The 72089-nt window shown below is 36.2% G+C and overlaps 5 protein-coding genes and 1 long non-coding RNA gene across 6 annotated transcripts; 5 read left to right on the forward strand and 1 right to left on the reverse strand.

Annotated features, from left to right (window-relative positions):
* The first annotated feature begins 13761 nt into the window (after positions 1 to 13761).
* Positions 13762 to 14336, forward strand: LOC145094438 (uncharacterized). The gene has a single exon (XM_079032638.1). The coding sequence runs from the start codon at positions 13957 to 13959 to the stop codon at positions 14218 to 14220; it is 264 nt and encodes an 87-aa protein (XP_078888764.1). The 5' UTR covers positions 13762 to 13956; the 3' UTR covers positions 14221 to 14336.
* Positions 14337 to 20710: 6374 nt separating this feature from the next.
* On the forward strand, positions 20711 to 21503 carry LOC145092299 (uncharacterized). The gene has a single exon (XM_079030225.1). It carries the CDS (start codon positions 20923 to 20925, stop codon positions 21184 to 21186), a length of 264 nt encoding a protein of 87 aa, XP_078886351.1. The 5' UTR covers positions 20711 to 20922; the 3' UTR covers positions 21187 to 21503.
* Positions 21504 to 22162: 659 nt separating this feature from the next.
* On the forward strand, positions 22163 to 28956 carry LOC145095270 (uncharacterized). The gene is made up of 2 exons (XM_079033181.1): positions 22163 to 22383; positions 28704 to 28956. Exons 1-2 carry the CDS (start codon positions 22163 to 22165, stop codon positions 28954 to 28956), a joined length of 474 nt encoding a protein of 157 aa, XP_078889307.1.
* A 1567-nt stretch (positions 28957 to 30523) lies between these two features.
* On the forward strand, positions 30524 to 31231 carry LOC145092300 (uncharacterized). The gene has a single exon (XM_079030226.1). The coding sequence runs from the start codon at positions 30645 to 30647 to the stop codon at positions 30906 to 30908; it is 264 nt and encodes an 87-aa protein (XP_078886352.1). The 5' UTR covers positions 30524 to 30644; the 3' UTR covers positions 30909 to 31231.
* Positions 31232 to 49714: 18483 nt separating this feature from the next.
* LOC145092301 (uncharacterized) lies at positions 49715 to 50505 on the forward strand. The gene has a single exon (XM_079030227.1). It carries the CDS (start codon positions 49925 to 49927, stop codon positions 50186 to 50188), a length of 264 nt encoding a protein of 87 aa, XP_078886353.1. The 5' UTR covers positions 49715 to 49924; the 3' UTR covers positions 50189 to 50505.
* A 13954-nt stretch (positions 50506 to 64459) lies between these two features.
* On the reverse strand, positions 64460 to 66266 carry LOC145094439 (uncharacterized). The gene is made up of 2 exons (XR_013703344.1): positions 66074 to 66266; positions 64460 to 64792 (listed from the first exon to the last, which is right to left on the reverse strand). It is a non-coding gene; the product is annotated as an uncharacterized LOC145094439 (long non-coding RNA).
* Between the last annotated feature and the right edge of the window lie 5823 nt (positions 66267 to 72089).

Consider the following 72089-nt stretch of genomic DNA (forward strand, 5'->3'; position numbering starts at 1 on the left):
GATCGACCAAATCCACCTCTCGGCACTCCAACTTCCCCCGATAACGCTTCCGTAGCACCTCGTCCATGGACAGGGAAGACTCGACACTTGCAAACGATGAGGCACGAGGAAAACGCATAACCAAACGTAAGGATCAAGTAGACTAAAACCTAACCCTAATGGAAGAAAGAAATAAGGGAAAGGGGGGGGGGGGAGGAAGAGCAAGGAGAGATAATACGAACACTTACCATCAACAATGGAGAAGAAGATCGCCATTTTCCCCCGCCGCCTCCAGAAAGGGCTCATTCCCACACCGGCCAACAGTGCCTCTGAGTAGTTCTCAGGGGTGACCTGGACGCTCTTCAGGAGTCGGCGACACCCTAGTCGCGCGGAAACAGTTTGGGAGTAATGTCGGCAAAGGAGTTAGCACGATAATGTCCACTACCCGCCAAGCTGTGATTCACCCACAACCACTTATCTTGTCGGTTCTTAGGAGTCTGTCCATCGGGAACCAGGGTGTGTCCCTCTCGCCAGACGGAAAAAGTGCACTTGTCACCAGTGCAACAGAACCTAAAAAAGTACTTGAAGATGAAGTAGTCGGGGAGAACGCAATTGGCACGACAGATCATCTCGAATGCCACTACCTTGTTTACGGCGTTGGGAGTCAGCATCTGGATGCTACAACCGTCCTTCTGCTAGACATCCTCCTGGAAATCGGTAAGAGGGAGGCGTAGTCTGGCATCAAAGGTCTTCAGATAAACCCCCACTTTTCCAGGAGAGAGGAGACATAATGGACGAACCAGGTAACGGGAACTCGACCCCATCTGCTGAAGAAAGGCCGTACGTCTCCTCAAGAAACTTGTACTCAGCCTCAGTAGGAAGGGTTTCAGATGGACCAGCCATGGAAGAGAAGAGGAAAATGAACCCTAGAAGAAAGAAGAACAAAGGAGAGGAAGCGTGAAGAAAAAGGAAAGAATGATGATACGCGTTCTTATATAAAAAAGGAAAAGGCAAGATATTCAAAATCCCTGACAAAGTGACGTAACCGCTAGCCATGATGAGCAGTCACGTCGTCCTTAAAACCGAAACGGCGGGCGAACAGGAAACATAATAGTATAGAGTAATTAAGTCCAGAACGTCGTAGCAAGCAAAACAACGCTATGTCTACCGGACTGGGAGACTTGATAGCATGCCCTAGCCAGTACGAAAGAGTCACGCCCAACTCAGAAGGCTAGCGCACCCGGCAGACCAAACCCAGCGGGCTTAGCGCCCGCCAACGCCCCTAAGGGCAGGGCGCTCTGGCAAAAGGATAAGCGCCAGCTAGAGGCGCTCTTGCGAAAGGCTCGCGCCCGCCAAGAGCACCCTCGGCTCCAAGACAAATGATACGGTCAGGCGACAAATCAAGGGATCAGAGCATTACCATCAGGACCAATGGCAGCGCTCTAACAGATAGAGGAGCATGATCCTCCAATCAGCGCCCCTGATCCCGTCGGCCCAGACGATCCTGCCTCGTACGGACGAGCAGGATCGCTGAGTATAAAAGGAAACACTCACGACCCTAACCGGCAAGTCGCTTTCACCAAGCCACGCTCATACACACCCACATAACCCTACTAACTTGACCATCGAAGTGTCTTTCCGGGAGCCTCCTCCCGGGAAACGGCCGGCGCCCTTCTTTCTCTATGATCTTGTAGGAGCAGCTCAAGAACTGTTGCCATAGTCTAGCGAGAACCAGAGCAAGGTCACATCAATACCCATATTTTGATCTACAAATATGTACATGACATAATAAATCAAACTTTATGATATGTTTTGATACTTAATATTGAATATTAATATTTCCATGAAATAAATAATTTCTAATTAATTACAAGAATTATATTTATTTATCAAGAATCAAATACTTATAAATAATATATTCAAATCAAGTTGTTGTTAGTGTGACCATTTAGGATCATATATTATCTAGCAATATTATTTTATAATGACTATTGGAAATATAAGTCTTTCAATATATAAAATCCGAGATTGACATCTTAAATACTATATTCACATTTTAATAAACCATCTAATTCACTAATTCAAAGTTCATGCAAAATAATTATAAAAAACTAATACATTCTTACATATTTATACAACACAGAAAAATTATGATATTCACATGAAAATTAATAAAAACATTTATACATAAACCATTCATATTTTAACACAAAATTCATATATAAAAAAATCACAGCTTGATATAGTCAATTAATAACTCAATACAACTAATTCATAGTTTACTACATAAAATACTCAACATAATATAATAAATTTATAGTTTAATCATAAAAATTATACATTCACAACCATATCAACTTAAAACCTACATTTATATCTTCGAATATGGAGGCTAGTGCTTTTTTCAAACTTTAATTTACACAATATTTACGTTTTAAGTTTTTCATATTTTATTCAGAATTAGCAAAAAATTAGATCTATGTATAATGTTTCTTTCATCTCATATTTTAAAAACAAACACAAAATTCATAAAAAATTCACAACTTAATATAGTCAATTTATGGTTTAATAAACAAATCCACAGCTTAGTACAATAAATTCATAGTTTAACACACAAACAATATACATTTATAACCATATTCTCAACTTAAAACTTATGTTTTAAGACCTACATTCACAGTTTAATAAAATAGTTTAGGACTCTTATTCACAATATCAACATCATAAAAACATACTTGATTTTATAGTAGCGTTTCATCAAACACCTTGTGTGCACACAAATTCACAGATTAATAGAACATTTTAGGACTCTCATTCATGGTTTAATACAACAGTTAATGACTCTCATTCATGGTACTCATAGCTTAAAACATACTTGATTTTATTGAAACATTTCATCAAACACCTTGTGTGCACCACACACATAAGATCTATAAGCATCATATAAAGCTAATCTTATGTAGATCTAGTGTGTGAGAGTGTAGTGGCAGTTGGTGGTGGTGGTGGCAGTCTGGATGTGGGAGATGGAGGAAACGACATAGACGAAGCGGGTATAGAGACGGAAAAAAGCTTCGTCAAAGTAGCGGTTCACAGTTTTATGGTGCTTCAATATATCTTGACATCAGAGACATAGAGACGACACATATGTATGTCGGAGTAAAGTGATATCGTGGTTGTTCGTGGCAATGCTAGTGTTTTAGTCAGAGAAGTCATCGAAGACTAGTGAAAAATCATCAAATGGAGATGACGTCGGTGGTAGGTAGCAGATGTGACATCCGTCTTCAGATTTGAGAGAATGGAGGCGGTGGTTGTGAGCTTGGTCGGTGGTCTGAGGTGTTGGTAGATCAATGATAATGGATGGAGCTGTTGACATAACTCAGATTCACTAAGATTTGGAGAGATCTTGACTAGAAACACCACCATATAGAAGAAAAAACCATCGAGATCACAAAAATCTAACAAGATCAAAGAAAAAATGCATAAGGGAAAGCAGCCGAAACCATGAAAATGCCAACAGACCATTGGTGTAACACCTAAAATCAGAAAGGTCAAGAAAGGAATGGAAAAACCCTAAGTTGAAGAGGGTTGACTCGTCGAGTCCAGGGAGGAACTCGGCGAGTCGGAGCGGGATCCGGGTGTAAAGCAATTGACCGACTCGGCGAGTCGGCAAGTGGACTCGGCGAGTCAGGTCTGGATTTGGAAACCCTAATTTCGGGACTTGGTACCCTATTTAAGCATCTTATTCTCTTTCCTAGGGCTCAGTTGCGGCCTTATAGTCCAGAACCAGAAACCCTAAGCCTCCATTGTTGCTCATTCAAGTTTTCTTGCCATTTTGGGTGGTTTGAAGGAAGAAGGAAGAAGGCACACATTGGGGATTCAAGAATTGGCAGTAGATCCAGAGTTTGTGAGGTCTTCCAGAGCATTTGAAGGTAATGAGTCGTGACCTTCCCTCTTTTGCATATAGATCAACCTTTATCTTGGGATTTGGGGCTTTTAGGTCAAGTTCATGAACCATTTCGAGTTAGAAGCCCAGATCTGAAGCTGCTACTTCAGATCTATGTGTATCCTGGTCTAGAGAATTATAAAGCATCAGTCTATGGGTTGATTGTTGAGCCCTTTTGTCTTAAGCCCTAGTTTATGGTGAATGGTGCCTAGATCTCCTTCTCTACACGTAAAGTTTGCAACTTTACGTGGGGAATAGGCTTGGGAAGGGTAGATCTGCAGTATGGAGTCCATGCATGACTCAAAAGTCCTCTGCATGTATGGAGATCTGAATAGACTCGGCGAGTCCTTCGAGTGGACTCGGCGAGTAGCTTGAAGATGAGAAGGAACTCGACGAGTGGGATGAACAGCTCGTCGAGTCGGATGAAGTTAAGCATGAACTCGGCGAGTTGGAAGAACAAATCGACGAGTTGGTTGAAGATTGCCTTGGGCTCGGCGAGTCTATTCTTGGACTCGGCGAGTCAGGTCGCGAAACCCCAAACCCTTCGAGTTCAAACTCGAATCAGTGAGTCGGGTGGAGAATCAGCGAGTTGGACAGGTCAGGACTCGGGAATAGTTGACTCGGTGAGTCGAGTCGCGAATAGAAAGACCCTGAGCATATGAACTCGGCGAGTAGGGTTGACCTGGAAGGTTGAATTTGACCAGGATTTTGACCTTGACCAAAGTTGACCTAGTTGACATTTAGAGGTCAGTTGGACTAAGTGTTATATGGATATTGACAGCTCGGAGAGCTAGAGGAACAGCGGTTCTGGAGATTGTCGAGTAGCAGCAGAGGTTTATCAGCAGAGCTCAGCAGTTCAGGTGAGTTTCCTTCCAGTAGGAACGGGTCTAAGGCCACATTGCCGACCCGTTTAGCTAGTAGCAGTTTCCGGATTTTGATCTGATGCAGTATTTAGTATGTTTGATGCCTTCGTGGCTCAGACAGGAATTATGTGTTATGTGTTCCGGGCCACGTCCCAATGTAGTATGCAGTATATGTGTGTTCATGCTAGTTGATATGTTCATGCTATGTTCTGTTCAGTTAGCCCGGACTTCGGTCCGATGAAGGGGACAAGGTCCCAGTTAGTCCGAACTTCGGTCCGATGCAGGGGGCAAGGCCCCAGTTAGTCCAAGGTCCCAGTTAGTCCGGACTTCGGTCCGATGCAGGGGGCAAGACCCCAGTTAGTCCGGACTTCGGTCCGATGCAGGGGGCAAGGCCCCAGTTATTCCAAGGTCCCAGTTAGTCCGGACTTCGGTCCGATGCAGGGGGCAAGGCCCCAGTTAGTCCAGACTTCGGTCCGATGCAGGGGGCAAGGCCCCAGTTAGTCCGGACTTCAGTCTGATGCAGGGGACAAGGTCCCAGTTAGTCCGGACTTTGGTCCGATGCAGGGGGCAAGGCCCCAGTTAGCCCGAACTTCGGTCCGATGCAGGGGACAAGGTCCCAGTTAGTCCGGACTTCGGTCCGATGCAGGGGGCAAGGCCCCAGTTAGCCCGGACTTCGGTCCGATGCAGTGGGCAAGGCCCAGTATGTGCCTTATATGTCATTGTGTGGTATGTGGTAGATTGGGGGAGCTCACTAAGCTTCGTGCTTACGGTTTTCGGTTTTGGTTTCAGGTACTCGGTTTTCAAAAGAGGAGCTCGGGAAGATTGCAGTGCACACACCATAGTCAGTTAGCTTGGGAACGTTTGGCTCTGATACTGATGTTATGTTTTGATTTAATACTCTAGAAATTATGTTATGACTTATGATGCGATTTTTATAAATATGATTTAGTAATGTTTTAAAAGAAATTTTTAGTCGTTATTTTTGGGTCGTTGCAAGTTGGTATCAGAGCCTTGGTTTGAGGGATTCGGATGCACCTCCGGGTGTATCTGAACTCAAACTAAGGGAAAAATAAAAAGATTTTCAAAAAGGAAAAATGTTTTCAAATGGAATTTTGAAAATCACTTAGAAAGAAAAGAATTTTTAAACAAAGCGAAAAGGGTGTGGTGCATATAATCAGCCGAGCTCAAGTAAGTACTCCCAATTTACCCATACAAGTTATGTTATGATTATCAGTATCAGTTTTAGTTTCAATTTCAGTTCCAGCTTCAGTAGAACAACATGCTAGAATAGGACTAAGGATCTAGGATGATGCCTTATGTGCCTGCTTTATGTGTTCAGCTTGATAAGGATTTCATGCTAGTAATGAGTAGACAGTAACAGGATAGCCTGTGTAGGTTATGCCTGATAGTATGAGCTTAGCATTGTATGCTAGTGTAGTTTCTTGTTATGGAATAGTTTTGCCTGAGTATGTTTCCTTTATCCGAATGTTGCTTGCTTTGTGCTTTGTGGGACTCTGAGGATGGGAGTTAGCCATTAGGTGAATACGTCACATCACATGTGATCAGGGTTGAATAATCTCAGAGTGCTGGATTTGGCCCTACTGCGCAGCTCTCGTTTGAGTCTAACCGTTGTAGGGACGGGACTTTTACTCGAAGGATTATCCGAGCTTCATTGCATGTGATGGTATTCAAGTGGTGGCTAATTGGCATTACAAGGAGGCCTTTAGCAGCTGAGGACTGGTTGGGTAAAGTCAGAGGTCCCCTAGGGCAAGCCTAGGATGGGAGTAGCAGAGATCAGTAGAAGTGATTTGGTGGAGTTGAGGTAACTCTTGAGGAAAGTGCGGATAGATGTGGAAGGTAGTAGGGGCCCATACTACTGAAAGCAGAGGATCCGTACTCGATTCAAGAGGGGCCAAGACGAAACCAGGGAATGGTGGAGTGAGTGAGAAATCCCTCGGCAGTAGTGTAAATTGATCGGGAATTGTTATATTTTCAGCATGGTGACATTGCGCGAGCTACCAGTTAGCAGTTCAAGCATCGAGGAGGGATCTGGCTCGGGCTTTAGAGCCGAGCAGCTTGATGATCAGATGAGGGATTTCATTTCCGCAGAGATCACGCGCAACATCATTGATCAGACTCCAGTGATTTTCGGTCCGGTTAGAGAGGCCATTGTGGAGCTCATGGACCGTCATCTTGAGGCCTTTAAGGCCGGGATAGTTTCAGGACAGATTGGGGCTCGTCTAGGTCCCGAATCTTATGGAGTTCAGGGATCCATCAGGGAGGGAGATCCCATTTCTAGTTTCTGCCATCAGGGGACAGGAGTGAGTGGGGCACCCTGTCTCCAAGAGAGACCTCTGTATGATTGGATAGTTGAGGAAGTTTCGCGAGCCATTCGCGAGGATCTTCCCGACATGGTCATGAGGATCACTGATAGATTGATCGAGAGGCTCCAGGATTAGACAGCTGTTGTTCAGTCGGCGGGCAGGGAGTCGGAAAGGAAGAGGAAAGCGGATGAGACTCAGGTAGCCTCAGGTTCGGGTAAGAGGCCCAAGGGTTCGGATTTGAGGACGAGGAACTATCAGAACCGCAGTCGATGCGGGAAGTGTGGAAGGACGCACATGGGTGTGTGCAGGCGTAGAAATGGTGATGATTTGGGCTGTTTCAGATGCGGTCGAATGGGTCATATCAGCAGGGATTGTACTACTACCATTGCCCAGGGACTTGACCCGATATGTTTCCATTGCGGTCAGAGAGGCCACAAGAAGGCCCACTGTCCGAGTTTGTATACAGCAGGGCAGGTGCTAGCTCCTGCCCCTTGGACTTCGAAAGCCACCAGTGGACATCAGGGCCGGGCAAGGGCGCCTACGGCTCGGAGCCGAGTTTTCCGATAGATTTCAGCAGGGATTCGAGCTGCACTGAGTGATGGAGGTATGTATCTTTTGCTTTTCTGTCATCTATTATTGTTATGTTGCTGCATTATTATCAGTAAGCTTGAGTGTGGAGGTATTATATTACCTGCTAGTGGTCGAGTTTTATGCCATCTGCATACCTTGGAATTTGAATGGTGAAATGGAGGTCGTTCCCTCTAGATCAGGTTACTTCGAATACAGTAACTATACCATGTATGTGTAAGATACAGTAGTGCTTTACTACTTGCGGAGGGCGTTAGTCGAGTAATGATCAGTTATATTCTCAGTTGTGATAGTTCAGAGTTTTTAGTGGAGTAGCTAGTGGTCAGTAAGAAAGTGGGTTGGGGAGGTGCACCCCAAACGCAGATTCTCGGGATGTAGTCCCTAAAGCAATTACAGTTAAGGATCGAAGGGTGCTCAGTCAGATAGCAGGAAGGGTGCGGATCTGGTAAGAGTTAGTTGGAGTGCTGGCAAGGATAAACGTCGGCGGGCAGCATATCGCCCTTTTAATGAAAGGAAGGTTGGAAATCCTTCCGACCAGTGAGCAGTAAGGATCTAGTCTAATCCAAGTGGGGGAGAACCCTTCCAAGTATACAAGAATAAGAGCCACGTAGACTCAGAATGATTGCGCGGCCTCTGAAATGATTGTAGCACAGTGATCGATGGATTGAGGAGTTCAGATTTGGGAGTTCGAGGACCTTTCCAGCAGTTAGTTCATGTAATCGAGATGGTTAGAAGCTGGTTGAGAATCCAGGATTGGAGGACCACCTGTAGAGGCTCAAGTGAGTCGGAATGAGGATCCTGAGAACGGTTAGCAAGAGATGTCTTCGTATTGTAGCCAGTGGCAGAGTCAGCATGCAGGATTGCGTAGATTCAGGAGTTGGGAGTATGGAAACCTCCCAACAATAGCTTCTTGTATCCGGATTAGTAGACGGTTGGTTGGGGAACCAAGCCGAAGAGTTCCTCGATGAAGCACTAAGTATATCAAGGATATAAGATGTCGAGGATGATGCAGTATTCAAAGATTGAGGGCTGTTTTTGAGAAATCAAGATGAGGAATCACTAGCGAGACTAGGGATAGTCAGGATGTCCTCGGGATAGTAGTAGTAGTGTTGTAAGTATGCGGGGGTAGCCGTAGCATTCACTAGCAGTCAGGTAGTAGTAGTGTTGTAAGTCTGCGGGGGTAGCTGTAGCATTCACTAGCAGTCAGGTAGTAGTAGTGTTGTAAGTCTGCGGGGGTAGCCGTAGCATTCACTAGCAGTCAGATAGTAGTAATGGTGTTGTAAGTCTGCGGGGGTAGCCGTAGCATTCACTAGCAGCCGGATAGTGTTAGAAAGTTGTAAGTCCGCAAGCGTAGTCGCAGCCTTTATCAGATTGGTAGGTAGCATGAGCGCGTTGTTGGATGCAGGAAAGCAGTAGTACCCACCAGTTCGGGTGCAGTAGTGAGGATATGGGAATCCACGAGTTAGATTTTGGATTTCCCAAATGGTTCAGTTATGGTTAAGTCGGCGATTTGTCAGTAGATCGTCGCCTCAATTATGAGATCAGAGTAGTAGCGGACCGTTGGGGTTCGGGTATGTTAAGGGCTACCGCCAGTCTGGGAGCCATCATGTTGTTAGTCGTGGAATTGATGATGGCAGGAGGTGACGTATGGACCCGATCGGTTGGATCGGAAGGTTGCTTGAGCCACAGTGACAAGATAACTAGTGGAAACTAGTTCCAGAGGAATATTTCGTTCAGAATTCGTGGAAGCGACTAAGTAAGGAGTCCTTTGACTCCATAGTTGAGTTGGAACTCAGTGTTTCAGGTAGCTCAGTGTTTCAGCCAGTTCAGTGTTTCAGGCAGCTCAGTGTTTCAGTCAGTTCAGTGTCAGGCAGCTCAGTGTTTCAGTCAGTTCAGTGTTTCAGGCCGTTCAACGTTTCAGTCGGTTCAACGTTTCAGGCAGTTTAGAGTTTCATGCATGTTCAATATTTCAGGCAGTTCAGTGTTTGGAAAGTTTTTGAGTTTTGTACAGTATTAGTATTTGTGTTGGAATGCAAGTGCTGACGGTATAGTTGGTTGATTTGGAAATGGCAAGTCCCTCTCAGCAGGATCAGTCGATCCTTCTGCCAAGTATAAGTGATCTGTGCGGATAGCTAGGCTGGTAGCTTTTCTTTCAGGATGAAAGGCTCGAGTTACTAGGAGTTGAGTAATCAGATGGGATATTAGCAAGCTGGTTCCAGCAACATCGTTTCAGTATGAGTGGCAGAATGGATAGAACAGTTATAGAGAGTCGAAGTATCTTCAGGAATCGCTGGGAGCGACTAGGAGATTGCGATGGAGTGTAGTGACCAGTGGGAGTCCGGTAACCCAGATATCGGCAGATTAGTTAGATCTGGGTAGTCTCAGTGCATCCGGTAGGCGGATGAGGGGCAACAAGATTTTCAGTCAGAGGAAGTAGCGTAGAGGAAATTATAGAAAAGAGAAGGATTCAATATGTTCCAACAGTAGTGACCGGCACTGTGAGTGGCTGGAGTGATGGACAAAAGGGTGTTAGTTTCCCAGACAGAGAGTTGGAGGCAGTTCGCAGGACAGTTGGCCATAGCAAAATTCGAGGACGAAGTTTAGTTTAAGTGGGGGAGAGTTGTAACACCCGAAATCAGAAAGGTCAAGAAAGGAAAGGAAAAACCCTAAGTTGAAGAGGGTTGACTCGTTGAGTCCAGGGAGGAACTCGGCGAGTCGGAGCGGGATCCGGGTGTAAAGCAATTGACCGACTCGGCGAGTCGGCAAGTGGACTCGGCGAGTCAGGTCTGGATTTGGAAACCCTAATTTCGGGACTTGGTACCCTATTTAAGCATCTTATTCTCTTTCCCAGGGCTCAGTTGCGGCCTTATAGTCCAGAACCAGAAACCCTAAGCCTCCATTGTTGCTCATTCAAGTTTTCTTGCCATTTTGGGTGGTTTGAAGGAAGAAGGAAGAAGGCACACATTGGGGATTCAAGAATTGGCAGTAGATCCAGAGTTTGTGAGGTCTTCCAGAGCATTTGAAGGTAATGAGTCGTGACCTTCCCTCTTTTGCATATAGATCAACCTTTATCTTGGGATTTGGGGCTTTTAGGTCAAGTTCATGAACCATTTCGAGTTAGAAGCCCAGATCTGAAGCTGCTACTTCAGATCTATGTGTATCCTGGTCTAGAGAATTATAAAGCATCAGTCTATGGGTTGATTGTTGAGCCCTTTTGTCTTAAGCCCTAGTTTATGGTGAATGGTGCCTAGATCTCCTTCTCTACACGTAAAGTTTGCAACTTTACGTGGGGAATAGGCTTGGGAAGGGTAGATCTGCAGTATGGAGTCCATGCATGACTCAAAAGTCCTCTGCATGTATGGAGATCTGAATAGACTCGGCGAGTAGCTTGAAGATGAGAAGGAACTCGACGAGTGGGATGAACAGCTCGTCGAGTCGGATGAAGTTAAGCATGAACTCGGCGAGTTGGAAGAACAACTCGACGAGTTGGTTGAAGATTGCCTTGGGCTCGGCGAGTCTATTCTTGGACTCGGCGAGTCAGGTCGCGAAACCCCAAACCCTTCGAGTTGAAACTCGAATCAGTGAGTCGGGTGGAGACTCAGCGAGTTGGACAGGTCAGGACTCGGGAATAGTTGACTCGGCGAGTCAAGTCGCGAATAGAAAGACCCTGAGCATATGAACTCGGCGAGTAGGGTTGACCTGGAAGGTTGACTTTGACCAGGATTTTGACCTTGACCAAAGTTGACCTAGTTGACCTTTAGAGGTCAGTTGGACTAAGTGTTATATGGATATTGACAGCTCGGAGAGCTAGAGGAACAACGGTTTAGGAGATTGTCGAGTAGCAGCCAGAGGTTTATCAGCAGAGCTCAGCAGTTCAGGTGAGTTTCCTTCCAGTAGGAACGGGTCTAAGGCCACATTGCCGACCCGTTTAGCTAGTAGCAGTTTCCGGATTTTGATCTGATGCAGTATTTAGTATGTTTGATGCCTTCGTGGCTCAGACAGGAATTATGTGTTATGTGTTCCGGGCCACGGCCCGATGTAGTATGCAGTATATGTGTGTTCATGCTAGTTGATATGTTCATGCTATGTTCTATTCAGTTAGCCCGAACTTCGGTCCGATGCAGGGGACAAGGTCCCAGTTAGTCCGGACTTCGGTCCGATGCAGGGGGCAAGGCCCCAGTTAGTTCGGACTTCGGTCCGATGCAGGGGGCAAGGCCCCAGTTAGTCCGGACTTCGGTCCGATGCAGGGGACAAGGTCCCAGTTAGTCCGGACTTCGGTCCGATGCAGGGGGCAATGCCCCAGTTAGTCCGGACTTCGGTCCGATGCAGGGGACAAGGTCCCAGTTAGTCCGGACTTCGGTCCGATGCAGGGGGCAAGGCCCCAGTTAGCCCGGACTTCGGTCCGATGCAGTGGGCAAGGCCTAGTATGTGCCTTATATGTTATTGTGTGGAATGTGGTAGATTGGGGGAGCTCACTAAGCTTCGTGCTTACGGTTTTCGGTTTTGGTTTCAGGTACTCGGTTTTCAAAAGAGGAGCTCGGGAAGATTGCAGTGCACACACCATAGTCAGTTAGCCTGGGAACGTTTGGCTCTGATAATGATGTTATGTTTTGATTTAATACTCTAGAAATTATGTTATGACTTATGATGCGATTTTTATAAATATGATTTAGTAATGTTTTAAAAGAAATTTTTAGTCGTGATTTTTGGGTCGTTACAATTGGAAAGGATGAGTCTACACAGATTTTGAGGTAGTATAAGGCACCATTAGAGAGGATGAGTCTACATAAATTTTGAGGTGGTATAAGGCATCAACGGAAGCATGAGACGACGGTGATGGTATTCGTGTTTGACAGAGGTGTTGACGAACTCATACTTAGTCAGACAAATCTAGAATAAAAATGTCACCGAATATAATAAAAATCCATTGTAATCACTTATATCTAACTCGATCTAAGTAAGAAGTACAAAGAAAAGTCGTCAGAATCACAAAGCTGCCGATAGACCACCGGAGAGAATGAGTGTACACAAATATGTAGGTGGTATGGGGCAACGACAATAACAAGAGATGGCGATGGTTCGTGGTTGGTAGCGGTGCCGAAGGTAAGTCGCGGTGGTTTTGTAAACTGATGATAGATGGAGATAAGATAGATGTTTGTTTTTAGATGATGATTAAATATAGGATTATTAGATTTGAGATCTAAAATGCATCTTATTTATGATGTAACAATAACATTATGACAAAAATAACCTTAATGAAAAGGTTTCTAGATAGTTACTAACCTTAGTGGTTTTTATTTTATCTTTTCATTTTAGTAATAGTGTTTATTAGCTTATGTTGTATCCAAACATAGTTTAAATAAAATATATATTTTTTAAACTTTTCCAAAACCAAAATATAATAAGTTATGATATTTTATGTAATGATAAAATAACTTATCAAAAACTCATTTAATAACTCAATATAAATAAAAAATAATTTATCTAAATCTTTTAGTTAGGTTAATAAATGTTTATTAAATTTTCTTATCTAAACTTTTAAAATTGATTTGTACATATGCCCGATCGTAATAATTCAATAAACATTTCAAATAACCAATCGCAAACACGTTACAATGTATTTGGCAAACTAACGGTTGCTGTTAACTGAAACTTTTATACGAAGTGTTTAATAAAAGCAACTCTTAGTTTTTAAATATTTAAATATGTTACAACTTATAAAAAGTTCATGTTATCAAAGCTTTTGTTTAAATAAAAAGTCAAAAACTCATTCTACTAAATAAAGTTTTTTTTTTCTTAATTTTCTCGTAAAAAATAAAAGCTATCTAAAATTCAATGCCAAAATCGAAGAAAACATTTTCCATATAGAATAGTTAAGAAGGTAATTATGGCCTTATGGGTATGGGTATCTCTAATCTCTAAATGATAAATAGAGTGCAAGTATTATATCTCGACAACTTGCCGCACGCGTTTTTACTTTTTATTTTAAAACGGACGAAAATAATAATATTATATGGAGGTGAAGGCTGAAAGCTTTGAAACCATTGGCTCTTGCATCCTGTTTTTAATCAACCCATATTACTTGGGAGGCTGTTTCACTCATTCACTCTACTGTCTACATGCTTCGCATCTCTATATATTTATACCTCTACTTTCTTCCATTCTTCATCAATCACTTGTTCCACAAACATACTTTTCATTCAAACAAAACACCTACTTACTTCATCTAATTATTAAACATCTACAAGATCATTTAATTATGAGTTTCAGAAGCAGAGCATGGATGGTGGCCGGAACTGTCGGAGTTGTGGAAGCCCTCAAAGATCAAGGCTTTGCACGATGGAACACCACCATCAGGACCATCCACCACCACGCCAAGTCCAATCTCCGATCAATTTCTCAGACCAAGAAGTTGTCTTCGCCGGCGGTCATGGCTTCAGGCGGCGGCGTAGAAGAGAGGGCGAAGCAATCAGAGGAATCGTTGAGAAAAGTCATGTATTTGAGCTGTTGGGGTCCCAATTGATCAAACCCCTTGCAACTGTTATTGATTTTAGCCTTTTAGACACCAGATGAAATGTACATGTAATTATGCATTGTGTACAACGTTTATAATGAATATTGAAAATTGTTTATAATGAATATTGAAATGTACATGTAATTATGCATTGTGTACAACGTTTATAATGAATATTGAAAATTGTTTATGATCAAAGATGGTTTATGTATGAATTATGATATGATGTGATTTGCAATTTCAGTAGAAGAAATCGAATACTGTATATTTTGATCATCACTAATCGTTGATAAACCTAGCTACTGATGGCATGATTGGCATCTAAAAGAACATCAAGTTTATGAAAATGCAACCAATTCTTCTGAAATATAAATTATTAGTTATAAAAAAACATTTATTTGAGGCCTAAGAACTAATAATCCTGAAAAATCAAAACATTAAATATTAGATTTACTTTCTATATCAATGTTGAAAAATAAAAATTATTTTAACTTTTTATATCGCTTCACTTAAAACTAATCTGAAAACGGGATCTCTTACTCTGTATAAATATAAATATTAACTTATGGATTTTTAAATATACATGATATAATCAAAATGAAATCACGTTTGTCTTTCTATATTCTTCGTTTAGATTAGGGTGAGTATTTAGGCCTGTGGACCGGACCAGACCGTTTTTTTGGACCCCTAGGCCGGTTCACGGTTCTAGGATTTGATCAAAATCGTTCCGGTCCGGCCGGTTCCGGGCAAAAACCAGTTCTGTGAAACTCTTTAAACGAATAGATCTCATTCGTTTTAAGTCGGATTGACATACGGTATTTCCCAACATGTAATTTAAACAAAAATTGTATCAAACCCACAAACATGTTTCAACAAGTTGTATCATATGTATGTAAAGTTGTACTGGTCCAAATAGGTCCAAGAACCGAAAAACCCGGACTTGGACCCGAACATGGACTTGGACCCGGTAAGTTTCATCCGGTCCGGTCCACGGTCAACAATATTCTCAGAAAACGGTCCGGTACAAATGCTCACTCTTAGTTTACACATCTTCATTAAATTATTTCATTAGTAGTTATACTATACCATGGATTTTCAATTTCTTCCAACAATTTTATCATGTTTAAGTTTGGGATTGCTTGTTTGAAACTAACTTATATTTAGGGTAAATTACATGAATGATCCTTATGGTTTGGGAGTAATTTGTATGTTTGGTCTTTAAAATCTTTTTTTTTAGTTTGGACAGTCCCTTCTATATGTTTTGTTGTGTCATTAGTCCATGTCATACATAAAAAGATTACTTCATATTCATGTATATTTCCTTTTTAAATTAAATTATCATTTATTTATTATTTAGACAATAAAATACTATAAAATGTGACCCGTATTCCCTACCTCCACCTCTCATATTCTCTTTATGTTCGATCACAGGGAAACCATTTATGGTCACCACTACCACTAACTTTCGGTCACTATACAGGGAAACTACTTCTGGCCACCACCACCAATAACCTCCGGTCATTACCACCGTTACATATTAGAACCCTAAAAACAAAACAAAAACCATAGATCCAAACTAGACACATAACAAAAACCATAGATCTGATGAACAAATTACAAAGCAAAAAACCATAGATCTACAGTGATTTGATACATATTTTCATTATTTTTTTAAATCTGAGCATAAGTAAGCAACAAAGACATTAATTCTGAACTAGAAATCAGAAATCGAAATAAGATGAAACCTATAAATCAGAATTCAAAATCAAAATCAAAATGTTTGAAACCCCAACACTTTCATGCTGAAACACCGTCTGAAATGATTAATGAAGCAGATCACGTTTGAAGCCCGTCATGGTGCTCTCAGGTCATTGGTTCTCCATCAACCCTTTCATTGAATGTTCCCAATAGCAATAGCAATGAGCGAAGATTTCAAAAAGCCTATGAGAGAGGGAGACACACACAAGAGAGAGAGAGAGAGAGAGAGAGAATGAGAGAAAGAGATGGTGGTTGTTTCCAATATGCGTTTTGTTTTCTTAAACAAAATCATAGTCGTTTCAGAGAAATATCGTGGCTTTGAAGTGCAGATTGGGATTGATGGTGGCTTTAGAGTGGTTTCCGAAGAAGTAGAGAGGTGGTGGAGGATGTCGTCAGTCGACGATGTCTCTAGAATGCATATCGACACAATGTGAACGCTCGATGGTGGCCTTAGAGAGGCTTAGACAAAGTATAAAGGTGGTGAGGCATGGTCAGTGGCTTTGGAGAGGTTTCTGGACAGTGGTGGTAGCTTGGAAGTGGTTTCCGGCAGTGATGGGTTTGTTGGTCCATTTGGGTTTTTGAGTTTAAAGAAGTGGGACAATGTAGCCGATAAAAGATGGGGACCCACATGTATTTTCTATTTAATTTTTTTTTTATTTTAATCAAATAATCATAATAAAAATAATAATAATATGGTATAAATGTCATTTTAGGTCTATTACTATTAGGGACTAAGTACAAAACCAAAGCAAATTATATGGATAGTCCAAGTTAAAAAAATAAAATTAAGAATCAACCACGCAGATTACCTAAAAACCTTAAGGACTATTTGTGTAAACATGTGAACAACAGGGAACCATTTTGTTCTTTGCTTCTCTACCCTAGCTCTCCAACAAACTGGTTTTTCTTTTTCATAGAGTTAGGGAAATCATTAGATTCTTCTTCCTTCTTTCGATAACATATAACGGCCGAGAAATCCCCTTTAGAAAGACATGTGACAACTTGACCTCTAAGTAAGGACAGGAATGCTTGTGCCTAATCAAGCACCATAATCATGAAAAGCACCTGAATCGAGACCTAAAGCTGAACCGCTTGAAGGAACCTATTTCTGTTGTTAAAGTGAGTACGATTTTCAAGCTTTTTCCTTACTCTTACTAAAGCAGACACACACACAACTCTTTGTTTGACTTTTCACTGAAACCATTACATCTAAACATAAGGTAGGTGCTTTCACAACTCACTAAATGAGTTTATATGATGTAAAAACCAAGTTAAAAAAAACAAATACTTGCTTTAACTTAATCGATATCAAAGTAGATAATTTATCTTTTTAATGTTGGGTAATGATGTTTATATGTATAATGATAAAATAACTTAAAGAAAACACGTTATATAAGTCACTATATATATAAAAAAAAATCTTCTCAAAATCTTTTATAAAATCAATTATTATTTATAAAATCTTTCCATTCAAACAATTAATACTCGACAAAATTACATAACTAGTCCTTGTGGTTGACACAGTTAACCAACTCTGGTCCTTATGACAAATTTTGTGCATAGATGGTCCATGTGGTTTCAAAATTTTGCAAAGACAGTTCTTTTGGCTAACGGTGTTAACTTTTTCAGTTAAGTTACTTGTGAAATGACACATTTGCCCTTCCTCCTATAGAGACCATTTATGTATTTTGTTCGAGCGACATGGACCATTTATGTAACGTCATCTATTATTTATTATTATTTATATTTAATTTACTTATATTACTATGATTTAGATTTTTTTTACGTGATGTTCGAATATAGTGTTTAATATATATTTTTATATTTTTTTCAGTTACATTTTTTGATATTTTGTACATATAATTTCTTAATATTTTTTTCGAATACATTTATTAATTAATATTTCTTTTGACTTTTTGTTTGAATATATATTTTTTTTTACTTTTTGTTTGAATATTTTTTTAATGTTTTTTTTCTACAATTTGTTTGTTTGTATTTACTAAAGATTTCATAGTCACTATAATCATAATTCCTAACTTAATTCACTAACAATCATATATTTTTTTTGTTCTTTTAATAGATAAAGTTTTATAAGTATTATTTTATAATTCAAATATATAACGTAAGTATTATTTTATAATTCAAATATAAGGTTTTATAAGTATTATTTTATAACTATACAACATATATAAGTTTGTATAATTATTATTTTTGTAAAGCTTTTTATAAATATTTTTAATAAAAAAATGTAAAATTTTTTGTTAAACGTGAATATGATTAATATAAATTAGGTACACATAGGCTAACCTAAAACTGTCTCGTAGTCTTGGCGAGAACGCTTATGTCATTTCACATTGGAATTAACTTTAGTATGTTCGAGTTATTTAATTCTTTTAGACATTTTTTTTTCGATTAGCCTATATGTTCCGATTAGCCTATCTATATTAATCATATTCACATTTAACAAAGTTTTTTATATATTTAAAAAAAAATGTTTATAAAAAGATTTACAAAAATAATAATTATACAACCTTATATGTGTAAGTGAATTAAGATACGAATTATGACTATAGTGACCATGGAATCTTTAACAAATAAAAACAAACAAAATGTAAAAATATCATTAAAAGTATATTCGAACAAAACGTCAAAAAAATAGAAGAAATTTTTAAAGGAAAAAGTAAAAAAAAATATTAATAAATGTATTCGAATAAAACGTAAAAAAAATAAAAAAAAATACGAACAAAATAACAAAAAATACAAGCGAAAAAGTTAAAAAAAAATCAAGAGTTTATTCCAACAAAACGTCAAAAAAAAAATCTAAATCATAGAAATATAAATAAATTAAATAATAGATAATAAATAGTAGACAAAGTTACATAAATGGTTCCAGTGGCTGGAGCAAATTACATAAATGGTCCTTATGGCATGAAGGGCAAATGGGTTATTTCAAAAGGGACTTAACTGAAAAAGTTAATACCGTTAGTCAAAAGGACTGTCTTTATAAGATTTTGAAACCGCAGAGACCATCTACACTCAAAATTTGTCATAAATACCAAAGTTGATCAACTGTGTCAATCACAAAGACCATTTATGTAATTTTGTCTTAATACTCATTATTACAGTTTTGTTAAAGCTAAATAACTCAATAATCCATTCAAATAAAGAATCCAAAACACCGTACTCTCTCTGAAACATTTTACATATAAAATAGTTAAAAAGCTAATTATAGGTATTCTGTATACTAGTCTACTTAGGGGCTGTTTGGCAGAATCTGAACTTTTAAGCTCTGAATTTTTAAGAAGTCTGAATTTCTAAGAGGGTCTGAATTTTTAAGATCTGAAATTTTAATATACTGTTTGGTTGGAACCTTTGAATTGCTATGCTGAATTACAAAAATGACCATTTTACCCTTTGTATTATTTTTTGTTGAATTCAATGTTTATGTTTACAAAATACAATTCTCTAATAGGAAAAGGTGAAAGTAATGATGCTATAATAGATAAATCAATAAAAATACATTGCTATTTCTTATATTTAACACCATACAAAGTCCAAATTAAACACAAATCCAAAATACAACATAAATTCTTTCAAATCCATGAAAACATACAAATATCTTGGTGTGATCAACAAATCTATTAGAAAAAAAAGTGATCAGGAAAAACAACAACAAATGTTCAAGCTAAACAAATACATCCATACTTCTTCTCCATCATTACATGAAACATGCCCTTTAATAGCATCTCAATTTTTCTTTCCAACATTTCAACCTGCAATTGATAATTCAACAACAAAACAAATAAGCTCAATGGAAATATATACAATCATTAATGGATTAGAAAAAATGAAAAGGATTAGAAAAAATATCCCTGAAATTTGTACAAGTCCAGTTAATTCACATTCCAAAAGTGACACTAACATCTTGACAATTTAAGTACATAAACGAAACACCGACATTCAAAACCGATGCACAAAATAATGCATTCTATCACCATTTAAAACGGGACATCTTTTCACTTCTATAAAAGAAACAAAAATCCCTGAAATTTGTTTTCTCATATGCTTTGATAAACACCAAAAATCCCAAAAAACAACCCTCTAGACTCGATCAATCAACCAAAAACCCGGACAAATCCGAAGGAAGAGCACAACTCCAGAAAAACATCTCCAGATTTAAAAATTGAGTTTTAGGGCTTCTAATTTCAGAAAAAAAAAACTAAATAACAACCATCTATGAACAGATAATCGAATTTTAGGGCAAGAAAGAAAAACCTTATCTAGAACCGCTGGGAGGGAGAAGGGGCGATGGTATCAGAGTCGTTCTCGGGGTTGTCGACGTCAACGTCGGCGTCGCTGGGAGAAGGGGGTTGTGGCGTTGATGAAGTAGAAGGAAATGAAGCAGATGTTCCTGAAATGTTATAAGGGGCAAAAAGGAATACGCGTCTCATTTTTTTTTAATTCAGACATGGTTTCACATCTGAAAAATTAAGAGGTTTTTGATAAATTAAGAGGGTATTATTCAGATGCTACCAAACACACTAAATCTGAAAAATTAAGAGATTGCCTCTTAATTGTCTAATTAAGAGGCAAACTAACAGCTTGTTAGGCCATATATATCCACAACTTGGCGCACGTTTTTTTATTTTAAAAGCAACGAAAATAATTATATCTATATTTAAATATAAAAATATAAAGTAATAAAGTAACAGATATGGAAGTGAAAGCTTTGAAACCATTGGCTTTTGCCTCCTCTTTTTAATCACCCCATGAAACCTGGGAGGCTGAGAAGCTGTTTCGCTCTCTCTATTGTCTGTGTGCTTGTCATCTCTATTTATATCCTGCTTCTTGTATTTCCATTTTTCATCAACCACTTGTGCAACAAACATACTTTCCATTCAAACAAAACACCTACTTCATCTAAGTATTAAATATCTACAAGATCATTTAATTATGAGTTTCAGAAGCAGAGCATGGATGGTGGCCGGAGCTGTCGGAGTGGTTGAAGCCCTCAAAGATCAAGGCTTTGCACGATGGAACACCACCATCAGGACCATCCACCACCACGCCAAGTCCAATCTCCGATCAATCGCCCAGGCCAAAATCTTGACTTCGCCGGCGGCTATGGCTTCTAGCAGAGACGTGGAAGAGAAGGCAAAACAATCAGAAGAATCATTGAGAAAAGTAATGTACTTGAGCTGTTGGGGTCCAAATTAATCTATGAATGCGTGAAAGGTTATACATCGAGATTCTGGATCTAGATTCGAAGTGTCTGGAGATATTTCAAACAAACCAGTAGATGAAGGGTTTAGTCGGTGGAATTGCAGCACCCAACACCATGAGATCGACGTACAAACTTGCGATAAATTTGAGTCCACATCGCCATTTGTTTGATGAGTTCGAGTTTGTATTTGTTAACATCGAAACTCTATAGAAAGGCGGATAGGAATATATTGTTGAGAGATGCTTTTGATGTAAACACTTACCCTCTTTTCCACAAGTACAAATACACTACTAGTTTATGAGTTATCATATACCCAATATATTGTTTCATATTTATAATATATATATGATATGATATGGGTACATACTCAATAGTCAATACGCATATGAAAGAAGCAAACCTTCATCAGCAAGACCAATCAATTATCCATACTGTAATTAAGTAATCACAGGAACCCTACACGAAAAATAATGCATGAACAAATTGCAAAAACAGAAATATTCGAAACAGATTTGAAGATTTGGACTATTATATATTTTAGTAAGAAGGATGTGTAATAACTAATAAATCCACCACTCATAAACATTGAAGAAAAAGGCTAAAACCACGTTATCAGCTGCGTCGATATCGACCCACGTGTCTTGAAAGGGACAAATGTCAGATGTAGATTGGAGTGATTCTGTACCCTAGAAAAAATAGTATTAGGTATTCTACGTGGCCCAAATACATAAAATTGAAGAAACCTGTTGGCAGTTTATTGGTTGCCATCGATCATGACTCACCTCGAGTGAGATTCATCATTCCAAGAAGGCCACATGAATGCATCTAGCTATGCTACTCATGTGCTGCTCCCTCAAAACCACCTTATTTTAACCCCCACTCTATAAATAAATAACTCTTCCCATCAGAAAATCGCAACACGACGAGTCTACAACTCATAACCAGAATTCACAGTTTCTCGCTCACAAAATGACTTCTCTAAACCGTGTATGGATGGCCGCCGGCGTAGCTGTTGCAAATGGACATACAGATCAAGGCTACAAACTTAAATCCCTCCTCATCAACTCCTTCCGACATGGCAAGAAGGCCTTCACCTCCGATTTTCGTCCATTTTCCAGCCTTCTACGATCAAACGTCGGTGTTGGAGACTGGAAGACAACACAGTCTGATGAGTCTCTCCGGCAAGTCATGTACTTCAACTGCTGGGGCTAAAGCTGAGGATTGGTTTGTGTACTGTGATTGGGAGGCTTTCTCGACGGATGAGCAATCGATGATGCGAGTTAACTCCTGGTTTTTGGATTTGTTATTTGGATTGAGTCGTAAAATGGATCATTTCCTAAGCGAGTTAAGTCCTGGTGTTGTAAGTATCATTGGCTCTTGTTACCAAGACAATGTAAAAACAATTGAAGCAAATGTTTACTTTTCTTATGGAACTTGGTATTGTTGTCCTTTACTTGTTGATTTTTATGATTGAACAAATTATCTCAAATTCTAAAAATTAACATTGTAACTACATAAAAAGCTATTAAAAAAAAGTCAAATATTCTTATTTCAAGTTTCAACCTATCATTTTCTCTTATAATTTATTTTGTTCATCTACCTATTAATCATTATATAAATATCAAAATAAACCGAAAATTTCACCGAGACAATTATTTCAATTGATCTAGCGTCATTATAGGATCAGTTTTCTAATCGAAAAATCGAACTAGAATCGGATTGGTTAGACCATCTACAATGGGGGTTGTAAGAGAGTTTAATAGAATAAATATGAATATAATATAAAGGAGAGAGAATATGGAGTTGAATGGCTTTGCAATGGTCTAATAAAATTGTAATGAAAATTTATGAGTTTTTTAAGAGTTGAAGTGAATGTATACATTCTCTTTCCTACTTGCCATTTCATACAACTCTCAATGAGTTTAAACCATTGGATATGACCTTAGAATTAATTAGTAGTATTCGGTCCGATTATCGGTTCCCCATTCAATCCTTAATTGGTTTTCGATTATTTCGGTTCCAATCAGGCTCGGACCAGTTTACATCAATACGCCATTGTTCTTAAGCATAGAATATGTTTTGGGGTACCCAACCTCCTTCTAAGACGTTTAGTTTTGTTGGATAGGGAATGACAGAAGATTAAGAGACAAAATTAATAAGTTATATATCTTATTAATTTATATGAAAACGAAGATATATAAAAACAAACAATAGATAAATAGTTAATTCTCAAAAAAGAACTCACTACAACAAAAAGGGCATTATCGATTGTCAAAACCGTCGGTGATCCGTCGCTAACAGACCCAAATGTGTTGATATATTCTTCTCAGTAATTGTTTGTAATGGATTTCTGGCAACTACGGAAATTTTAGCGACAAACTTTTCCGTCAATAAATAGCAACTTACCATTGACGAAAATATTTCTGCAACGGATTTCTGAAGTAATGTGTTTGCAACATATTACAGACGAAATAACTCATTAACGGATTACCGGTGGTATATCAAAATACTCACTAACGGATTACCATCAAATTTTTGCATTATAAAAACAATTTATATATATACATGAAATCCATATTTTAAAACTAACAAATATAAAAGTAAAAATGTTCTGTTATAATATAAACAGGCTGTTAATGCGGAAAAACATAAAAGAACAACCATGCGAACACCATGATATAAAATGGAAAATCCGAATCAGAAAAAATCACTATGAAAACGACATTCTTATTAAGATATCACATTGCTAATAAATCTCCAAGGAATAAACGAGAGAAAGAAGATGTTCGAATAAATAAGTAAGACATCTAGAAGACTTTATATAATAGTCTTATAAAAAGTCATAAACAACTCTAAAACCCATATAAATAGGAAACATTTCTAAATAAATATGAGGTGTTATAATCTAATAATAACTCCTATATATAATATAAGACAATTAACAAAGGGTTTGGAACATATTCAACAAACTCCCTGTTAAGATACCGAGCAATGTGATACCATCTCTGTCACACCCCTACCCAACCTTTGACGGAAACACCGAGTAGTGTGACGGTATAAAGAGCGCCAACCCTAATAACTTGTTCTTCTTTTATCTTTGTGAAAAGCTTGTTTGAGTTATAACATGTTCTTCTTTTATCTTTTATTCTATTATTTTTCATTTAGAATTTTGTAGGATTGATTAAATGATCACGACTTTTAATGTTTTAAGTTCTTAGACACAATGAAGAAAAGAACATAAATTTCATCGATTTTGTATGTCACGTGATTAAGGAAGAATAGTAAAAAAGATACCATGATTAGTTTTGATATAAATGGAACAAAACTACATTGTTTGGATGGTTCTATATATAAGCTTAGGTATATGACAACCATATATTCCCTAAGCCCATATATATATATATATATATATATATATATATATATATATATATATATATATATATATATATATATATATATATATAGAACTAGGTTCAGGTGTTCAAAGTAATTATTGTGTGATTGTATGCATAAATGTGGGCCAATCAAAATTAAATAATTAAATAAATAAATAAGGGTAATTTAGTAATTTGATTAGTAACTTCCAAAAATAATCCCTATAATCATGGTATTGACTTTTAACCTAATTTCTCCATGTTTATATTAAACTCATTTTTTTTTCTTTAGTCGCTCAATCTCCATCGATTACAAGCCCTAGCCGATGATACAAAGTCGTCGCCACCATCGTCTGCCCCAAACACTTTAATACTGGCTTGAATCCAGCAATCTAGAAGAAACTCCGTTCAAACGACGAGAACCACGACGGAGAGAACATTAACGACACATCATGATTCGAGATTCGAGATTTCTACTTGTAGTACTGTTGGTAATGCGAGAGAACACGAGCGATCAAATCACAGAGATGTTCATCATTGGAGCGATGAGCAGAAGTTCGTAAATTCGCTCAAAGCTCATCCAGGTAATGTTCCTGACGAACCAACCATCCTTGGAAAAAAATTCTCGAACTCTCTTTCACTTGTGACAACTGTTCTTCGAGATTTGGGCGACATTTTGAAATCACCGGAATTTTTTTGATTTGAGCGAAGGAAATTTATATGATTACGTTGGTTATATGTTTGGTGGAATCTTAAGCAAAATTATTGTTTAATAAAAGTCACTGTGATGACCAATTATCTGAAGCACACACATATAATCAACAAAAATCATTATTTAGACAAACATTAATTTTTACACAGTTATACTGTGAACACATTCTTATCAAACCATTTGAAAAACATAAATTTTAATTAAAGAGAATAGAGAAGACAATGATACAGTGAGGTAATTATCTCTTTTTCAATTTGATTTTCAAATAAGAGAATGTGTATGCTTATCAAAATCGTATGCATGTTTTAATTATGATATATCATGGATTTTTTGAAACTGTTTAAGGTAAATTTCTTTTTCTTTGTTATTATACCTTTTTACTTAATCTTCAAATGAGTTTTTTTTTTTTTTTTTTTTTTTTTTTTTTTTTTTTAAATTTGATTTGATTTCAATATATAGAATAGATGTTTGGGTTGATTGTTTGACAAAATGATATTTCTTTGTTTATAGTATTCTATCAGAAAAGAATGGTTTTTTTATAATAATCATGAACATATTCTGTTAAAATTCCCCAAAGTAATATAATTATTGGTAAATGAATTTCAACTCTATCAGAATGGAACCACGAATTCCAATTATGTTGGAATGGAATATGGATATTTTCTCACTAATTTGTTCATTGGATTTGTTTCTACAGAAGTCTGATGCTTGAAGAACGGACCACAAAATTTGAACGACGCCTCTTATCAACATTATTCTTTTAGACATAACAAAAGTCATGTCTTTGTTAGATTTTGATGTTTTTTTTCCAGATTTGAATTTTTTTTAGTTTTATTCTTTAACAATAAATGTAATTTAGCAATTGTTACATGTATTCTTTAAGAATTAATGTAATTTTTGTTTTAAATCTTCAATTGATGGTTCGAGAATTTTTTTATTCTAAAAAAAATTAAAGTCATGATCAAGAAATATGTTCAAGAATATTTTTATTACTTTATGCTTCAAAAATATTTTTATTTTTGAACACACTCAAACATATTTTGTTAGAATTTCCGAATTAAAAACCTAATAATTCATACAATCGGATTTTTTTAAATTAATAGAATCTATGATCCCTTAAAATATGCGAATTTCCTTTATTAAATCTATATTAATTGACTAAAATACCCTTCTAGTTAAATTAGATGATATTTTTCAATTATATTTAATTCAATAATATGTATTAATCACTTTCTTAAAATAAGTAAAATGATTGGACCATATTTATGCATACAATAACACAATAATTACTTTGAATATAATAACCTTAAAATAGGGTTAGGTTATTGTGTTCTAACTATCTATTGGTAGGATTAATTCTGAACCAATCATTTTAGTTATTTTAAGAAAGTAATTAATGAATATTACATGTTGAATATATAATGAGTATTAATTAAACATTCAACATTTAATATGCATTAATTATTTTTTTTAAAATAACTAAAATGATTAGTCCAGAATCAATCATACATGCACACAATAGATGCTAGAAACATTTGAACCTAACTCTCTCTCTCTCTCTCTCTCTCTCTCTCTCTCTATATATATATATATATATATATATATATATATATATATATATATATATATATATATATATAGAGAGAGAGAGAGAGAGAGAGTTTGGAGGTTGGTTTCAGATGAAAAACTAAGAAGTAAGCACCTCTATTTATAGTGATAGTGCAAGCCGGGCACTCTCCTGTACGGCGTACACTTGCTTCGTGGCCCATCCAACTCTTGCCACGTGTCACCCTTCTGGTGGTCCATGTTTCCAAATTTTTGATGAATCTGGGTCAGATGTGCGTAACGGGCATGACGCGCACATTGACACCCACCCTTAAATCCTTTTTAAAAATTCATATATTCTTCATATGAACTTTGTTTCTTACCCTCTTTATATATTTGTGTATCTCTTTCCTAGAACTACAACTTTCTTTAGGTTGCATCTTCGGATTTAACTTTCATTTTTAACCTATATTTTTAGATTTTATAAAAATTGTATCTTTTTCATAGGACTTCTGTTTTTGCCCTTCTTTATTCTCAAGTTCTTATCTCATGTTCTACTAAAAATTTCCTTTATGGAGAGATATGGGAGACTCCAGTATATAGAGATTCGTAAGGGACCATGAAACATCGATGTGATATACGCTAATATTATTTGAATAAATGTGGGCTAATTAGGAGGGTTCCCTTCCTTTATTTGATTTTTATTTCCATTTCTTTCTCTTTTCTTCATTTTTAAATTGGAGAACTTCTGACTATCTTATATATATGTAACAACTACCCCTCCTCCTTTAGCCACCCTATGTCCCTACTTTCCTACCCCACCACTAATCATCATTGCAGGCGATCATATCTCTAACAACGGCTCCTCCTTCTCTACATATTTGATATGTGCCCTCACAAGATCTGCTCCTCCGCCTCTATCACCCCTCACCAAATGCGATCATCTACCTATATGGTATACCATTCGGTAAATTTGCCCCTCCGAGTATTAAATCCATTAGTTCTAATCTTTTTACGTTTTGATTTTAATTTGGAAATTTAGCCTTTTATTTTGATTTAATATTTTTTTCGAATTGGAAACAAAATAATGTATTTCACTTTTTTATTTATTAATTTTGCTTTGAATTTATTTTTAAATTTCTCCAATAAATAAAAATTTGTTAGGGTTTGACGAACAACGACGATAGATGGTGGTGTTGACGGATATGTTGATGCCAAGATTGAAGGAAAAAGTGATGGAGTCGGCGGTGGTACATAGTGGTGGTGGTAGGCGTTGGAAAAAAAAACAAAAATTTTAAAAATAAAACTCATTATTTATTTAGTAATAATAAATATTCTAAAAAGCATATAACATAAATATAGAAAAAAAAAAGGCAAAATAAGATCATTATAGCTTTTTTCTTTATGAGTATTTAATAGACTTTTGCAGACGGTAACAACGGTAAAAGAGGGAAAAACAAATAGATAGTTAATGAATTTGTCAAACATAAGGAGCATTGTTGTCAATTTTTAAAAACTAAAACCAAACCCAAAAAGACGTCTACTACAAGGACTAAAAGTGTAACTTGAAGTGTAACTTGACGTCTACTACTAAAAGGACTAAAAGTGTAACTTGCTATTTATTATTTGAAAATTGATAACATTATTCGCTTTAAAACCAGTGGTTTTGCCACCTGTTTTTTACGCCATAAAAAGTGGGAGGCTGTTTGACTGTTTCACTCTACTGTCTATGTGCTTGGCTTCTCTATTTATATCCTACTTATGGTTTTTCTGTTCATTCATCGATCACTTGTGCAACAAACATACTTTCGTTTCAAACAAAAAACCCATTTCGTCTAATTTTTAACAATCTTCAAGATTTAATCATGAGTTTCAGAAGCAGAGCATGGATGGTTGCCGGAACTGTCGGAGTGGTTGAAGCCCTCAAAGATCAAGGCTTTGCACGATGGAACACCACCATCAGGGCATTCCACCACCACGCCAAGTCCAATCTCCGATCAATTTCTCAGATCAAGAAGCTATCTTCGCCGGCAGCCATGAGTTCAGGCGGAAGCTTAGAAGAAAGGGCGCAGCAATCAGATGAATCGTTGAGAAAAGTCATGTATTTGAGCTGTTGGGGTCCCAATTGATCAAACCCCTTGCAACTGTTATTGATTTTAGCGTTTTAGACACCAGATGAAATGTACATGTAATTAGGCATTGTGTACAACGTTTATAATGAATTGTAAATCGATTCTGATCAAAGATGGTTTATGTATGAATTATGAATTTATGATATGATGTGATTTGCAATTTCAGTAGAAGAAATAAAGTAGTGTATATTTTGATAAATCTAGCTACTGATGTAGTTGTGGAACAATAGTAAAATGTCATGGCATCTAAAAGAAACATCATGTTTATGAAAATGCAACCCATTTTTCTCAAATATAAATTACTAGTTTATAATCTTTGGAAACCACGGTTACAAAATAAATTAAATTTTCAAAGTAAAAATTCATAAATTATTTATCAATTACTTTAAATAAATCATCAATTATAAGATATATCAAAATTTTAAATTTATTATAACTTTAAATTTAAAATATAATTAGAAAAAATAAATTTGAATTTTGAAAGATCACCTAATATATATGTCTTTAACATGTGACATGATATTAGTGAGGAATTATATTATAGATTTATAGTGACACATGTCAAATGAAGATTAAAACTATTCATTTATTAGAATAAGGATTAGTTACCTGAAAATTACTAATATTTATCATATATTTAAGTAGTTATACTATATATTATTAGTTACCTAAAAACCCATTCATTAAATTGCTTCATTAGTGGTTATACTATACAATATTTTTAATTTCTTCCAAGAATTTTATCATATTTAAGTTAGTTTGGGAATGCTTATTAAACTAACTTATATTTATCAGCCAAATAGCTTTTTAGTTTTTGTGATTTCAAAACGGAGTTAAAAAACAAATATTTGGTTTAACTTAATTTATTTTTTAATGTTTGGTAATGATGTTTATATGTATAATGATAGAATAATTTAAAGAAAACTCATTATATAAGTCAAAAAAAAAAAAACTCTTATCAAAATCTTTTGTAAAATCAATAATTATCTATAGAATCTTTCTATTCAAACATTTAATACTCATTGTTACAGTTTTGTTAAAGCTAAATAACACAATAATCAATTCAAATCAATAATCAGAAACACCCTAATCTCCCTCAAACATTTTACATATAAAATAGTTAAAAAGTTTAGAAACAAAAATAAATGGATATTTAATTTGTCAAAAGCTAATATAGGTACTAAAGGTTTTCTAGTTCAGTTGCATCAAATGTTTGTTCTATCTTTTTGAAATCAAGGGCAAATCCCACAGTGAACATAAATGAATTTAATAAATAGATTAGATTTTCATTAAAAAAAAAAAGAGAAGCTAATTATGGGTATTTCTAAATACTAAATAAGTAAATAGCGTCCACTTAGCCCATTTATCTCCAATTCTCCACAACTTGCCCACGTTTTTTTTATTTTAAAAGCAACGAAAATAAAAATATATATAATAAATATATAAAGTAAAAAAGATATGGAAGTGAAAGCTTTGAAACCATTGGCTTTTGCCTCCTGTTTTTAATCACCCCATGCTGAGAAGCTGTTTCACTCTCTCTATTGTCTGTGTGCTTGTCATTTCTATTTATATCCTGCTTCTAGTATTTTCATTTTTCATCAACCACTTGTGCAACAAACATACTTTCCATTCAAACAAAACACCTACTTCATCTAAGTATTAAACATCTACAAGATCATTTAACCATGAGTTTCAGAAGCAGAGCATGGATGGTGGCCGGAGCTGTCGGAGTGGTGGAAGCCCTCAAAGATCAAGGCTTTGCACGATGGAACACCACCATCAGGACCATCCACCACCACGCCAAGTCCAATCTCCGATCAATCGCCCAGGCCAAAATCTTGACTTCGCCGGCGGCTATGGCTTCTAGCAGAGACGTGGAAGAGAAGGCGAAACAATCAGAAGAATCATTGAGAAAAGTAATGTACTTGAGTTGTTGGGGTCCTAATTAATCATTCATTTGGTACATGATGCGAGAAAGGTTATACATCGAGATTCAAAGTGTCTGGAGATTTTTCAAACAAACAAGTCGATGAAGGGTTTAGTCGGTGGAATTGCTCAATAAAGAGCATCCACCACCATGAGATCGACGTCCAAACTTGGGAAAAATTCGAGTCCACATCGCCATTTGTTTGATGAGTTCGAGTTTGTATTAGTTAACATCAAAACTCTGATAGAAAGGTGGATAGAAATATATTGTTGAGAGATGCTTGTTGATGTACACATTTACCCTCTTTTCCACAAGTACAAATACACTAGTTTATCAATTATCATATATACCCTATATATTGTTTCATATTTATAATATTTGTGATATGGGTACATACTCAATACTCAATCCATTACCCAACACGAAAAATAATCCACGAATAAATTGCGAAATCAGAAATATTCAAAACAGATTTGAAGATTGGACTATATATATTTTAGTAAAAAGGTTACTCATAAACATTGAAGAAAAGGCTAAAACCACATTATCATCTACGTCGATATCAACCCACGACTCTTGAAAGACACAAATGTAGATTGGTGTGATTCTGTACCCTATAAAAAATTACTAGGTATTCTACGTGGCACCAATGCATAAAATTCAAGAAACCTGTTGGCAGCTTATTGGTTGCGATCGATCATGACTCACCCCCAGATTCATCACTCCAAGAAGGCCACATGAATGCATCTGGCTATGCTACTCATGTGCTGCTCCCTCAAAACCATCATATTTTAACCCCCAAGCCACACCCCAACTCTAAATAAATAACTCTTCCCTCATCTCTTCGTTTCATCAGAAAATCGCAACACTAGGAGTCTACAACTCATAACCAGAATCCATAGTTTCTCGCTCACAAAATGACTTCTGTAAACCGTGTATGGATGGCCGGCGCCGGCGTAGCTGTTGCAAATGGACATACAGATCAAGGCTACAAACTTAAATCCCTCCTCATCAACTCCTTCCGCCATGGCAAGAAGGCCTTCACCTCCGATTTCAATCTTTGTTCTGGACCATTTTAAATCCATACATTGTTCCTAAGCCTAGACTTGTTTTTGGGAAACAAACCTCCTTTTATATTCTTTATCCACCAGCAAGACACTTAGTTTTGTCAGATAGGAAATGCTTATTCTTATCACGGGGTGTTCTAAAACCGGGTGAAGATTAAGGGACAAAATTAATAGATTATATATCTTATTATTTAATATAAGTACAAGAATATATAAAAACGAAAAATAAATAAATAGTTAATTATCATAAAAGAACTCTCTACTACAACAAAAGGACATCATAGACGGCCAAAACTATCTGTAATCCATGGCTAATAGGGTTTACCGACGGATTGCAACAGACCCAAATGCATAGGTATATTCTTCTCTGTAATTGTTTGTGACGGATTTTCGAGGACGCCAAATTTTAACAAAATTTCCAGTCAATAATTAGTAACAATTATCGATAGAAATATTTTTGCAACGGATTTCCAACAGAAGGTGTTTACAACAAATTATTGACAAAATATCTCGTTTACGGATTACCGACGGAATATCAAAATACCCACTAATGGATTACCGACAGATTGCATGTGACGGATTACCTACGGATTTTAGCATAATAATAATAATAATTTATATAAATTCATGAAATCCATATTTTAAAACCAACAAATATAATAGTAAAAAAGTTCCAATATTAGACATACATTAAATCCATAAATTTCATATCAATATTCGGCATTAAATGCGTAATATTAAAAAAATAGCAGCAATCTACTTTTTAAGAAGGCATCCAAAGTTTCATAATAGTTCTTAGGACTTTAACAAGTGATGAAGCATATCCTTCCTGATTAGCTTGTGGATTCCACACGAGAGTTGTTAGCCGGAGAGATATTTATATATTGTCAAATACCATAAATGTTTTCCAATGCTGAAAATAAAGAGGACTGAAAAAAGTAAAAATGAATAATTTTAATGAGTTAATGTGATAAATAGCAACATAATTTATTGAAATTCTTAATTATATTTACATACTTTAAACTCTAATTATATTAGGAAACCATTTTTGATTTTTTCACGATTATACAACATACTTTAAGTTTTTACTCATAATAGTAGCCTATTTTCAATAGTAATAGCAATGTAATTTGTCATATCTCCCGATTACAACTTACAAGATCATTCAGGGTCATGGTTTTTATAATCACAAACAAAATGAAAGTAGATTGCTACTTATAATGTATGATGCCATAATCAAGAACTTTGACAAAGTACGTTGCTATTTCTCATAATTATCCTTTAAAAACATGTCAAAATTATTTCAATATTATGGGATAAACATGCATAATCGGGTGGTTTATCGCTTCGAGTGAATTGCTTCATAAGCTCTACCATTTATCCATGAAGACGACTTTCCATATTCTCTCGTAACTTCACCACTTTTTCAAGATGGGCTTGCATCTCCTCCTGTTCCTTCATTTCCCTTTCTAGAATGCTCTCCAATTCATTTACCTAAAATATGTTCCAACAAACATATATAATTAGTATAAAATATAGAGAATGAAATATCAACATACTTATCCTTTATTAAACCAATATACATAATAGGAACGTACTTTACTATGTCTTGAAAGGGACAGATGCAGATTGGTGTGATTCTGTACCCTATAAAAAATTACAAACGTATTCTACGTGACAGAACCGGCACGATACCGGAAAGCGTAAACAGTGAATTTACGATAGAGTGAGATTTAGCCTTAATGATCTAAACGAAAGTCGTAGAATATGTTAAACTAAGAACATCGATAAAAAGAACGCCCAAATCTGACTTCGTATGAAGAAGTTATGATTTTTCGAAGTTTCGAGTTAGCAGTGTACAGCCCGAAATTCGAATATTAGATAGAGCGGTTTTTAGCCGACACGACCTAAACGAGAATCTAAGATCTCGTTTAGAGTAGCATAACGAGAAAAAGATGGGCGAAAACGGATGTCGGATGAAGAAGTTATGAGGATTTAACGTGCCAATCGTGTCCCGGCCCGTTAATAATATAAAATTTAAAATCGAGCCAAAATTTGCCGACGAAGTCTAAACAAAAGTTGTAGAATACGTTCCCACCTTCGCGTGGATATAAAGAACGTTGAAATCGGAGGTCGTACGCGAAAGTTACGAATTTTTAAAGTTGAAGTATGAAAATGCGAAACCTGGTGCGAGACTGATGACGTGGCGCGTTGTGGGCCGTTCGATGATGGTCTCAGATCTCGCTTCGGATCATGCCACGAAGCCTCGCCCTACGCCCCGCGTACGAGATCCGGAACGCCCCGCGTAACCTCGGTCTTATCCCTTCCGAAGTGGCTAACAGCTGGAGTCGATATGGCAGCCTTATCCGAGCCATTACGCCCAACGTAGGTCCGAGGTACGCCCAGCGTACCGAGGCCTCGCAGGCTATAAAAGGCAGCGAAGGCAGCCCTCATTTTCACACCAAAATCACTTCTCTCTCTAACTTCTTTCTCTCTCTACAACCCCAAACCACCCCTAAGCCCTAGATAAAACCCCTAGCACCCTAGGGAAGCCACGAGGCTCCCGGAGTCCCGAGAAAAAGGAGTTTTTCGGTTTCGAAACGCTGCTCCAATTAAGTCCCGGTTTTCGATAAAATTCGCTGTAAGTGTGCTACGCTTACGCAATTTTTAATATAGGTTTCAAATAATTATAGGAATGTTATTAAGTCCTTAAAATAATTATTTGGGCTATTATTATGAGTTATATTGAGTGTTATTAACGCTTAAATAATAATAATAATAGTCAGACAATTAATTTGTCGCGGTTATCGTTAGACTAAACCCTAGTGGTATCGATACTAGGTTTTATTGAAGGAATATCGTTTTGAGAGTATCGAAGCGTTGTCCGAGTGCTGAGACACCACCTAATCAGGTGAGTGCATAGTTACTTTCAGCTTACACATAGATATGAAGTATTTTATATAAATTACGTGCTATGTGTGCATATTATCTGAATACTTCCTATCTATGCTGGATGTACATTGTTATACATGTTTTCAATGATTTAAATTGTATATGTATTTTATATCTACGAAAATGTTGGGGTAAAACATGAGTAGATGTAATAGGTGAAGTGTGATAAAATGATGAGAGGCCTCGATGTTGATGTTGTTGATTCTGTCATCTAGCGGAGTATGGATGACGACCACAGACTCTTCTAGACAGTCTAGTGGAACACTAGCATGCTCGCAACCTGTAGGTGTTTGTGAACGATGTGTTCACCGGTGTACTCCATCCCCCACATGGTTGCCTTTAGGACATTTATTGCTGAGGAATCCCCTTAGCAGTAGTGTTCGTCCCGATGATAATCCTTAGGCTAGGTCCCTTATGATAGGTGTTTAGGGACGTAAAGTAAGGATAACGGGAACGGTTAATCGGGTTATTGTTGATTGATAAAATTAATAAACTTATTTATTGTGGGTTGAAAACCCTATGTGCTCACCAGGCTCCCAAGCCTGACCCACTCAGTTTCTTGTATTACAGGTAGTGGCGCATGAGCATAGATGTGATGTTTCGGACGAGGGATTACGGATATAGGCCTGTAGATATGAAATAATGTAGTAAGGCTTATATTGTACTGTTTATGCTTTTGATCTGTACGAACATGACATCCCAAGTCTTTTAATGAAATACATTTCTATGGAAATGCTTTTGATAAATCTTTATCATATTTTGTTTTGGGACAAATTCCGCAACACTTTCATTTAAAATGTAACTCTGGTTTTTAAACAAAGCATAAACAAACCGGTCTTTTCTGGCCGTGATTTTGGGGATGTCACAGTTGGTATCAGAGCATTAGTTTAAGCGAACTAGGAATTTGTAGGATTTCTAGACTTAAACTTAGAATGCTAAGCGATGATTGTGAGGTGTGAGCACTAGCTTATTTTAGGAATTGTGCCTAAAATGCTTTTATGTGCTAAATGCTTTGTGCATGATATGCTGTTAATTGTTTGGATCTATGGTCTGTTGCCGACCGGATCTGGAAACCTTATGTGTTTAGGATTCTAAACGTACGACTACGATATTAGAACTAGCATGTAAACGTTTCAGAGTGATAAGGACGATTTAAACGTCTATCCTAAATAAAGATCTAAATTCACCTTATTCGGTGTATAGATCAAGATGGCAAGGACCCGTAGCGGAAACGTGAACGCGAATGGAGATAGGAACCAACCCCTAGTGGTTCAGCAAATACCAGTTGTTGAAGAAGTTGCACCTGAGCTAGTTACCATGGCTGGAGTTCAAGCCATGATTCAGGCTATGCTAGCTGAACAAAGGGAAGAAATGAGACAGATGCTCCACGAAAATAGGGACTTAGCTACCATACATGTTGAACCAACGGAGCCGGTTCCCGAGCCATCTGAGGAAGGGAACTACAGCCGCCAAGTGAGTCAAGTAGGGACTCAAGGTGAGCAAAGGGATGGCCCAGAAGGGAGAAACAACAAGGATGGGCGGATGTACAAAAATTTCTTGGGTGCGAAACCACCAAGTCTCTCAGGATGCCCAAAGCCTGTTGAGATTATGGACTGGATCCCCGAGATGGAGATGATGTTTGAGAGCTGTGACTGCAGCGAGAAGCAGAAGACTGTCTTCGCTGTAAGACAATTGAAAAATGGAGTCTTGAGCTGGTGGAAGCTATTGGCAGATACAATGCCACGAGGAGAAGCTCTGAAAATGTCATGTGATGAGTTCTTGGAACAACTGAAGGCGCAGTACTGTTTAGAGATAGACCTGATTGATCTGAACAATGAGTTCCAAAATTTGAAGAAGGGGAGAATGAGCATCGATGACTATGCTGCTGCATTTACGGAAAAGATGAAGTTGTTTCCATACCTAGTGCCAACCGAACTTTCCAAAATTGAGAAATTCGCAAACGGACTGTCGGCTGACTTTGGCCCAATAGTCAAGATGGCAACCACTCTGAAATCAATTGTTCGAGCAGCTAAGAACGTGGAGACCCAACAAAAGGAAAGAGGTCTGGAAAGGGCTGAGGTTGGTGAGAAACGGAAGTTCGATGGATCCTAGAAGTCCAACAAGAAGAGTAGATTCTCGAAGTCTGGTTCGAGAGGAGGAGGATCATAAGCGAAGTGGTGTGACAAGTGCAAGAAGAAGCACTCTGGGAAGTGTGACGGAGAGGTCACTTGTTAGAAATACGGAAAGCCTGGGCACTACGCCAACGAATGCACGTTCACTAAGAAAGTCTGTTATGAGTGCAACGAGGAGGGGCATATTTCAAGGGATTGCCCGAAGAAGAAGGAGGCAGGAAGACCCAACATACCACCGAAGCCGAAGGCGAGAGCCTTCCAGATGGCGCTCGAGGCTGCGAAGGAGGCAGCAGACGTCGCTTCAGGTACCTTTCTTGTAAATGGTTTGCCTGCAAATATACTATTTGATTCCGGAGCCAACTACTCCTTTTTGTCGCATAAATTTGGTGGGAAATTAGCATTGCCTGTAGAAAAACTAGATAATGCCCTGATTGTAGAAGTTGCCAGTGGCAAATTCGTACCTGTTAGTAATTGTATTAGGAACATCGTCATTGACCTAAACGGAAATGAATTCCACGAAGAGCTATTACCCATAGAGTTAAACGGTTTCAACATCATTTTGGGTATGGATTGGCTTAGCGCCAACGGTGCTGAGATTCAATGCCGAAAGAAGATAGTAAGGGTGAACCCACCCGGAAAGGAATCATTTATGGTGTATGGGGACAAACGCAGAGTGAATTCTGGAATCATCTCCCTGATGAAAGCCAAGAAATGTTTGTCCAAAGGATGTGCATCATACTTGGCATTCGTAATCGATGCTAAGAAAGAAAAGAAAGAGGTGTAGAATATACCGGTTGTATGTGATTATCCGGAAGTCTTTCCTAAAGATCTTCCCGGATTACCACCTGATAGACAAGTGGAATTTCGTATCGACTTGTTAGCAGGAACGACACCGATAGCAAAAGCACCTTACCGATTAGCACCGACGGAGATGAAGGAGCTTATGACGCAACTTTAGGAGCTGTTGGATAGCGGTTTCATTCGACCTAGTTCATCACCATGGGGAGCTCCGGTGTTATTCGTGAAGAAGAAGGATGGAAGTATGAGAATGTGTATAGACTACCAAGAGCTGAATAAGGCAACTGTGAAGAACAAGTATCCATTGCCGAGAATTAATGACCTATTCGATCAGCTGCAAGGTTCGAGCTACTTCTCAAAGATCGATCTTAGGCCAGGATATCATCGGCTGAAGGTGAGAGAGCAGGATATTGAGAAGACTGCATTCAGAACAAGATATGGACATTATGAGTTCTTGGTTATGTCATTTGGGCTAACCAATGCTCCTGCAACATTCATGGATTTGATGAACAGGGTTTGTAAACCATTCCTCGATAAACCCGTGATAGTGTTCATCGACGACATTCTAATCTACTCGAAAATCCAAGAGGAGCTAGGCAAGTATCTGCGGGAAGTATTAGAAGTGTTAAAGAAGGAGAAGCTTTTTGCAAAGTTCTCCAAATGCGACTTTTGGATACGGGAAGTCCAATTCTTGGGTCATGTTGTTAACCAGGAGGGAATAATGGTTGACCGTGCAAAAATCGAGGTTGTGATGAAGTGGGAACGTCCAAAGAGTCCCACGGAGATTCGAAGCTTTCTAGTATTAGTCGGATATTATCGACGATTTATCCAAGACTTTTCTTCGATAGCTGCTCCATTAACAGCTTTGACTCATAAAGGAGTTACGTATACGTGGAGTGAGAAGCACGATGAGGCATTCGAGAAACTAAAGAAGAAGTTATGTGAAGCACCGATACTTTCTCTACCCGATGGAGTTGAAGATTTCGCGGTTTATAGTGACGCTTCTGGAGTCGGTTTGGGTTGTGTTCTGACCTAAAGAGAAAAGGTGATAGCATACGCATCTCGACAATTGAAAGAGCACGAAAAGAACTACCCCACTCATGATTTGGAGTTGGCAGCGGTAGTATTTGCCTTAAAAATATGGAGGCATTACCTCTACGGCACGAAGTGCAAGCTCTTCATTGATCATAAGAGTCTCCAATATCTCTTTAATCAGAAGGAGTTGAACATGAGGCAACGACGCTGGCTAGAACTTCTCAAGGATTACGACTGTGAGATACTTTACCACCCAGGTAAAGCAAATATTGTTGTTGATGCTCTCAGTCGGAAAGTCAATCTTGAAAGGAAAAGGCCAAGAGCATTAAGAATTGAAGTCGTCTCGACTATTGTGGAAAGTATCAGGAAAGCTCAAGAAGAAGCTTTAGAGAAGAATGACCGAAAGGAAGAACGTTTGGGAAGAACGTTAGTATTCGGAACAAACAGTCGAGGACTGAAAGTATTCCAAGATCGAATTTGGGTACCTAAGACGGGAGGAATAAGGGATCTTCTGATGGAAGAAGCACACAATACCATGTACTCGATTCATCCTGGTAGCACTAAAATGTATAGGGACCTAAAACCCTACTACTGGTGGCCGACGATGAAGCTCAATGTTGCGAAGTATGTGGCCGAGTGCGTGACATGTGCGAGAGTTAAGGCAAAACATCAAAAACCGTATGGGAGTTTAGAACCTTTACCTGTACCCATGGGTAAATGGGAAGACATCACCATGGATTTTGTGACTAAACTGCCCAGGACGAAGAACGGACACGACATGATTTGGGTAGTCGTGGATCGTTTCACCAAGAGTGCACACTTCATAGCAGCCAACGAGAAGTGGTCTATGGATAAGCTCGCAAATTCTTACGTGAAGGAAATTGTAAGACTTCACGGTGTCCCTCTTACGATTGTGTCAGATCGTGATAGTCGTTTCACGTCGAGGTTTTGGAGGAGTCTGCAAGAGGAGTTGGGTACAAAGTTATGTTTGAGTACGGCTTACCATCCGCAAACCGATGGTCAGAGCGAAAGAACGATTCAGACGTTGGAAGATATTGTGAGAGCATGTACCCTCGAATTCCAAGGGAATTGGGACGAGCACTTACCTCTGGTAGAATTCTCCTACAACAACAGTTTCCACTCGAGCATCAAGATGGCACCTTACCAAGCCTTGTATGGACAGAAGTGTCGTACGCCGTCGTGTTGGCTTGAAGCCGGAGAGAAGCAGTTTATGGGCCCCGAGATAGTCCATGAGACTGCTGAGAAGTTGAAGGTGATTAGGGAAAAAATGTTAGCAGCTCAGGATCGTCAGAAGAGCTATGCTGACAAGAAAAGACGACCGATAACCTTCGAAGTTGGGGATTCCGTTCTTAAAGTCTCACCGTGGAAGGGACTTATACGATTTGGGAAACGAGGAAAGTTGAGTCCAAGGTTTATTGGACCGTTCAAAGTTCTTCAGAAGATTGGGAACCAAACTTACAAGCTGGAATTGCCCGAAGAACTCAATGGTATTCATAACACCTTCCATGTGTGTTATTTGAGGAAATTCACGGGAGATGTTCCCGACATAATTCCAATTTCAGAGTTAAGGATGGATGAAAATAAAAGGCTGATCGAAGAGCCTGAGGCAATTGTTGACCGTAAGACTATGAAGTTACGACGCAAGATGGTCAACTTAGTGCTAGTCCGATGGAAACATTCGAATGGGCCGAATCTCACTTGGGAAACAGAGGATGACATGATGAGTCGCTATCCACATTTGTTTGCTGATGCGTGATTCCGGGACGGAATCATCCTAAGGGGGAGAGAATTGTAATGCCCGGGTTTCAGGGCTAAGCATTTTTGTCAATGTAATAGTCTAGGTCAACTCTTGTAACTCTTTTTGAAGTAATAAAGATGAAATATTTAAGTATTATGTGAATTATGTGTGTTTATGTGTTTATTATTTAATTATAAATGTATAATTAATAAAGAATAAAATGAGCGTCAAAATTAAAGTGTGAGATAATCCCGATATCTCAACATAAAGTTGTATAATATGTCTCCAGGTTTCTGTGCATATAAGGAACGCCAAAATCCGAGTTATAACGAAGAAGTTATGACCTGTCGAAGTTTCGTGACAGAACTGGCACGATACCGGAAAGCGTAAACAGTGAATTTATGATAGAGCGAGATTTAGCCTTAGCGATCTAAACGAAAGTCGTAGAATATGTTAAACTAAGAACATTGATAAAAAGAACACCCAAATCTGACTTCGTATGAAGAAGTTATGATTTTTCGAAGTTTCGAGTTAGCAGTGTACTGCCCGAAATTCGAATATTAGATCGAGCGGTTTTTAGCCGACACGACCTAAACGAGAATCGAAGACCTCGTTGAGAGTAGCGTAACGAGAAAAAGATGGGCGAAAACGGATGTCGGATGAAGAAGTTATGAGGATTTAACGGACCAATCGTGTCCCGACCCGTTAATAATATAAAATTTAAAATCGAGCCAAAATTAGCCGACGAAGTCTAAACGAAAGTTGTAGAGTACGTTCCCACCTTCGCGTGGATATAAAGAACGTCGAAATCGGAGGTCGTACGTGAAAGTTACGAATTTTTAAAGTTGAAGTATGAAAATGCGAAACCTGGTGCGAGACTGATGACGTGGCGCGTTGTGGGCCGTCCGATGATGGTCTCAGATCTCGCTTCGGATCATGCCACGAAGGCTTGCCCTACGCCCCGCGTAACCTCGGTCTTATCCCTTCCGAAGTGGCTAACAGCTGGAGTCGATCTGGCAGCCTTATCCGAGCCATTACGCCCAACGTAGGTCCGAGGTACGCCCAGCGTACCGAGGCCTCGCAGGCTATAAAAGGCAGCGAAGGCAGCCCTTATTTTCACACCAAAATCACTTCTCTCTCTAACTTCTTTCTCTCTCTACAACCCCAAACCACCCCTAAGCCCTAGATAAAACCCCTAGCACCCTAGGGAAGCCACGAGGCTCCCGAAGTCCCGAAAAAAAGGAGTTTTTCGGTTTCGAAACGCTGTTCCAATTAAGTCCCGATTTTCGATAAAATTCGCTGTAAGTGTGCTACGCTTACGCAATTTTTAATATAGCTTTCAAATAATTATAGGAATGTTATTAGGTTCTTAAAATAATTATTTGTGCTATTATTATGATTTATATTGAGTGTTATTAACGCTTAAATAATAATAATAATAATAGTCAGACAATTAATTTGTCGCGGTTATCGTTAGACTAAACCCTAGTGGTATCGATACTAGGTTTTATCGAAGGAATATCGTTTTGTGAGTATCGAAGCGCTGTCCGAGTGCTGAGACACTACCTAATCAGGTGAGTACATAGTTACTTTCAGCTTACACATAGATATGAAGTATTTTATATAAATTACGTGCTATGTGTGCATATTATCTGAATACTTGCTATCTATGCTGGATGTACATTGTTATACATGTTTTCAATGATTTAAACTGTATATGTATTTTATATCTACGAAAATGTTGGGGGTAAAACATGGGTAGATGTAATAGGTGATGTGTGATAAAATGATGAGAGGCCTCGATGTTGATGTTGTTGATTCTGTCATCTAGCGGAGTATGGATGACGACCACGGACTCTTCTAGACAGTCCAGTGGAACACTAGTAGGCTTGCAACCTGTAGGAGTTTGTGAACGATGTGTTCACCGGTGTACTCCATCCCCCACATGGTTGCCTTTAGGACATTTATTGATGAGGAATCCCCTTAGCAGTAGTGTCCGTCCCGATGATGATCCTTAGGCTAGGTCCCTTATGATAGGTGTTTAGGGACGTAAAGTGAGGATAATGGGAACGGGTAATCGGGTTATTGTTGATTGATGAAATTAATAAACTTATTTATTGTGGGTTGAAAACCCTATGTGCTCACCAGTCTCCCAAGCCTGACCCACTCAGTTTCTTGTATTACAGGTAGTGGCGCATGAGCATAGATGTGATGTTTTGGACGAGGGATTACGGATATAGGCCCGTAGATATGAAATAATGTAGTAAGGCTTATATTGTATTGTTTATGCTTTTGATCTGTACGAACATGACATCCCAAGTCTTTTAATGAAATATATTTCTATGGAAATGCTTTTGATAAATCTTTATCATATTTTGTTTTGGGACAAATTCCGCAACACTTTCATTTAAAATGTAACTCTGGTTTTTAAACAAAGCATAAACAAACCGGTCTTTTCTGGCCGTGATTTTGGGGATGTCACACATAAATGTGAGTCAATTAAAATTAAATAATTAATTAAATAAATAAGGGTAGTTTATTAGTTTGATTAGTAACTTCCAAAAATAATCCCTATAATCATGGTATTGACTTTTAACCTAATTTCTTCAAGTTTATATTAAACTCGTTTTTTTTCTTTAGTCGCTTAATCTCCACCGATTACAAGCCTTAGTCGATGATACAAAGCCGTCGCCACCATCGGCCGCCCCAAACACTTTAATACTGGCTTGAATCCAACAATCCAGAAGAAACTCCATTCAAGCGATGAGAACCACGACGGAGAGAACACTAACGACACATCATGATTCGAGATTCGAGATTTCTCCTCGTAGTACTGCTGGTAATGCGAGAGAACATGAGCGATCAAATCACGGAGATGTTCATCATCGGAGCCATGAGCAGATGTTCGTAAACTCGATCGAAGCTCATCCAGGTAATGTTCCTGATGAACTAACTTTCCTTGGAAAAAAATTCTCGAACTCTCTTTCACTTGTGACGACTGTTCTTTGAGTTTTGGGCGACATTTTGAAATCACCGGAATTTTTTTGATTTGAGCGATGGAAATTTATAGGATTAGGTTGGTTATATGTTTGGTGGAATCTTCAGCAAAATCATTGTTGAATAAAAGTCACTGTGATGACCAATTATCTGAAGCACACACATATAATAAAAAAAAATCATTATTTAGACAAACATTAATTTTTACACAATTATAAATATCACTGTGAACACATTCTTATCAAACCATTTGGAAAACATAAATTTTAATTAAAGAGAATAGAGAAGACAATGATACAGTTAGGTAATTATCTCTTTTTCTATTTCATTTTCAAATAAGAGAATGTGTATACTTATCAAAATCGTATGCATGTTTTAATTATGATATATCATGGATTTTTTGAAATTGTTTAATGTAAATTTCTTTTTCTTTGTTATTATACCTTTTTACTTAATCTTCAAATGAGTTTTTTAATTTGATTTGATTTCAATATATAGAATGGATGTTTGGGTTGATTGTTTGACATAATGATATTTCTTCGTTTATAGTATTCTATCAGAAAAAAATGTTTTTTATGATAATCATGAACATATTCTGTTAGAATTCCCCAAATTAATATAATTATTGGTAAATGAATTCAATTCTATCAGAATGGAATCACGAATTCCAATTATGTTGGAATGGAATATGAATATTTTCTCACTAATTTATTCATTGGATTTGTTTCTACAGACGTTGATGCTTGAAGAACGGACCACGAAATTTGAACGACAACTCTTAGCAACATTATTATTTTAGAATGTATTAGTGTTTTTGTTAGATTTTGATGTTTTTTTCCAAGTTTGGAAATTTTTTTTAGTTTTATTCTTTAACAATAAATGTAATTCTTAGCAATTGTTACATGTATTCTATAAGAATTAATGTAATTTTTGTTTTAATTCTTCAATTGATGGTTCCAGAATGTTTTTATTCTATAAGAAATTTTTAAAGTCATGATCAAGAAATATGTTCAAGAATATTTTTATTATTTTATGGTTCAAGAATATTTTTATTTTTGAACATACTCAAACATATTCTATCAGAATGTTCGAATTAAAAACCTAATAATTCATAAAATCAGATTTTTTAAAATTAATAGAATCTATGATCCCTTAAAATATGCGAATTTTCTTTATTAAATCTATATTAATTGACTAAAATACCGTTCTAGTTAAATTATATGGTATTTTTCAATTATATTTAATTCAATAATATGTATTAATCATTTTCTTAAAATAAGTAAAATGATTGGCCTAAATTTATGCATACAATGACACAATAATTACTTTGAATATAATAACCTAAGCATATATATATATATATATATATATATATATATATACACACACACACACACACACACACAGAGTGAGAGAGAGTTTGGAGGTTGGTTTGAGATGAAAAACCAAGAAGTAACCACCTCTATTTATAGTGATGGTGCGAGCCGGGCACTCTCATGCACGACGTACACTTGCTTTGTGGCCCATCCAACTCTTGCCACGTGTCACCGTTCTGGTGGTCCATGTTTCCAAAATTTTGATGAATCTGGGTCAGATGTGCGTGACGGGCATGACACGTATATTGACGCCCATCCTTAAATCCTTTTTAAAAATTTATATCTTCTTCATATGAACTTTTTTTTCTTACCCTCTTTATATATTTGTGTATCTCTTTCCAAGAACTAAAACTTTCTTTAGGTTGCATCTTCTTATTTAACTTTTATTTTTAACCCATATTTTTATATTTTAAAAAAATTGTATCTTTTTCATAGGACTTCCATTTTTGCCCTTCTTCATTCTCAAGTTCTTGCTCTACTACAAATTTCCTTTATGGAGAGATATGGGAGACTCCAATATATGGAGATTTGTAAAGGACCGTGAAACATCGATGTGATATACGCTAATTATATTTGGATTAATGTGGGCTAATTGGGAGGTTCCCTTCCTTTATTTGATTTTTATTTCCATTTCTTTCTCTTTTCTTCATTTTTAAATCGGAGAACATCTAGCTAGCTTATATATGTAACAACTACCCCTCCTCCTTTAGCCACCATATGTCCCTACTTTCCCACGCCACAACTAATCACCATTGCAGGCGACCATATCTTTAACAACGACTCCTCCTTCTCTACATATTTGATATGTGCCCTCTCAAGATCTGCTCCTCCGCCTCTATCACCCCTCGCCAAATGTGATCATCTACCTATATGGTATACCATTCTGTAAATTTGCCCCTTCGAGTATTAAAACCATTAGTTCTAATCTTTTTACGTTTTGATTTTAATTTGGAAATTTAGCCATTTATGTTGATTTAATATATTTTTTTTTGAATTGGAAACAAAATAATGTATTTCACTTTTTTATTTATTAATTTTGCTTTGAATTATTTTGTAAATTTCTCCGGTAAATGGGAATTTGGTAGGGTTTGCCGGAGAACAGTGGTAGATGGTGGTGTTAACGGATATTTTGATGTCAAGACTGAGGGAAAAAGCGATAGAGTTGGCGGTGGTTGGTGATGGAAAAAAACAAAAAATTTATAAATGAAACTCATTATTTATTTAATAATAATAAATATTCTAAAAAGCATGTAACATAAATATAAAAAAGGCAAAAATAAGATCTTTATAGTTTTTTTTTTATAAGTATTTAATGGACTTATGCAGGCAGCAACAACAGTAAGAGAGGGAAAGAAAAATGAAAAAACATCATAAATGGTCCCTGTGGTTTCCCAAAATCTGAAGTTTAATCCCACTGGTTTAAAATCGTCATAGTTGGTCCCTGTGCTTTCAAAACTTTTGATGTTTGGTCCTTTTTGCTAACTCTGTTAGCTTTCCACCGTTAAATGAAGGGTACTTCCGTCATTTAACTATCCAGGGACCTTTTATGAAGTTTTTTTTATTTATTTTATTTTTTTTAATTAATGAAAGAATATGCAAAGTCTCTCTACGCCATCCTTCTTCTACTTGTTCCCTTGATCGTCACAGTGGTTCATACACATGTCCCGATGGATGATTTCATCATGTTGCCGTCGGACAAAGTTGAATCTGTTGTCGTGGACGATGACTCCCTTCCCACCCCTTCATATCTTCAACAGAAGATGAGCTATATGTGAGTGTGTATGTTTATGTGTCTAGGGTTTTCTATTGGGGGTAGTTCTCAATTGGGGGTAACGATGGAGGAGAAAGTGAAAATTAAAACAAAAATGGGAAGAGGGTAAAATTGTTACGAGAATTTTGGGATGGAGTTAAGGGGCGATTGAGGGTCTTCCGATAGAGGGTGCCAACTGTGAACAGGGGCCGGTGGTGCGGCTTCTTTCCTCACCAAATAATCTCTAACAACTGCTTGAAGCTTCATTAGCAATTCTCAGTGCCTTCAATGCTTTCCTTGAACTGTTACAGTAAATGAATTAATGTTGTGAATTACCAAGTACCCACGAAATAGAGCTTGGAATTTTGGCTGCTGAGTTCTCCCAGACAATGAAGGAATTACAACTTGATAGTCTGGCTGCACCCACAGCGGCTGGGCGGTGGCGAAAACGACTGCGATTGCTTGTTTGTTTTGTTCAACGAAATTGTTGCTGTAAACTGTCGGTTCTTTACTCAAGACATGAATCAACTCTTATCAATAAAACTTTTATACACATTTCAGGTAATTTTAAGATCACTCACATTCTTCTATTCATCTTTCTCACTCTGGACCTCCATTATAGGTCGTTTGGTCCATAGAGATAGTTACAAGATCGTCATCCCAAAATTGAAGCTTTTATACCAATTACTTTTTTTTCATTCACGCATCCTGCCACTAAAGAAAAAATAAAAACCACTAAGATAGACATGAATGCGACCATGGATCTGATCGTCGCTCAGAAAAACACACTCAAACCTTCAACTATGTGTTTGTACGTGTGAAATTATAATAAAAACTGAAAAGAGATTATTTTCTTACTGTTTATTTGCACTTTTTTCTTGATCATCATATGATAGAAATGGAATTTTAATGGGTTTGTTGACATCAGTTTGGGGAAAGTAGCCATGGTGAAGAATGAAAGAGGAAATGGGCAATGGGGAGAGAGAGAGAGAGAGAGAGCAATTGGATATTAAATTTAATTATTTTTTTCTTTTTTAAAAAATAAAATAAAAGAAAACCTCATAAAAGGTCTCTGGATAGTTAAATGACGGAAATATCCTTCATTTAACGGTAGAAAGCTAACGGAGTTTGCAAAAAGGACCAAACATCAAAAGTTTTGAAAATACAGGGACCATCTATAAGGTTTTTAAACCATGGGGACTAAACTTCAGGTTTTGGATAACCACAGGGACCATTTATGATGTTTTTTCAAGAAAAATAGTTAATGGATTTGTCAAACATAAACATAAGGAGCATTGTTAACAATTTTTAAAAACTAAAACCAAACCTAAAACAACTTATAAATACTAGGAGGAGTAAAAGTGTAGCTTACTATTTATTATTTGAAAATTGACAACTGTATGCGCTTTAAAACAAGTGGTTTCGCCACCTGCTTTTTACGCCATACAAAGTGGGAGGCTGTTTGACTGTTTCACTCTACTGTCTGTGTGCTTGGCTTCTCTATTTATATCCTACTTATGGTTTTTCTGTTCATTCATCGATCACTTGTGCAACAAACATACTTTCGTTTCAAACAAAAAACCCACTTCGTCTAATTTTTAACAATCTTCAAGATTTAATCATGAGTTTCAGAAGCAGAGCATGGATGGTTGCCGGAACTGTCGGAGTTGTGGAAGCCCTCAAAGATCAAGGTTTTGTACGATGGAACACCACCGTCAGGGCAGTCCACCACCACGCCAAGTCCAATCTCCGATCAATTTCTCAGATCAAGAAGTTATCTTCGCCGGCAGCCATGAGTTCAGGCGGAAGCTTAGAAGAAAGGGCGCAGCAATCAGATGAATCGTTGAGAAAAGTCATGTATTTGAGCTGTTGGGATCCCAATTGATCAAACCCCTTGCAACTGTTATTGATTTTAGCCTTTTAGACACCAGATTAGATGTACATGTAATTATTTTATAATGAATTGAAAACCGATTCTGATCAAAGATGGTTTATGTATGAATTATGAATTTATGATATGATGTGATTTGCAATTTCAGTAGAAGAAATCGAATACTGTATATTTTGATCATCACTAAGTGTTGATAAATCTAGCTACTGATGTAGTTGTGGAGCAACATGGAAACGTTGTTCGAGCTACTAAAATGTCATGGCATCTAAAAGAACATCAAGTTTATGAAAATGCAACCCATTCTTCTGAAACATACATTATTAGTTACCTAAAAACCCATTTTTAAGTTTGGGATTGCTTATTAAAACTAACTTCTTTTTATCAGCAAAATAGCTTTTTAGTTTAAGTGATATCAAAACGGAGTTAAAAAACAAATATTTGGTTTAACTTATTTGATATCAAAGTAGATAATTTATTTTCTAATGTTTGGTAATGATGTTTATATGTATAATGATAAAATAACTTAAAGAAAACTCATTATATAAGTCACTAAAAAAAAAACGTTATCAAAATTTTTATAAAATCAATAATTATTTATAAAATCTTTCTATTCAAACATTTAATACTCATTGTTACAGTTTTGTTAAAGCTAAATAACACAGTAATCAATTCAAATAAACAATCAGAAACACGCTAATCTCCCTCAAACATTTTACATAAAAAATAGTTAAAAAAAAAGAAGCTAATTATCGGTATCAAAAAAAAAAAAAAAAAAAAAAAAAAAAGGCTTCTAGCCTAATTGTATAGATGTTAGTGAGCATCGGTGAATTTAAGGGCCTAATTGTATAGATGTTAGTGAGCATTTGGTGAATTTAAGAAATATATTATATTTTTATTTAAAAAAAATTATGGGTATTTCAGAATACTAAATAAGTAAATAGCGTCCACTTAGCCCATATTCTCCACAACTTGCCGCACGTTTTTTATTTTAAAAGCAACGAAAATAAAAATTAGTATATAATAAAGTAATAAAGTAACAGATATGGAAGTGAAAGCTTTGAAACCATTGGCTTTTGCCTCCTCTTTTTAATCACCCCATGAAACCTGGGAGGCTGAGAAGCTGTTTCGCTCTCTCTATTGTCTGTGTGCTTGTCATCTCTATTTATATCCTGCTTCTTGTATTTCCATTTTTCATCAACCACTTGTGCAACAAACATACTTTCCATTCAAACAAAACACCTACTTCATCTAAGTATTAAATATCTACAAGATCATTTAATTATGAGTTTCAGAAGCAGAGCATGGATGGTGGCCGGAGCTGTCGGAGTGGTTGAAGCCCTCAAAGATCAAGGCTTTGCACGATGGAACACCACCATCAGGACCATCCACCACCACGCCAAGTCCAATCTCCGATCAATCGCCCAGGCCAAAATCTTGACTTCGCCGGCGGCTATGGCTTCTAGCAGAGACGTGGAAGAGAAGGCAAAACAATCAGAAGAATCATTGAGAAAAGTAATGTACTTGAGCTGTTGGGGTCCAAATTAATCTATGAATGCGTGAAAGGTTATACATCGAGATTCTGGATCTAGATTCGAAGTGTCTGGAGATATTTCAAACAAACCAGTAGATGAAGGGTTTAGTCGGTGGAATTGCAGCACCCAACACCATGAGATCGACGTACAAACTTGCGATAAATTTGAGTCCACATCGCCATTTGTTTGATGAGTTCGAGTTTGTATTTGTTAACATCGAAACTCTATAGAAAGGCGGATAGGAATATATTGTTGAGAGATGCTTTTGATGTAAACACTTACCCTCTTTTCCACAAGTACAAATACACTACTAGTTTATGAGTTATCATATACCCAATATATTGTTTCATATTTATAATATATATATGATATGATATGGGTACATACTCAATAGTCAATACGCATATGAAAGAAGCAAACCTTCATCAGCAAGACCAATCAATTATCCATACTGTAATTAAGTAATCACAGGAACCCTACACGAAAAATAATGCATGAACAAATTGCAAAAACAGAAATATTCGAAACAGATTTGAAGATTTGGACTATTATATATTTTAGTAAGAAGGATGTGTAATAACTAATAAATCCACCACTCATAAACATTGAAGAAAAAGGCTAAAACCACGTTATCAGCTGCGTCGATATCGACCCACGTGTCTTGAAAGGGACAGATGCAGATTGGTGTGATTCTGTATCCTATAAAAAATTACAAACGTATTCTACGTGCCCCAATACATGAAATTGAAGAAACCTGTTGGCAGCTTATTGGTTGCCATCGATCATGACTCACCCCGAGTGAGATCCATCATTCCAAGAAGGCCACATGAATGCATCTAAGCTATGCTACTCATGTGCTGCTCCCTCAAAACCACCATGCATATTTTAACCCCCAAACCACACTCCATCTCTATAAATAAGTTAATATCCCCTCTCTCTTCTCTTCATTTCATCAGAAAATCGCAACACTACAAATCTACACCTCATTAATTACCAGAATTCATACTTTCTCGCTCACAAAATGACTTCTGTAAACCGTGTATGGATGGCCGCCGGCGTAGCTGTTGCAAATGGACATACAGATCAAGGCTACAAACTTAAATCCCTCCTCCTCAACTCCTTCCGACATGGCAAGAAGGCTTTCTCCTCCGATCTCCGTCCACTTTCCGGCCTTCTACGATTAAATGTCGGTGTCGGAGACTGGAAGACAACACAGTCCGATGAGTCTCTCCGGCAAGTCATGTACTTCAACTGCTGGGGCCAAAGCTGAGGATTGGTTGTGTAATGTGATTGGGAGGCTTTCTCGACGGATGAGCAATCCATGATGCGAGTTAACTCTTGGTTTTTGGATTTGGATTGAGTCGTAAAATAGATCATTTCCTAAGCGAGTTAACTCCTGGTTTTGTAAATATCATTGGCTCTTGTTACCAAGACGATGTAAAAACAATTGAAGCAATTGTTTAATTTTCTTATGGAACTTGGTATTGTTGTCCTTTTCTTATGGAACCTGGTATTGTTGTCATTTGCTTGTTGATTTTTATGATTGAACAGGTTAAACCAAATTCTAAAAGTTAACATTGTAACTAAATAAAAAGATACCAAAAAGCTTTAGCCTAGCGATAGCGATATTAGATGTGGCCATTCCTCGTATAGGTTTAGGGGTCAAGTCTCAATAGAGACATAGGTGGAATTAAGAATAGTTTAAGAGGAGAATAAATTTGTTGTTCTAAAAAAATAGTAAAAAAAGTCTATTTCAAGTTTCTAACCTATCATTTTCTCTTATATTTTATTTTATTCATCTACATACTAATCATTATAGGTCAAAGATAAATAAAAAAATCAACCGAAAATTTCACATAAAAAAATCAACCGAAAATTTCACCAAGATAATTATTTCAACTGATCTAGTGTCATTATGGGATGAGTTTTCTAATCAAAAAATCGATCTGGAACCGAAATCAATTAGAACCAATTAGTGGTATTCGGCCCAATTATTAGTTACTAGTTCAATCTTTAATTGGTTTTCGGTTATTTCGATTCCAATCCGGTTCTGAACCAATTTACATCCATACGTCATTGTCATTTAGCATAGACTTGTTTTGGGGTACCAAACCTCCTTCTATTGCTAGCAAGACACTTAGTTTTGTCGGATAGGAAATTCTTATTGCACTCTATTCGTTTAATTTTGTCGGATAGGAAATTTTTATTACAATCTACTCGCGAAGAGTAGAGTTCTAAAACTGGGTGAAGGTTAAGAGACAAGATTAATAAATTATATATCTTATTATTTTATATAAATACGAAAATATATAAAAAAATTAAATAAATACTTAATTCTCAAAAAATAACTCACTAATACAAAAAAGTTCATTACCGACGGCCAAACCCATCGTTAATCTGTCTCTAACAGGCTTTACCGACGGAATTACAACAGACCCAAATGCATCGATATATTCTTCTTAGTAATTGTTTGTGATGGATTTCTGCCGACTACGACAAATTTTAGCAACAAATTTTATCGTCAGTAATTAGTAACCAATCACCAACGAAAATAGTTTTGCAACGGATTACCGACGAAATAACTCGCTAACAAATTACTGGCGGAATATCAAAATACTCACTAACGGATTACCGGCAGATTGCATGTGACGGTTTACCAACGGATTTTGGCATTATAAAAACAATATATTTAAATTCATGAAGTCCATATTTTAAAACCAACAAATATAAAAGTAAAAATGCTTCAATATTGGACATACATTAAATCCATAAATTTCATATCTATATTCCATATTAAATGCACAAACTAAAAAAATAGTAGTAATCCACTTTTTAATAAGGCATCCAAAGTTTCATGTATAGTTCTCAGGACTTCAACAACTAATGGAGCTTATCCTTCTTGATTAGATCGTGGATTCCACATGTGATTTTCTTGATTAGCTTGTGGATTACACACTTGTGACTGCGAGTTGTTAGCTGGAGAGTGTAACATCCTAAAAATTCATAGTAAAATTTTCATTTTCGAAACAATAAATCATACAAACGTGTTGTTCCAAAATCAATTAAAGTGAATATACTATTTAAATATCAGAGTAAAAATCATAATTTGCCAATGCGGAAAACTTTGGGATATGTTGTGCAGTCACGCCCCCCCCCCCCCCTTCGGACCGGAAGTACTTGAAACCATAAACATAAAACTGTAAACACAAAGCTTAGTGAGTTCCCCAAAATACCGTATACCATACATACAATGGGCCCCGCCCACCATCGGTCCCTACCCGGTATATATACAAACACATACAATACATGCAAGCGTTACAAAGACAGCTAACATAGTATATAACATAATTAAATGGGCCAACATTGGTGCCTTCGACCCGCAAGTACTTTGAGAAGACTCACCTTAATCACAAAGTCAACTAAGACTCAACTCATAACCGTCGACTACAACTAACTGCTCTCCTGCCAAATGATGGGTGTTTACCACCTCTTATCAATCCACGCGAGGTAAACCCTAAGTCTACCATCTAAAAATAGAATTTGACCAAAAGGCAACCTAAACCAAAAGTCAATGGTCAAAGTCAAAGTCAAATTCAACAGCTCATAATGTTAACTCATGTCGTGATCAGCCCTTGGTCACGTCGTGAGAGCTCACTTGGTCCGATTCCAACTCATCATGACTCAACCTAGCCAACTCAGTCAAGGAATGACACCTGAGCTAACCTCACGAAGTGGGCAGCCTTCTTCACGCCGTGAGTCGCAAGAAGCTTATCAAAAATGAGATTATCCACTCCTCACGTTGTGAGACCTTATGTATCACGTTGTGAGACCTTATGTCTCACGTCGTGAGAACAGTCTGAACCCAAAAGTTCAACTTTTAAGTCCTTAATCCATTAAGCCTTGAACTCTAACTTTCCAGAAGGTCTTATAACTCCATAATACAGTGGAAGGTCGATGCTCTTAAGACATATATGTCCAATACATGTCTAGATCTCATTTGGGTCAAAAGTTGAAGAAAAAGACATCCAACTTTCATGCAAGGTTCCAAAACTAAACCATTCACTAGATCTAAACTCCATAACACTCTTAAGACCCTTATAACCCATAAAGTTGCCAACTTTATGGTTTCCATTCATTCAAACTTTCTCAACCAAGAAGGAAAGTGGGACAAAACTTATATCTAGCCTCAAATAACAATGAAAGAGGAAGCTTTGACACTTACAAGGGTCCAAAAACTATGTAAGGTAATGGTGATGATGATTCCTTGCAAGCCTCTTCAAAAGATCGCCTTCTTCTTCTTCTTTTTCAAACCAAGAAAGGCTCCAAAATGACCAAGGATCAATCAAGGGATGAAGGCTAGGGTTTTTCTAAGGTGAAAAAGTGTTTGGAAGTTGATGATGAATCCTAAAATAGGTTTAGAGGTGCTTAAATATGAAGGAAACCCTAAAAGATCATGGGCTTGGGCTGCATCAGCTCTCCCGTCGTGAGCCTCTATGTCTCACGTTGTGAGACCAGTCTTGAATAAAATTTTCATCTTAGCCTATATCAAGTCATGAGCCTCTATGTGTCACGTTGTGAGGCTCCATTTCTTCCAAAATCCAACATTTTGACTCTTTGAAACCCTATTTCGATTCATCCTGGAAAACGGGTGTTATAGAAAGATATTTATATATTGTCAAATACCCCGGACAATAAAGTTTTTCCAAATATTATTTGTAATTTTTTGTATAACTACCAATTTTGTAATTTCTATTATGAAATTATATAGATATTGCAAAAGGCCTTAAAATATCTTTTTAGAAAAAGAATTCATACTGCAAATGTCATTCATTTTGAGATTCACTAAAAATGCAAAGAAATTATTTTTCGCATTTTCAAAAATATTCATATTTACTTCGTATAATGAAAATAAATTTTTTAAGGTTTTTTTTGGTTGGGGCGTTTAAAGCCAATTTTCACAATACAAAAGAGTTTTATTTTGCTAAAAAAAGTTTTATATTAATGTGTTAAAAGCCCATTTCGTGGCGCATCTATCAAAATGGTAGTTATTGAATGAATTTTTTAACTTTTGAAATAAAACGTAAGACATGTGTGTAGTGGTGTTAATCATGATGACGAATGCAAAATATGAAATGATTTAGTGAATCATACAAGAATCATGAACACAAAGAACACAATAGTAAATAAATCTAGGTTTAGCTCTCATTAGTCTAGAAAGGATTACAATGTTGTTCATGCAATATTTCTTTCACTAAAATAATCTCTCAGAAGTTCTTACACAAAATTAGTGTCACTCACTTCCTATAAAGGAAAGACAACTCATTACACACAAACACAAGGGTAAGATACAAGAAGCATCCAAGCATGACTTTGCACCCTAACATTCACCCCCTCAAAGTTAGGATTAGATGTCCCGGCTTCAATATCCAATGAACTCCTAGAGATAAGACCCAACTCCCTCTTGAATTGACACCGCGTCGCTTTGAAATGAAGTAACTCGAATACCCATTTCATATTTATCCCCCTTTTTATAATCAAAAAATGATTATGAAATGAAAAGGGTATAAGAAATGCCCGAGGAATGCACCATATAAAATGCCCTCTCGATGTGTGTCAAAAATCATACTGCGTAAAACTTTCACGAAAAACAATGACGAAAAAGTCATGAAAATTTTCCAATTTTTGTGAAGATTTTCGTGTATTGGGTGAACGTTGCAAGAATTTTGAAAATCCAAGTAATAACTGCCAATATCAGAATTCTGCAAGGACCCATTGCGCCAAAAACAGTCTCAGATGCGAAACTTTACCCCAAATGCGAAACTGGGCATAAAGTGTTAATTCGCATTAATTGCAGGGACTGAACTCGACAAATCTCTCATTTCTCAGAATTTTTAGTCCAATTGCTAAATTGGGTAAATTCTATCAATTCTTCGAATCTTCAGGGATGCGACATGAAATTTCTTCATTCTTCACAAATTTTATCTCCATTTCGATTTTGGGTAGATTTTGTCAAAATGATGAAAGTTAAGGGATTCAAATCGAAAATTCTCTTTCTTCCCCGGTTCGCTTCCTAGATGCAAACAGTGACCTTCACATAGTGTACACATGATTCACACATTGAACATTACTTTTGAAATTGTGTTCGACATCGGGCAAAGAAGTGAATCCACACATTGCGAAACCAAAGTCATTTTATATTCAGATCATGTGGATCTCAAGTACCTCATGACAAAAAAAGATGTAAAGCCAAGACTCATCTGGTGGATCTTACTATTGCAAGAATTTGATTTGGAAATTCAGGACAAGAGCAGATGTGAAAATCTTGTTGCCGACCATCTAAGCTGGATCATTTCAAATAAAACTCCCCTCCCATTGTGGGACGAGTTTCCGGATGAGCATCTCTTTTCCCTTACTCAATCTATTCTTTGGTATGCCGATCTCGTTAACTTTTTGGTCACAAAAGGTATCCTGACACATTCGCACGTGCTCAAAAAGATAAATTTAATAGTGATGCAAAATACTATGTGTGGGATGAACTTTATTTGTGGAAACATTTTCCCGATTCAATTATTAGGAGGTGTGTACCCCAACAAGAACAATAATCCATTTTGCAATTTTGTCATGAACTTGCTTGTGGGGGATACTTCGGACCTAATCGAACTCTACGAAAAAATCTTGAATGTGGATTATTTTGGCCAACCATAACACGCGATTGCTATTGGTTTCATAAAAGTTGTGAACGGTGCCAAAGAATGGGGAATATTTCTCAAAAGAATCAAATGCCATAAAATCCAATCCTCATTTGTGAAGTTTTTGACGTATAGGAGATTTATTTTATGGGCCCATTTCCCGCTTCATTTGGCAACGTTTACATCGTACTTGCGGTTGATTATGTTTCTAAATGGGTTGAGGCCAAAGCTACAAGATTGAATGATGCCAAAACAGTTATCGAGTTTTTAAATTCTAATATTTTTATGAGATTTGGTGTGCCTAGGTCCTTGATTAGTGATAAAGGGACACAGTTTTTCAATAAGATGATGAAGGCTTTATTGATGAAGTACCCTTCGGTCCTACGACCGAACTCTTCTACTATAACACATCAAGCTAGCATATAGCATATCAGGTAGTAGCAAACCTAGATGATATCACAAAGACAATCATCTAACATATAACTCCTACTAGTGGGCCGTCATTATGGCTGTAGACCCACCACTACTGGAAGGTAACTCGCCTCGAAGTAGCTGCTGATCTGATCGGGAACTGACTGTCTACTGCTGCTGCTACTGCTCCGGAAATCCTCCGGCTGCAATTCCCACAACATACTTAATCAAACACTACTAACTGACCTATGGGTAAAATGACCATTTTACCCTTGCTTATGCCCTAAGTCAAAGTCAGAGTCAACTTTTAGTTGACCCGACTCGCCGAGTTGGCTTGCCAACTCGTCGAGTCCCTGTCCAATTGACTGACCTGGGTCCCATTTCTACTCGTCGAGTTAGGCGTTAACTCGACGAGTTCTCCTTCCAAACTGATTGATCAAGTCCTTCATCCTACTCGTCGAGTTGTATGAACAACTCGGCGAGTTCATCTTCATCCAATGAACACCATGCTGAGACTCGCCGAGTTGTATGAACAACTCGTCGAGCCTATTCTTGATCTAAGAAGATTGCCTTGAACTCGCCGAGTCAGGGCATTGACTCGCCGAGTTCTTCCATGGGTGAGTTCGGCTTCCAACTCACCGAGTCACACCCCGTGACTCACTACTCAAACTTGACACAACGAAAAGGGGACAACTCGGGGACTCGCGAGCAGACTCGCCAAGTTAGATGAACGACTCACCGAGTCGCCGCCATGCAATCGCGATTTTGCTCGATTCCAGTCTATACCATTCACAGATCTGGGTTCCTAGAGCATGAATTACACGTAAAGTTTCCAACTTTACGTGTAGATATTCACCAATGAGGGATTTAGGGCTCAAAATGCCCCAAAAGGGTAGATCTAGGGTGAACAAGCAACAATGGTCCAAAAAGGTAGCGGATCTGAGCTCCTGGAGCTCAATCTTGCCTAGATCTAAATGCCAATCAACTTATTACGACTTATATTGCACATACAAGCTTGGGGAAGGGCTCAAGAAAGACTTAATGGAGCAATAAGCATAAAAACAGAGGGAAATGGGTTATACCTCAAAGAAATCACTGAGAGGACACTAAGATGCTTGGCTTCCTTCCCTTCCTCTTGAGCTACTCCTCTTCCTTCACAAAATATCCAAGGAAACACACTAATAAGCTTCAAACTCACAAGAACATGGGCTAGGGCGTATGGAGAGCTTCTGAGGGTGAATGGGGCGGAGTTGGGGCGCAAATGGTCGTTTAAATAGGGTGCAAACCCTTGGAAATTAGGGTTTAATCAGACAGCACAGACTCGCCGAGTCGCTAACTTAAATGTGTCCCGGGTCCCGTCTCTACTCGGCGAGTTGGACCTATGACTCGCCGAGTCCAAGGCTAAAAATGGAAAATACTCAGATAAGATTTACGTACCAGGAACCAGGTGCTACATTAGTTATGCTTAGCTTTTACACTTAGCTTTTCTCGATTTAGTCATTTAGCTTCTTATTTGGGTTGGATTTAGATGTCGCTTATAGTTTGTATATAGTTGTGCTTTGTATTTTTCTTCACGTGATGCAACCTATGTAAAATTCCTATGGCAAAACAAAAAAGTGAGCCAAAAAAATTATCGAACCACGGAGTTGCATCCATTTTCATTCGTTAGATATTTATACTATTTTGGATTCTAATTTATGTAGCTCGTTTCTATTTTAATGTATTTCTAGTTTAGATTTCATCTTTTGTTGGCAACTACAATGGCACCCGTTACTCATCACGTGCTCGATTCTTCATTCTACATGAATCTCATTTTGGTGGGAGCACTTATACTTCTCGATGATTGTAGTTTTGCCAACCTTTGTACATAGCTTGTTCCTTGCCTTTTTGGCCCGAGTTATATTTTTCTAGGTTTTATTCCTTGGCGTGGGGTGGAAATTGTAAGGATTAAGGACCATTCTAACCGAGGAACACTTTTTTATGGCTTGTGGGCTAGATTAGACCGCGAAACAATGTCATATAACCCATATTAGTGAAATATTCATGCTTTTTTTGTATCTCGTTGAACATGTATCCCTTGCTAGAAGTGTAACAAAGGCTCATCACTTAAAGGAGTTCTTATCTCTAAAAATGGATTATATGTTTTTATTTTAAGGGCGTTATCGTGAATTTCTGGCTAAGATGTTCATTCCTTTTCCTTTTTAGGTTAGTTCATCCTGAGCTCATTTTAGTCTTGTCTTACTTGAGGACAAGTAAGGTTTAGGCTTGGGGTGATTTGACAGTTTCATTTTATTTACTTATTTTCCTAGTTTATTTTAGCTCATTTCATCTCATTTCAGTTAATCTTCATGCATATTTTTGCTTTTTTGTTATTTTCATCTTTATTGCGTACTTTCTAGTCATTTGAGTCTAATTGCAGGATTTATCAAGACTATTCAACACAGAGGATGGAGGAAATATGAAACCTTTGGAATCTTATGGTTTACTTATGGGCTAAGCTATGAAACTCTTGGACTTGGATTGCAAAGGAAGAAGACAATCGGGCTTATTACCAATATAATGATGGAGCAAGTTGGACTTAATCTTGATTGAAGAATGATTTTGACGAGGAAAATACAAGCTATTGGAAGACAAAAGGAGCAATAGATCATCTTTGAAGAGCTTAGAAGTCATATGTGGGTTGGATCAAGATTTAATGCATTGGAGAAAGAGACTCATTTGAACATGAGCCAAATTGGCCCAACCAGCGCATACATGCAGTCCGAATGGAATCACAAACGGTCTGCGTGGATCGTGTTGTGAAGGATCCAGATTTTATCCTTTTGCCTCTATTTAAGGAAATTTGGAGGTATACTTTTGGGTATCTTTTCATCCGGGTTGGGACCTTTTGACTGAATTTTTTAGGAGAAATAGAGGGGGAACTCTTGAAGAAACACACACATTTTGCTCTCTAGAAGATTTGCATATTTGTGAACTTTTTCATCTTTCATCTTGAACAATGTTTGGTATTTCTAAACTATCTTGTTTTTCCTTAATCTTAGCCATGATAGGCTAGATTTATCTTTGGTTGATGTTAGTTTAGCCCATGGATGATTAGTTACTTTGAAGACTTCTTATGAACTTGTGTTTGAAATTTATGGGAATGTTTTCTAGTTAAACATCTTCTTGTATTTATTTGTCCTTGATCATGAGCTTGGATGAATGAGTATTTATTTTGTTGGATAATTTCTTGGTTAAGTAACAGACCCTCAAATTAGTAAGCAACAAATTGTTTATATGTTTTTTTTTCATTTCATTTAAGCCATGAAAATATTTCCTCCATAATGATAATGTAAGCATTTGATTATCTTTTGGACTTGGTAACTCTTAAAACTTAATGCTAGTTGATTTTCACAAAATTACATGCTTCATTGGCTTTGTGACCTTGATTAAGGAAATGTGTTTTGAGCTCCTTTAACCATTTTAAAAACACAGAAGAGTTGAGGTGATTTGTGCTTACGAATTTCTATAGCCAAGTTAAATTAAATCACAAGTGTTGCTCCATTTTGTCTAATGATAAGTTAACTAAGAAATTCATGTGGTGTATTCCAAATGCAACCAACTTCCTTTCATTGATTTTAAATCAAATCATTCACATGTTTTTTCTAATTTCTACATTCAAGCATAGTTTTAGTTTCTCAAAACAATCAAAAAGATTTAAACCCCCATTTTACTTTTAATTTTGTTTCGCAAGTACTTGAACAAACGATTTTCATAGAGATATAAATTGAACCAATCTCCGTGGATACGATCATTTTACCATTATACATTATCTTGTGTGCAAGATTTAGCATTAATTATTTTGTTGGTCTCGACAACCACCAAAAACTTATGAAAAGAATACCGGAATACAAAAGCTAATTTTATTATAGTGGATAAAGAAATGAGTTTGTGGATAAAAAGTTTGACATCTTTAATTTTAGTTTTATCCATCTAACATATTAGACTTGGAAAAACTAACATTTTTTTTTTGAAGTTAATGCATGATTTGCGACCAAAAGATGGTGTCATTGCAATCAAGACAGATGATACACTTGGAAGTTGGTTTTAAATATGAATATTGATCAAGTTAACAGAGGGTTTGATTAATATGTGTGTCTTGGTATACTATAGAATGTTGAAGAGGATCCAAACCCCTAACTTGCGTGACAATATGTTGTTGTCCGTGCTATCTTTTCTTGTGTTACAATATGTTGCTGCCAATGCTATCTTTTCTAAAAGTGTTGCATTTGAAAATGTTAGATTAGAGTCGTAAAAAATATGTAAAAAAATAAAATTGAATGAGAATATTAAAAAAAAGTTTGGACTACATGCGCAACAAAATTTAAAGTATGAATCAAATTCGTTACAAAATTTAAAACTTTGGTTATAAGTATAAATTTGAGATATGACTTGCTATACATGTTATTACATGTATAAATAAAAGAATAAAAGTTTGTTATCTTTTTATAAATATTTTTAGTTCGTTGGGATTTGATGGCGTTAATTAGGAATAGTTATTTTAAGACAGTTTACCAAAAAAGACCAAATAAAATACCCAATTAAAAAAAAAAAGACGGGCATTTCATGCCAACGGGCAAATATAAGAGGATTTTTTCATAATTTTACGTGAGTCTGCAGTACAGAACCATAGTCCTAAGTATTCTTTTTGCAGACTGATCTGCGAACTTACAAAGGTACCAATATAAATTTCGATAATTCATTTTTTTCCTCTAAAATGTATATTTTTGTAGATTTTTTTTTTGGAATTTGTAATGTAATTTTTGTTGTAATTATTTATTTCAATATAAGATAGATATAAGCGTAAAAGTACAATATTTATTTATCTCTTGATTTGTTAACTTTTCAGTGAAAACTTTATCGAAGACTGATCTTTCACGTGAAAAATTATTAAAAAGATAAATATTCATTGTACAAGTTCATATTATGTAAAATAAATTATGTAATAAAAACAATATTTACATCTTGCATATATATTTCAACCAATGTTATATATATATATATATATATATATATATATATATATATATATATATATATATATATATATATATATATATATATATATATTAAATAAAATACTTAAAAAATGAACCTAAATTGTGGTTACAACCACCAGCTTATTCATCACAAGTGTAAGTGTTATTACATCTTGTAAATAAAAAGTTTAAAGAAAAACTTAAGTTTTAGGAGATTATAGGATATGAGTAGTATGATGTGTATCAGTTCAATGGTTATTCTTAGTTGTTTCTCAATTAAGTAATGTTACACAATATTTTTTAGTCTATTGAAAAATTGATGTTTTATCTTCTAATAGTCATCAATTGTAATGATAAAATAACACTGGTAAAAAGTAGCATCTAGAAATTACACTACAAGAAATAAGGTTTACAAACCTATTAAATGCCTTACAAAAACATGATAAATGTTTTAAACAAAGTTATGTTACCCATCAGTTGTTCAAATCAAAAGTTGAGCAATAACCTCGACTTTGTCTCCCACTACCTGATGCATCATTCTTGTTTGATTGTTTGGTTTTGTTTTGTTTTCTCGTTGATGACGATGTACTATTCTCTTTTAAGTTGGTGTAGTTTCAGGACACTTATTTCTTGTATGTCCTAACTGGTTGCATCTGGTACGCTTCTTAATAATTGTATCTTCGCCTTGTGATGGAATAAGGTCTGCTATGACCCCCTAACCCTCGGTACAAACTATAACAAAATATACGTTCAGATTATTGAAATCAAATTTTCTCTCAAACAAAATTCCTTTTTTTTTTACCTATTTAACCATTTTTTTTACAAAATATAGGGAGTTATTATGATTGTAAATGAATTCATAGTACGAACTTTAAGTTCGTAGCACGAAACATACAAATAAGCAATACGAACACCCCAGTCTGTAGTAGGGTATGTGGAATGAAACCTCAGAGGACGAATCCATAGTATGGAAGACGAATCCCAATACAAGTCTGCAAATTATCCTTTGCAGACTCATTGATCATTATTGGAAGAGGCCATTTTTTTGTCATGTTTGGCAATTGGATGAGTGATTTAGTCATTTTTTTATAAAATCTTTTATTTGATAGTTAAAAAACAAGTCCTTTTATCATTGTTTTATAATAAAATTCATTTCAATGGTAAATTATAGATAAAATTGCAAAAATGGTTCCTATGGTACGCATTTTTTTTTGGGATTTGGTCCAAACCACAATTTTTTTTTTTTGGATTGGAGGCCCTTTTGACCATGTTATGTGAATTTGGTCCCTTCCAAATTGAAATGACTAAATACCCTTATCATATTCATTTTCCACTTTTTTCATATATATATATATATATATATATATATATATATATATATATATATATATATATATATATATATATATATATATATATATATAAGGCCCATATACCCGCCCCACCCCACCTGTATTTCTCTCTCTCTCTCTCTCTCTCTCTCTCTATATATATATATATATATATATATATATATATATATATATATATATATATATATATATATATATATATATATATATCTCCATCTCCATCTCTATCTCTATCTCTGTAACTCGGAAAAAACACACCTCACACACCCCGAAGATCCGGTGATCTATTGGGGAAGAAAAGCTTGGGATGCCATATATATATATATATATATATATATATATATATATATATATATATATATATATATATATATATATATGGCTAGGTTATAATATGGACTATAAATATTGTGTGGATGTAGGAACGATTTTGGACCAATGAATGAGAATAAATGAAATGATATGATTTAGGGTGTATGTATTACAATAGGACTGCATGTATAATATAATTAAACAAATATACTTATAAGGGTAGTTGAGTCAATTTGGCTCTATTTAAAAAAAATCCTGGATTTTAGGAGGTAACTAATTTGTTTAATTTAAAAAAATGTATATTTTGAAAAAATAACAAGATTATCTTTAAGAATAACATATTCTAATAGAATACATACTCTGATAAAATATATATTCTGATAGAATTAACATCTTGAATAATATAAACATTCTTGAACCATCAATTAAAGAATAACAACATTTTTTATGTTCTTAGGCATTCATATGTAAATAACAACATTTGCATTCTTGAAGAATGAGATACAAAAAAACCAATTTTGATGTAATTTACATGTAAAAAAGATACATTTTGATGCAAATAACAACATTCTTTCCCCATAATGTAAAAGATATTACAATTTGGTCTATTCTGAAAGAATATATTGATGATGCATTCTAAAATAATATGTTGATGCATTATGAAAGAATATGTTGATGATGCAATCCTAGTCTTCATCACCGTCTCCGTCTTAATAGATCACCACCTTACCTTCTTTCATTATAACATCGAGACCAAAAATAAGTACCACATAGAATGGCACCCTTGATTCCAAACTTGCAATTGCATTCCAATGATGAAATCATTCCTATACACCTGATTCCAAAATTGCAATTCGCACTCAGAATAAACAAATGATCATTTTAAGGTTTATTAAAATATAAAGATCATCCATAAATCACAAAGCAAAAATGCCATTTATATTTTAGGAATAACCCAAAGTTAATACAATAAATAAAACCCAATTTCTATATATATCGCCGATTTTAGCCACCGATACAAATAAAAATAAGAAAAAAAATTACAAAGCAATTAAACTTTCAACAACATGGTAAGATGGTTCTAGAGATGTTGGTGAGTCCTTTCCATAAGTGGATTCCACAATAATTGAGAACAATGTAAATATGTGGAAAATAAGTATCCCAATCTCTTAAACAGTTATAATGTTTCCTTACTTCTATAGCAAATTTGACTGGTTATAATAACATCCAAACATATATGTGCACTTATAATGCCACTAAATGGATAGAAGAAGATTAAAAACATGGTATTCTGAAATGATTACTATTTGCTTACTTTTCATTAATATGATTATATATATTAATAGGGATAGAAATAACCACGATGAAACGAAAAAAGATGTCTTATATTTTCTATTAGTTATACATTTAACAGGTCATTATTAATCAAAATTTTGTTAAACCTAAGAAAAATCAGAAGTCGAGATATGCTAGATTCTTTTAGGTCGTAAAGAATGCGTGTGTAAATTACATCTAAATTAAGACATTAATACCTAAATTAAAGTTTTACTCAGATGAATTTCACACTTCCAAATGTAAATAAAGCTTATTGACGAAATGCTAAATTCGAACAAATATGAATAATGATTTATACTAAAACCATCAAACCCTGAGAGTTCATTCTTGGCTTTTGGTTTCTGACATTTGATTAATTCAAGTTAATCAATAAATCCATAACAAGAATCTCAAAAAAAAAAGTTGAAGAACTATAAAGAAATAAGAGAGGCAGAGAGCATACCATTAGGATCTAGAAAATATATAACTAGTAAGAATTCATTGTCCAAAAAGCATCAAATTGAGTTATATATATATATATATATATATATATATATATATATATATATATATATATATATATATATATATATATATATATATATATATATATATATTTGGAACAGTAACACGAAAAACGGACAAGGAATCGATTGGTATCAAGAGCACGGTAAATTGGTATCAAATCATCAAAGGGAGAAAAAAATTGACCGAAGTGCACAAAGTCGAATTCTTGGCTGCCAATTTCTAGTAATCAATTGAAAAACATAACTAGTATTTAATTAGGAAAGAAATTACATACCTTAAAAAATTCCCCATTATTGACGTGTAACTTCTTCGGAATATGGACTTTAACAACTACCATTTCCCTATTAGGTTGTGATATTAGGTTGTGATGATCGCCAGAGAAGGGACCGACATCAAAAAAATGGGGGGAAAGGAGAATCGACGATGGAGAGATTCGGAGGTGTAGGGTTTTTGAGATGTAGTTGGGATTTAAGGTGTAACTGATCCTTTATTTAAGGGATTTTCTATATTTATCTTAATTTATTTTTTTATATAAAAAAAGATTATATATAAAGTTACAAAATTACCCTTATATAATTTTATTGATGAATTTTTTTAAATCTCATTGGTCCCTACAGCCACGCAATAGTTAGTGTTGCACATTTGAACCTAGCTATATATATATATATATATATATATATATATATATATATATATATATATATATATATATATATATATATATATATATAGACACACACACACATACATACCTACCTGAAACTGTTGTTGGAATATGCTTTCTTTGAGAGCACCGACGTTGTTTGCTAATCTAAATCTTGATATAGAAACTTATAAACATACACCTACACTAAAAACCTATTAATCTTTATATAGAAGAAAGGCATGCCAAGTTGTTGGGTTTGATCTAAATCTTGTTGCACATACACTTGCATACATACCCAAATATGCATATTCCCATTTAATTTGTAAAATTAAATCCTGACATAAAATCCAAACCATATCGAAGCATCAAGCTATTATTGACAGTTAGAAATGATGAAATACATACACACACACACACTTTGTCTCTCTAATGATTGTGGACCTACAACAATCTCACAACTGTAACACCCCGTTTCGGGTCGTTTCATAATTTGGGGTTGTGACCTGAAGATCAAGTATAATAAGGTTTCGGGCTTTGGTAACAATATGTCTAGACCCATTTGGATGTGGGTAATGTAGATTGTGTGATCCAAGACTTCGGTTTGTGCTTTGGAGTCAAAGGGTGAAATGGGAAACTAGTGTTCAGACTTCTTTTATGAATTATGGATTTTAGTTCGATGTATTTTAAGTCAAAAGTAATGAGATATAGTTGTAGAGCTCCTCAATACCTTTTCGTGTATATAAAGATCTTCGAAATTGGAGTTGAAACGAAGAATTAATGATCGTTTGAAGTTTGGATGGTTTTGGGTTAAGTTGATTACGTTAGGCATACATGAGGGAGTACGTTGGGCGTACTAGGGCATCCTGAGTACACTGGGCGTACCAGGTGTACGCAGGGCGTACGCGATCAGTGCCCAAACCCTCTTTTTGTGGTTTGAGCCCTATTTAAGCTCCTTAACTCCCCCAAAACCATTTCATTCTCACTTTATACCTCTCTAACACCCTCCCATGAAACTCTAACCCTAGTTTGAGCCTTGTAAGCTAAAAGAAGGTGTTTTTGAGTGATTTGAAGTGTTCTTGGTGCATCTTGGAGAAGAAAGAGCCCATTGGAGAAGTGTTGTTTGCATTGGAGCTTGTAGATCTGGACTTTGTTCACCTTGATCTCTCTTCTAAAGGTATAAAGTTTGAATCTTGATGATGCATTTGTTAGATCTAGCTAGTTATGAGCTTTTGGTCATTTTAGTGCATAAATTTTAGATCTTGAATGTTTGTGACCTTGTTATGGACAAAGTTGGTAACTTTATCCATCTAAACATCATTGTAATTCAGATATGAAGGTTGGAGACTTGGTGTTAATAGATTAAGTTTGAAAAGATGCACTGATTGGTCCCTTTGATACTTAAATTCTAGATCTTGGTGGTTTTGAACCATTCTAATGGATAAAGTTGGAAACTTTATTCATTATAGAGCTATCAGGATCCATAAAAATGTGATCTTGATCCTTCTATTCCTTCCATGAAAGTGTCATGTTGTCTTAATGGATTAATAATTTAAGGTTTTGGCTTTTAGACCTTTTCTAGACATGGAAAGTCATAAAGGTGGAGACTTTATGACTTAGAATGATGTTGTGGGACTAGATTTGAGTGTTGGATGAAAGGACTTAAGAGATTAAGCACTTAACGGAAAAGTGCCATTTCGTCGGGCGTACCTTCGAGTACGTTGTGCGTACTCATATGTGGTCCCAACTTTGGATGGTGAGTACGCAATGTGTACGAGCTGAGTACGATGGGCGTACTCAGTCTCAAGTTGACTTGTTGACTTTGACTTCCGTTGACCATTAACTTTTTGACCAAGTTTGACCTTAGGTCAAACTTAAGCGTTTTGGGCTATTAGATAAGATTTTATTTGGTTCTGGTATTGTTGGATTCAAGCGTACCAGCAGTGCAGAAAAAGGATCGTGTCCTAGAGTTTCAGGGATCTTTGATTCAGGTGAATCTTCTCCCGATGCTCGTGAGTCGAAGGCACCAATGTCGGATCACTAAATTATGTATGTAGGATGCTAGCTTTCTTTATGACTCATGCATGTTTGTATGAGCTTGTGTGGTAGAATAGTTGTATCTATGATGACCAGCTAGGTCTAGCTGTTATTATTGTGTTATGTTGTTTATATGTGACTGGGACTTCTGGGGTTGTTGATAACCCACCGAGCGTGCTGTTAGCCCACTGAGACTGCTAATAGTCTCTAGGGTTGTTGATAACCTATCAGGCGTGCTGGTAGCCCACTGAGACTACTGATAACCCATCGGGCGTGTTGTTTGCCCACTTGGACTGTTGATAGTCCCAAGGGTTTCCGATAACCCATAGCTATTTATTTGTGTTGTGTTGTGTGGTATTTTGGGCAACTCACTAAGCTTTGTGCTTACGATTTGTGGTTTTCATGTTTCAGGTTTTATTATATTAAAGGAGGGGAACGGCTCGATTGAATCGCATCAATGGGGGACTTGTGTACTTGATAACTATTAATGATACTCTGGAAAATGTTTTAAGATCTTGCAGTTGTGAACAATGTTTTAAAAGTTTTTTAGTTGAACCGGTATGGTGACCGGTTCCCGGTTTAACCGGTTCGACCGACGGTTCAACCGGTTTCTATAATTTCAATTTTTTTTATATTTTCCTACACATACATACATATATAAATCATGAATTTGACATTTACAAGTTAAAACATTAAAAATATACATAAAAATAAGTTATTGATCAATCAAAATACATTAAAATAACACATAACAATAAGTTTTAGTGTTTTACATCAATTCATATATGTCAAAAGGAAAATAAAGTATAATATCGAAACAAAATATAGTTTTAGATGAATACAAACACATCAAAAAACTTTATAACATTTACCATTTGTTTTTATTTTGAGAAAATTAAATACATTTGAAAAAATCACCAAAATTTGTTATGCAAATAGTTCTTGTCCATGTATTTTTATTTGGTTTAACCGGTTCAACCGGGTTTTTTTTTTCCTGAAAACCCGTCGGTTCAATCCGGTTCAAAAATCAACGTAAAATCGGTGATAGTTGAACTGTTTCCTCCCCCGGTTACCGGTTCGACCAGCCAGTTCAAATCGGTTTTTAAAAACATTGGTTGTGAATTAAATAGATACTTAAAGTTTTAATCGAAAAAATTTGGGTTGAAATTTGGGGCGTTACAATTTTTAGGGCTTTCATGTAATATTGAGTTTAGAAAACATGATGCTTAGACAGAACATGGAGGTTGAGCGGTTGTAGGGAAGATGTGATTTATGGTTGTAGTAGCATATAGAAGGAATGGTAGAGGCAAAGTGTATTTCTGTTGTCGGTAAAAGCAAATAATATGGAAGGAGCAGAGTGGTTGCATGTGTAAGGTGGGTATGTGTATGTGTGCGCATTTTAATGGTGGAAATAAATAACAGAGGTTGTGATGGATTTAGATAAGAAATTGATTGAATATAATTGAACTGTGTGAGCATCTAGGTGTTGTGTGGTATGTTTCTTACTCTGTTTTATGTTCTTGATTCTTCTTAATTAATTGTGTTGCTTTCATATGATTCCTGATCATCACATTTGGATGTATTCCACAGTTGATTGGTCTGTAAGTTTTTCTTACTCTGTTTTATGTTCTTCATTCTTCTGTGATTTTGAATCACCATTCAATCTTTTACAAAAATCGAAAAGGGGTAATCGAAGAGGGAGGGGTGACGGATACAACTTGAGATTTGATGAACAAGATGGACATCTAACCCGAGTTTTGATGAATGTAGTTGTTAATCAAATCTGGGTTTGTTCTTGAAATCTAGGCTTAACAACACACATTAACATGCATATATATATATATATATATATATATATATATAGGCTTAGTTTATTCTATTCAAAGTAATTATTATGTTATTGTATGCATAAATGTGGGCCAATCAAATTTACTTATTTTAAGAAAGTGATTAATATATATTATTGAATTAAATATAATTGAAAAATATCATCTTAATTAATTACAAGGGTAATTTAGTCAATTAATATAGATTTAATAAAGGAAAATTGCATTTTTAAGGGATCATAAATTCTATTGATTTTAAAAATCCGATTTTACGAATTATAATTCTTTTAATTCGGACATTTTGACAGAATATGTTTATGAGTATATTCAAAAATAAAAATATTCTTGAACCTTAAATAATAAAAATATTCTTGAACCTATTTCTTGATCATGAATTTAAAACTTCTTGTAGAATAACAAATACTTGAGCAACCAATTGAAGAATAAAAACAAAAAATACATTATTTCTTATGGAATACGGATAACAATTGTTAAGAATTATACTTATTGTTAAAGAATAAAAAAACTTACAAATTGGAAAGAAAACATCAAAATCTAACAACGACTAATACATTCTAAAAGAATAATGTAATTCGTTTCAATTTTGTGGTTCGTTCTTTAAAAATCAACTTTTGTGATTCCAACATAATTGGAATCACAAATATCATCCATTGAATCATCTACATAAACATACTTGATACATTTTCAGAATTCAACCTTGTCAAGATCCTGCACTGTCGACATAAATGAAGTGTTAAATCAGAAAAAAAAAATGAAAGATGAATCAATTCATAAAATGCAGCCAAAAAATTGCTCATTCTGATATCTATATTAGTCCCAAATAAAATTTAACCACTAAAGGATGTTATCTGTGAATTAGAAATAAAAAAATCAAATCCCTAGCTTTCAACAACTAAACCAAAACCAAAGCTATACACAAAAAACATATACCCAATCACACATAAAGGAAATATTAAAACCACACACAAAAAGAAAAAAAAATCGAATCACTTCTGTGTTTCTTCTTCTTCTTCTACGTTTTCTGTCAAATGATCAAACCAAACACAAATTCTTCCCTTTGATTTCTATCAATCATTCAAACAAAAATAAAAAGGGAAAAGAAACTGTTAACAAACGGAAGCAACACCCCATCCTTCCCTCTTCCCCTGGTGAACATCGAAACCAAACACACCCAAAAAAACCTTATCGATCACTATCAAACATCAAACAAAAAAAATAAATGAATCAAAAGGATTACATGTTGCTGCTTCGTCCTTACCCTTCAATCCAACTATTTCCCAATTCCTTCATGTTTATTTCCGATCGAACCAGGAGAAGAGCAGCAAAGAACAGCCCCACCAAATCCTCAATCTGAAAACCCTTGAATCTACCTAAATTGTTATGGACTACATGTAAACAATCGTAATTCACAGAAATGAATCACGATTTTTGTTAGGAAAGCGAAACCCTTACCTGCAGAAGCTGGCGGATGCGAAGGCGTGAATGGAGAAGTTGTTGGGGTTAGTGGGGAAGCCAGCAACGGAGACAGTGCAAGTTAGAGGGTGGCGAAGACCAAAATTTGGAGATGGAGGAGAAACGAGTGGGAAGGAGAAAGAATGGAGGGCCGAAGATGCGTTTTTAGGGCAATAAAAGACGCGAATGCTTGAATCTCCTTCCCTTTTCGCCCATCGCACCACCATTTTTGTCTTGGATTGCCAATGAACATCTTCCAGGGGTTGATGTCACTTCGATCGAACCAACTCTCGCACCCATCACTTTTTCTT

The sequence above is a fragment of the Lactuca serriola genome, chromosome 3, assembly GCF_051521515.1.
Source record: "Lactuca serriola cultivar US96UC23 chromosome 3, Lser_US96UC23_V15, whole genome shotgun sequence".
Taxonomy (NCBI): Eukaryota; Viridiplantae; Streptophyta; class Magnoliopsida; order Asterales; family Asteraceae; genus Lactuca; species Lactuca serriola.

Excerpts from the sequence above, each read along its gene's own strand:
- LOC145094438 (XM_079032638.1), top strand. The coding sequence starts at position 13,957 with ATGAGTTTCAGAAGCAGAGCATGGATGGTGGCCGGAACTGTCGGAGTT.
- LOC145092299 (XM_079030225.1), top strand. The coding sequence starts at position 20,923 with ATGAGTTTCAGAAGCAGAGCATGGATGGTGGCCGGAGCTGTCGGAGTG.
- LOC145095270 (XM_079033181.1), top strand. The coding sequence starts at position 22,163 with ATGACTTCTCTAAACCGTGTATGGATGGCCGCCGGCGTAGCTGTTGCA. Across the intron at positions 22,384-28,703 it reads GAGTCTCTCCGGCAAGTCAT|AAGCAGAGCATGGATGGTTG; the intron begins GTACTTCAACTG and ends CATGAGTTTCAG.
- LOC145092300 (XM_079030226.1), top strand. The coding sequence starts at position 30,645 with ATGAGTTTCAGAAGCAGAGCATGGATGGTGGCCGGAGCTGTCGGAGTG.
- LOC145092301 (XM_079030227.1), top strand. The coding sequence starts at position 49,925 with ATGAGTTTCAGAAGCAGAGCATGGATGGTGGCCGGAGCTGTCGGAGTG.